The sequence below is a fragment of the Lactuca virosa genome, chromosome 3 (assembly GCF_052849685.1).
Source record: "Lactuca virosa cultivar CGN04683 chromosome 3, Lactuca_virosa_CGN04683_v6, whole genome shotgun sequence".
Classification (NCBI taxonomy): domain Eukaryota; kingdom Viridiplantae; phylum Streptophyta; class Magnoliopsida; order Asterales; family Asteraceae; genus Lactuca; species Lactuca virosa.
In genome coordinates this window covers 3,581,498-3,653,586 of record NC_136428.1, presented here as the reverse complement: position 1 = coordinate 3,653,586, position 72,089 = coordinate 3,581,498, and the positions used below count along the sequence as shown (strand labels likewise).

Genomic DNA, 72,089 nt, shown 5'->3' with positions numbered 1-72,089 from the left:
TTTGAGTTTAGCCATGCTTGGCTAAACTAATCTTGGTTGAATTTTGTTGAATCCTTTGAACTTTTGTTGAATGTTGAAGAATCCATGAACATGTTCTTAAATCTTTATGGGAATGTTTTGTTAACATCTTATCACTACTTGTGTGTTTTAGTTCATCAGTTTAAATGTGTTTGTGGTGATTAGTTGGCTAATTTCTTGATTAAGTAAATGATCCTCAAATTAGCAAGCAACAAATGATTTTTGTGTTGTTTTTGCTTCACACAATCATAAAAACATTTCCTCCAACATGGTGGTGAAAGCATTTGACCCCTCTTGGATTTGGTGACTTTTTGGTTCTTAATGCTAGTTGACTTTCACTAATTACATGCTTAATGGAAATTGTGACTTTGACTAAGGAAATTGTTATGAGCTTCTCTAACCATTTTAACAACTAAGAAAAGTCTAGGTAATCTCAAGCTTCTTGGATTACTATAGCCAAATTAAGGATTTAAAACAAGTATTGCACCATTGGATTCTAATTATATATTCATCAAAAGTCAAAGTGAGGAAACCTTAAGTCAACCATCTTTCTCTTATTGATTTCACATCAAATTCTTATTTTTGCCAAATTATTCATTTAAGTTCTAGTTTAATTCTAGTTTTAGTTTAAGTATTTCAAAAATATCAAAACCCCCATTTTTATTTTATTGTCATTTTACAAGTACTGTTGCAAAAAGATTTTCCATAGAGTTATAAATTGAACCAATCTCCCTGGATCGACCCCTTTACCACTATACACTATTTTAGTGTAAAAGATATAGGGTTATTTATTTTTGTTGGCCTCGACAACCACCAAATTTTGGCGCCGTTGCCGGGGATTGGTTTATATTTAATCAGTTTGTTTCTCTATGCCTAGATCTCATTGTGCAAGTACTCTAGTTTAAAACTAAAAAAATTGAAAAAAAAAATTATGGTTCAGAAATGAACACTCCTTGCATTGAAGATAAACTTTCTGAGCTAGCTCAGTTAGTTATGATGATTGAAAGTGACCAAAGTGTGCAACCCTCGCCTCTTCTTTGCGATAATTGCGCCCAAAATGGACATCATTCTGATATGTGTCCATATTCACAAGGAGAATGGGAAGAAGTGCAAGAGAAGGGAAGCTACTACTGGTCAAACCAATGGATTTATGATCAACCTCAACATGATCAATGATGGGACAACAACCAAGCTTGGGGATACAACCAATACCAAAGCCCATATCAAGCTTGGAGAAATGAAAAATACCAACCAACTCCACAATTCCAACATCCATATCCTCCACCTCCTCAACAACCTGAAATTCCAAGCATGTCCTTAGAGGACATTGTGAAGAGCATTGCCATATCTACCCAAATTTTCCAAGAAACAATCCAAGCTAGCCTTAAAAGCTTAGAGAAACAAATAACACAACTTGCTCAATCAATAAGTATAATGGAAGCTCAAGAGAAACTACCATCTGAAGAGAGCCCATGGCATAGCACATGTGCCATTCCTTTGAAATATGAGAAAGGTTTTGATGGCCTAAGAGTGTTATATGAAGAACTGGAAAAAGGAGTAGAAATGGAAGAGGCTATCAAGGAGGAAGAAGAAATTGAGAAAGATGTCAATGAAACTATAGAGGAAGTGTTGGGTGTTAAAAAAAGAGAGGTTGAGCCACCCACTACCATTGAGAAACTAACTCCAGTGGTAGACGAACCACAAGAGCTGAAAACGATAAATCTGTCGGACCTTTTAATTGATACATATCCCGAGAAGGAAGACACCCAATCGGTCACCAACTCGACCACTATGTTGAATATGGAAGAGTTGGTCACCTTACTAAACAAGTACAAGAAAGAATATGGTTGGATTCTTTCTGTTATCAAAGGTCTAAGTCCGGTATGGTTTTTCCGTAAAAAGAAAGTCAAATACAAGAAAAGAGTCCCAATGGAGAAGTGGAAATTAAAAAATGTTGACACTGGGCAAGTTTTCAAGGTTAATGGACATTGGTTGAAGCCATGATGTCGTCCATTTGGACGCCCCAAAGTGTGAAAGTGAAGTTTGGAGACGTCTCGCCGAAGACGTTAAAGAAGGGCATTTTTGGGAAGCATTGTGCTTTCGTCTTTTATAAAGCGAATAAAATGATTTTGAAAATGTTCATTTTTGAAAAATTTCAAGCTTTATTCTCACCTTTCGTCCAAACTTTTGTTGTGTTTTTGAAACCCGGGATTTTGCGGGAATCATTTTGGCCAAAAATCAAGTTTTTAGAAAAATTTCAAATTTTGAAGTGCAGGAAGTCACGCGGCCCGTGTAAGGTCTTGTGCGGCTTATGTGCGGCCCATTCCTTGTCCGCGTAGAAGAATCACCTCCAACCATGTTCAGCACACGCGGCCAGCGTGCGGGTTCCACGCGGCCCGCGTAAGACTTTGTGCGGCCATCGTGCGGGTTCCACGCGGCCCGCGCAGATTTCCGATTCTTTGCCATTTTCAAGCTTCAGGTCCCGCGGCCACCGTGCGACCAGCCCGCGGCCCGCGTGAAAGGTCAGAAGAATCAGTGGGATTTCGAGAAAACTAGACGCGGCCAACACGCGGCCCGCGCCTTACCCGCGCTCCGTACAAAAACTCAATTTCCCGGAGATCTACCGGTCAGAATCCCGCGAGACCACCACAATTCTTCACCATTTTTCCTCCTCTACAAACCCCTATGCTCTACCCGACCCTCCGATTTAGGTTATTTCCGCCCTTTCCTTAAGCATTGAGGACAATGCTTGTTCTTAAGCTTGGGGTAGGGCATTTCCCTTTTGCTTTTACTTTTTCATGCATTTTTTTTGTTAGACTGCATTTCATTTTAGTTTTAAGCTAATTTGCATTCATTTTTTTTATAAAATTCCAAAAAGATTTTATTTTCTTCTTTTCTACTTTCTATTTTTGCATAACATTTAGCTTAGGGCATTAGCATTCATGCATTTTTGTTATCTGTTTATTCTCACCCCCTTGGATGCCATGGAACAGGTTCATAGTTATTGTATCATTATTGGTCCAGGATCTTGTTGCTATCTCACCCATCGAACCGGGACCACCAGCTACAGTTTGGGACTTCATACTTGGGATCAGATGCTGGAAGCTTAAAGGGGTAAGTGATCATGGTCAGGTAGTTTTCATGAAGAATTATGCATGCAATACTAACAACTGTAGGATATACTATAGCAATGGATGTTCTTAACCTTACGGTCACTACCGCTGAGAGGATCACACTTGATCATGTTTGAACTGTTAAGATGAAGCACTGGTGCTTGTCCCCGAGTAGAATCCATATCCGGTCTCTTTGCATCACCATTTTTTTGCGATTTTCTTAAGATTTTAGAGTCTTTTAGTCCACATTTGGACATTTTCATTATTTTTGAAAAATCACAAGTTTGAAAAGGAGCTTACATCTTTACGCTCCACACATGGTCATTTTCACACTTAGACCATTCGGATTATATTACTACCCTTTCGGTTCCACTTACACACTTTTGGGAACCAATTTTTGAGTCAAAGGGTTTTCTTGTTAAAAATTTCGATTGTTAATACATTACCTTCAAGTGTTTATTAAAAAAAACAAAAAAAAAACAAAACAAAAAAAATAAAACAAAAAAAAAATTCAAGCTGCATTAATCGTAGATAGGTGACCGGTTCAATTATTGAACAAATTTTTCTACATTTTGGTCACCCGGCGTTTGATATTCATTTATATAGAGTTGTTTTATTGTATATAGATCGAGTTGTTTTTTTTCGCAAATTGGTGATGTTAGGGAGACTGTCGAGTCGGATACTACAGGAGGTTTGGGCCAACACTAAGTGAACCGATTCCTACAACGGTGCCCGAGCGATTAAACCCAATTACACATGAGAGTAGCCGGCAGACGTGAGATCAGAGTGTACACTTAAAAGAAGAGCTCCACACGAGCCCATCCAGCTGCTTTCTCCCTACTACAGATGTTCTTCATTGTATGCATGTTCCATTGGGCTGCGACTGCTCATCCCTCCTTACTCACCTAAAGGAGTTGTCATGCCTGTGGTTTATGGTCCCATTGTCATCGGATGAAAAATTCGTGAGGTAATAGCAAGATCAATTCTGACCATGTTGACTAACGGTGATCGGGTTCCGCGGTTCTATCCATTCCTTTTATTTTCCCTAGGATAGTTCATCCCGAGTTCATTTTAGTCTTGTCTTACTTGAGGACAAGTAAGGTTTAAGCTTGGGGTGATTTGATAGCTTCATTTTATTTACTTCTTTTTATAGTTTATTTTAGCATATTTTATTCACAATGTAGATAATTTTCATGCATATTTTCCTTTTTGTTATTTTATGACCACTTTCGGGTTCTTTCGAGTTTCGTGAGCTTAATTGCAGATTTTAAGGAGACTAGCGGAGCGGGATCTTTTGGAAAGCAATTGGACTTGGAGGACAACGAGGATTTTAGGCTTGATGGCTATAGAGGTGATGCATGGAGTGGGATTATCAATTATTTGAAGGGTTGGAAGAATTAAACTTTAAATTTGAAAGGCACGGGAGAATTCTTGAGTGTGCAAGATCGATGATTGGGGAGTTTGCGGAAGCTTTGAGTGATGTGGAGAGGCAAATTGGGCTCAAATTGAAGAGAACTTGAATAAAAATGGGCTAGAAGCTGATCGGACTCGAACTGGGCCAATTGAATAGTTGTGGGGGCCCAAATCTTGAAGAAGCCCAAAAACTCTGTCATAGTCACGCGGCCCGCGTGGAATTCTGACAAGGACAAATTCGCGATTTTGTCTAGAGCTCTATATTGGGAAGGTTGGTGTGCCTCTTCAGCCTTATCTTTTGACATCCGATTTGGAGGCTTTCTCTCTGGAGTTTGGGAGCATTTTGAAGGCCAAGAACCCTCAAGAACTTCACCATTTCATCTCTTAATTCTTGCTAAATGTTTGGTACAATCTTCTCTAACTTTATTTCTTTGAGTTTAGCCATGCTTGGCTAAACTAATCTTGGTTGAATTTTGTTGAATCCTTTGAACTTTTGTTGAATGTTGAAGAATCCATGAACATGTTCTTAAATCTTTATGGGAATGTTTTGTTAACATCTTATCACTACTTGTATGTTTTAGTTCATCAGTTTAAATGTGTTTGTGGTGATTAGTTGGCTAATTTCTTGATTAAGTAAATGATCCTCAAATTAGCAAGCAACAAATGATTTTTGTGTTGTTTTTGCTTCACACAATCATAAAATTATTTTCTCCAACATGGTGGTGAAAGCATTTGACCCCTCTTGGATTTGGTGACTTTTTGGTTCTTAATGCTAGTTGACTTTCACTAATTACATGCTTAATGGAAATTGTGACTTTGACTAAGGAAATTGTTATGAGCTTCTCTAACCATTTTAACAACTAAGAAAAGTCTAGGTAATCTCAAGCTTCTTGGATTACTATAGCCAAATTAAGGATTTAAAACAAGTATTGCACCATTGGATTCTAATTATATGTTCATCAAAAGTCAAAGTGAGGAAACCTTAAGTCAACCATCTTTCTCTTATTGATTTCACATAAAATTCTTATTTTTACCAAATTATTCATTTAAGTTCTAGTTAAATTCTAGTTTTAGTTTAAGTATTTCAAAAATATCAAAACCCCCCATTTTTATTTTATTGTCATTTTACAAGTACTGTTGCAAAAAGATTTTCCATAGAGTTATAAATTGAACCAATCTTTGTGGATCGACCCCTTTACCACTATACACTATTTTAGTGTAAAAGATTTAGGGTTATTTATTTTTGTTGGCCTCGACAACCACCAGGGAGTCTTAGAGATCTTGGAAAAGCTTCAAGATCTAATCAAGAATAAAACCTGTAGTTCATCACTAGCACACGACTTGAGGTTTATAACCTATCGTGTTGACATATTCCTACTTCTGTGCCCATTCCAGTGAAATTTGGCTTTGCATATGAGTTCTGAGAGTTCTCAATTGGTTGCATAACAACTTGGAAGCAATGGCAGGCCATTGTGCTGCCAGGTGGCAAGAAAGTAAGATTGAGTTCAGTCCATATGAGTTTGGATAAGAACACTTACACCATAAACAATCTAAGTGTCATAAGGTTTCTCTTCGATTCATGAAAATGATGGTGAGGAAAAACTTTCACTAAGTAGATTTTAAGTAGATAACAGTTGTGATATTTGCATTCTCAAAGTCGTTAGTGGAGCGTGTGTGGTTAACCGGCACACTAACATGGACTTGTGAGAAATGGAAAAGGTCTAAACAATTGGGATTACGGCATCCCTTTTCATAGTTCTGAAAATGTTTAGACACACATGTGTGCTATCTGAGGAAAGGTGTATGATTTTGATAAAGTTTTTATCAAAGCATCTCGTATCAGAAATTTGAACTTTGGTAAGAAAGTCAATATAATATTGATTTCTAGAAGTCCAGTTGATTTCTGAGTACATGTCAAAGCTAGTGGGAGCATAAATGTTATTCTAATAATTCTCATGTTAGTGGGAGCATGATAATTATGATTAGTATTGCAAGACAGCAATGTTAATTATAGAAAACAAAAAGTTTCAATTCCAGAAGTTGCAGGGGTTGACAAGTTGTTTTGCTATAATTAAGGGAGAGGAAATTATACTTCATTTCAATTCTAAAAGCTTAGATTGAGGTTTTAATCATATTTAGTCAAGGATATATATGAATTTTGTTTTGGAATGGCTCAACATAAGGAAATTCTATATATGGGTCCATTATTTGCGTTCTAAAATTCGATTATGATTACGGCATCCCTTTTCATAATCTGAATTATGAGAACTTGGCAAATAGATACATAAATGTTATAGCAAATGACTAGTCTAGTATCATGTCTTTATGTGAGACATCATGAATCGTATCCCATATGCTTCGGGTATAGGATCGATTGCATGTGCTATAATATTCATCCGTTCTAAATTGTCCAAATGCTCAAGGCATTAAGAAGGGAAAAAACTAGAATTGGAAATGACTAAAATGATTAAGAAATTGTCGAGGACAATCTAAGGTTTACCAAAGATTGGTTGCTCAGGGACAGTTGGAAGAGGCAACTCTTGTTCAGAAGTGATAGTCAAAATGGGAATATGGAAATGTTTCCACAGGTGGAAATTATTCAATCTGTGTAAGATTAGAAAAACTTAATACAAGAAGGATATTTCCATGGAGTTGATCTCCATTGGAATACTCTGTAATGTCTGTTGACAAGTCTTTGTGACTTTATGCATAATCATTACAAGAGGATCAATGCATATAAGTTTATAATCTAACAGATTTTGGTAAATGGCAGGATTTGGAATTCTTGCATTTGCGGTAAGGAATTGGGATTGTGAAATGAGAATCATTGGAATTATGTTCAACCGATCTATTTCACAGAGTAAAGATCATAGACAAACATAGTGTGCATACTTGGTGTATGACATGACTAGTGTTTAGAAAACATAGTGTACATGCTTGGAGCATGGGACAACTATTGTTTTAATTCAAGTATACCGTTGATAGTTGAAACAGTATACAATGAATAATGGGTAATCAATATAGTGATAAATAAAAGGTGTTTTATTTATATTCATAAGTTTTGAGACCATATTGGATTCGATTATTCTTGTGTTTCACTTTGCATGTTTTGACTTCCAGAATAACTAGGTCGTTCTTCCTGAATGACTAAGTTATTCAAACCATCCACAGTCGGTCATATGTTGGAAGTAGATATGAATCAAGACTGTCATGGGTTGGCTTGTAGAGGTCTAAGATGTTGGACAAAGCGGTGCTACAACACTCATGAGTGCTCATAAGTTCTAAGTATTGGATTCAACCCACGCTCATTTGACTCACTTCATGGATTTTATCATGAGTGATCATGAGACGATAATATCTTATATTCTTCAAACCTAGATATATGAGTTGTTACTATGAGTTGGTTGTACATTGATTGCGCGAAATCGCATTGGTAACTCGATGTTATAAAACGTGCCTTTATGTATGATTCAACAAGTAGTAGAACAAGTCATATGACTCGAAGTTTATCCATTCCTTTTATCTTCGGGATAAAAGCGATATCTGTGGGCCCTCGATGAGAACAAGTCATATTAGTGTCTAAGTCCATAACTATAATTGGTATGTACTTGACCCGACTCGGCATGGTCCATTTGGGTTGCATGGCATTGGAACATTTGGATAGACCGTTTGTGAGGAGAAGACATTTTGTGACATATTAATATATTATAAGTTCTAATATATTAATATGGAATCATGTTATTTAATTAGTATTGATCAAGAATTAATTTGGACTTAATTTAGTGATCAAAAGGAGACTAATTAAATATATGGGGATTGATTGTGTAAATCATTCATTCTTATATATGTGGGCTTTTGATCCATGATTCCTTATATTGGGTTTAACCCATGTGGTGATCCATGGATACTCCATGGAGGTTAAAACCCATGGAGCATAAGGAATGGGTAAAGTCATGGGTTACATGGTGTAACCCTAATGTGCACACTATATAAAGACCCCTTTAGCTCAAGAAATTGGCACTAGTGATATATAGATGAGGGTTAGCCGATTTGAGCATGAGTGTATTCTTTTCATGGTTATTCCAAGTGTTGATGATGTTGTGTGAACCATTTGAGGTGTCACACTTGGGGCACTAGGCTCTCGAGCTTCATGGAGTCAAGCTACATCAACAAGGTATGTATTATATCTATTTTATTACCCAAGTATCAAAGATTGTATGCTAGTTAGGGTTTTTTTAACTAATAGTAGGAATCAAATTATAGTTCAATACATATCGATTGAAGGCAAACGGGCAACAAGCTGCGCCACTAGCCCTTTCTGGATGGCAAAACCAATTCTTTTGAAAACAACATTTGTGGATCTAGGAGATATGACATTAGAATGCATGACCCGTTGGACTCTATTAAGGAGCTCCACCACCTCTGGTGCGAGAAAACCAAATGTATCGAATGCAAAAGGAACAAACACATGTTGATTTTCTATGCATGCATTCTCGTGTTTTACCACTTTGCACGCAGCGGCTTTCAAAGCGGCATGCATTCTAGGGTAATACCTTGGAATATTCATATTTGCATGTATAATAGCGAAAACATAGATCCAAGGTATCTAGGGTTGTATGTACACCATAGGAGTGTTAGAATGCTCAAAACCCAACACTTTATGTGCCTTCCATTTCTTGAAATATTTTATCAATTTCTAAACTTTGCCATGAAAATAATGTATTGATTGAATTTTGGCCTAATTTTTTTCATGTAAAGGAGCCTTCCACATGGACAATTCTACTTGAAGGTCCAACTAAACATGACGTCTATGAATGGCAACCATCTCCTCCTACTGTTCACTCGATCATCAAAGATTTTGTTCACCCTTCAATCAAAGCCTCTACACATGATTGGCACCATCGCTTGGGACATCTATCTATCTCCATACTCAAAACATTATCTTCTAGTTTTCCATTACAAATTCCAAGTATTTCTAAATTTTCCTGTAATCCATGAAACATTAATAAAAGTCATAAACTTCCTTTCTGTGATTTTACCATCTCTATAATTACTCCTCTTGAACTGTTATTTTCTGATGTATGGACTTTTCCTACCTTTTCCTATGATGCAAAAAAATATTATGTCATTTTCGTGGACCGTTTTCACCAAATACACATGATTTTACCCTTTAAAGCAAAAATCAGATACATATCAAGTCTTCATTCGATTAACACAATATCTTTCTACCAATGGTATCTCACGTCTCACCTCCCCACCCCATACACCCGAACATTTAGTAGTTAACTCACATCAATATGAGTCCTACAAAGCACAAATGAAGCAACATTCGAGCAGTAAAAGTCTATAGGCCACAAAACATCAAAAAAACATCCTTCCTAATAGGCATTCTAGCATGCAACCCTGCACATATCATTATGCTAACTTCTAGCATGCAAAACATTCCATAACACATATAACATATCAACAAGTATGGGTATTCTGGGATCACTTACTTGAGCTCGGTTGATTATACGCATCGCGCCCCTTTCTTTGTAAAAATCTTTTTAGAAAATTTATTTTCATTCAAAAAGATTATCAATTCCTCAGTTTGAGTTTAGACACACCCGAGAGTATGCCTGAATCCATCAAACCAAGGCTCTGATACCAACTTGTAACGTCCTAGAAATACCAATAAAATTTTCATTTTTAAACATTAAATCCATACATCAATACTTGCTTTCAAAATTCAGTCATAGTAAAATGAATCCATCATTAGGGGATGCATTGCAGTCAACTTAAACCCTTTACTTTGGAATTGGAAGTACCTGAAAATGTTTAAACCACAAAACCGTAAGCACAAAACTTAGTGAGTTTCCGAAAATACCACAAATCATATAACATGACCAACCCAACATACAAACGGGCCCAACACAACACACAACAGGCCCAACCCAACATACAACAGGCTCAATCCAGCATATCAACATGCCCAACCCAACATATCAACGTGCCGAGCCCAACATACAAACGGTCCCAAACCATCATACCAACGGGCCCATCCCAACATACAAACGGGCCCAACGCAGTAAACCCATGCAATAGTCACAAAGACAACGAGAATCCTACACAGTATAATGAGAAGACTCACTTGTCTCAGATTGTCAGCTAAAACTCAGCTCAATGTCACACAGACGGTGCTACAAAACACATATCGAATCAAACAAGGTCCAACCTTAGTCTATACTCTAGAACTAGCAATTTGACCAAAAGTCAATGGTCAAAGTCGAAGGTCAATAATTATCACCAGTAAGCCTCCACGTCATGGCCTCCTTGTGGCCACGATGTGATCACAAAATGCCAAAACAGTCGGGCTGATCCCCAGTCACCACGTCATGACGGCTAGATGCCACGTCGTGGGAACTGAGCCACAATATCTTAATGGATTAAGTTGTTTTCCATCCATTCTGATTCCTTCCAAGGTCTTGATGGGAAACTTTATCCATTAATACATCCCAATAAGCCAAGATCTTAAAAACTAGTTCTTAATGGCAACTTAAGGCATAAAGTCAACAATTAAGCACTTAATCTTCGAGATCTCAAGTCCATAATCTCCAAAAGGGTTTCCTACCCCCAAAACACCATAAAAATCATTGCTTTGTGGACATGCATGTACAATGCATGTCTCTTCACAAATTAGGTCAAAATCATGAAGAAATGAACTCAAACTTGAGTATGAGACCAAAAACTTCAAGGAACCATAGATCTAGAACATACAATACCAAAAGGACCTCAAGGATCCATAAAGTTGCCAGCTTTATGAAATCTATTCCTCCAAACTCCCACATCATGAAGTTTCCTTACTGGATCAACACACTAGAACACCTTCTTCTTCTTTTTCTTCAAGCTACGAAAAGCACCAAAATGAGCCAAGAATCACCATAGGGAGTTAGGGTTATGGTTTTTGAGGTTTAAGAGTGATGAAGGCTGAGGAGGATACCTTAATCCTTGGGATAAGATGCTTAAATACGAGAGAAATCCTAAACTCATGGGTTTGGTCCAGAACAACTGCCACGTCGTGGCCACCTTACTGTCACGTCGTGGTACTCATCAGATGTATGCGGTCCATGTTAGCTTGTCACGTCGTGACCTCCCTATGATCACATCGTGACACATGATTTTTCCCAAAAACCATGTCTTGATTCCTTTATGCCCTATATACTGATCCAGTCTGGAAAACGAGTGTTACATAAAGACCAGGGTTTGGCCCCTGGAAATTGTATGGAAGACCATGATTTGGCCCATGACACTTATATAAGTAAAGACCATGATTTGGCCCATGGCAGGGAGTAAGACTATGGTTTGGCCAATAGCTTCTTTTTAGGGTTGAAATAGACCCGTTATGTTATGTATAGTATGTGGTATTTTGGAGAAACTCATTAAGCTTTGTGTTTACAGTTTATGTTTAAAATGTTTCAAGATTTTCTTATACTGAAGTAAGGGTGCGACTTGATTGCATCACATCCATTGAAGATTTCTGCACTTAACAACTCTTATGTTGATGCTCTGATAAATGTTTTTAGTCAAATGGTTTTATTAGATCTCTAATGTTGTAATTGTAATAAATGTTTTTATTTTTTAATGAAAATTTTGGTTAGAAATTTGAGACGTTATAGAAAATCCAACAAGAAACGAATACCGAAAACCACCGGCTTAAACCTTGACGCTGTTCATAAGTTACACTTGTATTAATATGCATATAATTTCTTTTGTAGTCTTTTTTACCATGGCAACCCCAGCTTACACTATTTACATTTTTGTCTTCATTTGTAAAATTTCTTTTCGGCTATATTTTTATTGGGCCAAACTTTAAGACAAAAAGGCTCAATTTGATTTCTCCTTGGTCAAGCTCTAACATATTAAAGGGTTTTTATCGATATTTGAATTTTTAAGATATGGATTTTTAATAGGTTGAAAAGAGCAGTGAGGAAAAAGGAAGACGGTCCTATGAAATATTAAAAGAATAGAGAAAAGGAAGACGGTCCTATGAAATATTAAAAGAATAGAGAAAACGTTTGCTGAAAAATTAGAGAATTTCCTGAAGACACATCATTTTTTTAATTGGATACAACCTATTCTCTTAAAAATTAAGAGGTTATCAGATTCTCTTGAATATAAAAAAATTACGAGGCTGTCTCTTAGTTGAAAAATTAAGAGACTACTAATGAGTTTCTAACACACACAAAAATGTCCCTTGCCGAAAAAAAGGATCAATTTGACTTGTTTTTTTGAACTGTGTCAATCCGGTCCGATCCGGTTCGGTCCAATCCGGTTTGTATAAGTTTGAGTATTTTCCGGTTTAAACAAGTTTGAAACCGAATGGTTTCTTGCCAAACTGATTTTGACTTATTTGACTCAAATCGAACCGATTTTAAAATCAATCCGGTTTCCGAAAAATCCACTTTGTACACCTCTAGTCAGGATTGGACACCTGTGTCAAAACCGACATAACACATTGGATTGCTTTTGAGATATGATATGAAATAATCGAATTTAAAGAGGTTGTAACTATCTAGAATTGAAGGGATGACCCATTTATTTCTTATTGTGGATACCGACCCAAACTTTTGACTTGTTTTCTAACTCAAATAACATATTGCGAAAGTTGGTTAGATAAGACGTAATATAATCAGTGTCCAATGTATTCAATGTCTTCTACAATAAGCAACAACATACTCTTTTTCATATTTTACTAGTCTGTTTATTAAGCTTTATCAATAAATGTTGTATGAGTAAGAGTTTTGTATAGTATAGGGACAAAGTTTCTCCATAATAAAATCAATTTTCTTGTTTGTTATGAGTGCTAAATGAATTTTTTTTTTGGGAGGACACATATGAAAACACGATGGGGAAATAGAAGCCTAGTGACGTACAATATAAGTCCTAAATTATTTTAATAATTAAAAAACAAATTTAAATAATGTAGAACAAAAACTTAAGTAGATCAAACCCACAAGTATAGAACATTGCTGTGGCTTTAACTTTTGACTTTTGACGTTTCGATTTTCTCATTTAGAGAGTTTTCATTTTATAGGTGGCACAAAGTGTTTAAGAAAAACTTTTAATAATTATTCTTCTTTTGCTGGAAAATGTGGGATTCTATACTTTCTTGTTTATCTAATATAATAAAAACTAAATATATACCAAGATATGAATATGATAACATGGAATAAATATAAATATGGCAATTTCATAAATGTTCATTTCTCTCTTTATTTTTTTTTCTCATTGAAGGTCGTTATGGTTTAGATTTCTATTGTGGTTGATCTCTTACCCATATAAAATTACTTTTATATTATTTTTATTTTATTTTACATTTTCTATTGTGGTTGATCCACCGCTTCCTCCAATTGTGTCATGTTTTGTGTTGGACAGAATAAGGTTATCGAGTAATTCTAGTTAAGATATGGACTTCAAAATTAGACTAGTAAGTTTGTTTGAACGGGCTTAAGAAGAGGGAATGAAAGAAAACCCTTACTTCAGATGGATCTCCTTAAAATGTATGGTTGCTTAAGCTTTTGTTACGATCTCAATCTTCATCGGGTTGTTTATGGTGGTGGGCGGTGGGTAATAAAGCGAGGAGATGGCCAGTGGTGGTTGTCGGTTAAGGGAAGAAAAAGTCGTTGGGGAAGGAGCAAGTGGATGTTTTTGGTTTAATAAGTTTTATGTTAATTTTAAATAAAAATGGGTTTTATAATAAATTTAAATTAAAATAAAAAAAAATACTTATCAAGGGTAAAATAGTAATTTTAGATCAAATTTGTAACAAAATAAAACCATAGGGACCAAACACGATAGAAATTGAAACCATGGGGACTTTCCATAAGACCGAAAAAAATTAAAGACTGAATTCCAGACGGAATATTTATAAAGTTTTGTCTAAAAATATAATGAAAACATTCTATCTCAAACATAAACAAAAATTTCTTTATGTACAAGCACGGTTTAAAAATAGAGTTTGATCAACGATACAAATACCTCTCTGTATTGGAAAATGATTGAAATTTATGCAAATCATGTGAAAGAGTAGAAGGGGAGCACAATGCTCTTTCGAGTCTCTTCCCATCTCATATATTGGTTTGTTTTCAGACAACCGTAACGCCGTAAGAGCATCTATAACATAAGCTTGTAAGAGCATCTATAACTTTTTCAAGAGATTTTTGGTTAAACAAGCCTTCGGAAAAACTTGGCTTATTACGACAGTTATTATAATATTAAGCTCTTTAGAAAAGTTTGTGAGCTTAAGACTATTAGGTGTGGGCAACATGTTATTACATGTTATCACACCCGAATTGTCCACCTCATCATCCTAGTCACAATTTGATGTTATAACATCAAATGTGGAAATTGGCAACACCAAATAACATGAGATAACACATACTATTTTCTATTTCTTTTTTTATTTTTTTTGGATGTTTTTAATTTCTATTATTCTAATTGGTTTTATTTTTTTTATTTACTTCATATATTTCTAATTTGTTTTATTTTTTTATTTATGTCATATATATAAAAAAAACATATAAATTAGTAAAACATAATTTCATTAAATAGTCAATTAAAAATACCATACAAACTTAAAAAAACATTGCAAACCAAAAAAAAAACATTGAAAAAAAAACACACGATAGTCCTAATAATTTAAAAAAAAAAAACACCGACAAACTATTATTCGTCCAAGTATTTGCTCTCGATCTTTGTCTTCATCCTCCGTATCACTTCAGCTCGTCTTGGTGGCAAATTTTCTTCGTTTGTCGTAAGAATTGTCAAATCCTTCGATATGCGATCTTGTTCGGCTTCTTGACGAAGGAAATCCAAATGCTCCCGTTGCAATTCATATCTTTTATTTGCGATTTTCGTGTGGGCGTCGAATTATTTTTTCATGTCCTCGTGCTCTCGAAGCCGACTTTCATTCTCCTGCGCATGTCGTTGCGCGCGCTTGGCTTTGTCGCGTCCCATCGGTCGTCGTGGCGGAGAGATTTCCTCGATGTCATCAAACTCGTCCGGGATCTCATCGGTGTCCGCGTTGAGGTTGATGTTCGTGTGTCCGTCGGAAACGTCAACCGAACCCGAACCACGAGACCTCTTTGATTGTTGTTCTGATGATGTTGGCGTTTTCATCCATTTTGGATCTTTCCTCACTATGTCCCATATTTTTCATACTCAAATACGTGCCCCATTTGCACGTGATATTCCTCCCTCGCGGCTCTAAACACATCGAAATCATTGGCACCACTTTGACGTTGCGAAGAAAGTTTGTTGTATATGGAATTGAATTTGGTGCACTTCCGGCTAATTTGAGTCCATTTGCCACTAAGCATATCATTATTGCGATATGCGTCACCCTTGTTCAAAATTGTGCGGAATTTGATGATTACGGCATCCCAAAAAGCAACTCTCTTCATATCGTTCCCCATAGTTGGTTGTTTTGAAGTACCGCACCAAGCCACCGCCAACGCATGCTCTTCCTCCGGTGTCCACCATGTTGGAGGTGCTTCCGTTTCGTCCATCCCGACAACGACCTATTTCCCTTTCTTTTTTGGTCTCCCTTTTTTTCCCGATACTTTCTGACTACCCCCGACTTGCGTCTCGACAACGGGTTCTTGCGTGGGTGTGGGTTGTGTGACTGTTTGGCGTATGAAACCGAATGTGTTAAAAATGTTTTGTTGAATGTTTGCATTTTGTTGCATAAATGGTGAGGTAGAGAATTGTAATGGGGGTGAGGCGGGATTGAAAAAATTGGCAGAATATGGAATTTGTGGTGAGTTTTGGGAGTTTAGAAGGTTCATGTATCCCTCATATCCCGCAAAACCTAATGGAGTGGATGTGTTTGTCTTCGGAGGAGGGGTATTCGGGTTTTGATCCATAGTGGTTTTTTTGGTTTTGAATGAAATAGAGATAGATATAGAGAAATAGAGATAGATATAGAGGAATAGAAGTGTAATAAAATGAGATATATGTATTGATATAGTTAAATTAAATTAAGCAGTAAATTTGTTTTTTCCATTTCACCGATTAACGGTAATATTACCGTTTTTCAACGGAACAAATTGCACAACGGTCACATTTTTTGGCGTTACGACTCGTTACCACGATAACGCCTAATGGCGTAACACGCTTTAACGGGCACCTGGGGCGGTGTTCCCCGTTATGACGCCGTTAAAGACACTTGCCACGTAAGATAACGCGCCTTCCGCGTTGCCCACAGTTGGCTCTCTAAAAGCTAAAAAGGAAAATTTTAAAGAAATGACGGGTTGAGCGTTAAAGATCCACAGATTTCTCAATTTAGAACATATCGTCCCTAAGTTTTTTATTTTTTTTATGGATAGTCTTTGTGTTTTCAATTTCTTATGTGGTTTCAAAATGACTTTTATATCATTTTTAATATATTTTATTTACTTTTACCTATTTACCATATATATTAATATTAAAATTACAAGGGCCCCACTTCCAGACCCACCCCACCCTCCTTGTGTCGGCTTCCACCACCCTCCTTCTATCGCCCTCCACAGTCTCCACAATCACCACCGGTTTGCTTACTTTTTAAAAAAATGGTTGACGTGTTGGATTTTCTAAAAATACCTCAATGAACACTCACTCCCTTCAACTTTTTTTTTTTTTGTGTGTGTGTGTGTGTGTGAACTGTCAGTAAATCAAATCAAACTAAAACCACAAGCTGGAAAATTTGTTCTAAAATCAAAATGAGCCACCGAAAATACTTAAGGATTCAAGTCCTTCATATCTTAAAACTCATAAACAATTTTATCTCTGTTATCTATAAATACATACAGTTTTGTGGGATCTGTCAATGACCAAATAACGAAATAAAAGATAAAGCTAATCACCTTGGCAACTTCATGAAGCTTATGAAATTTAGGCTTGGCTAATGTGTTACTACTTACTAAGAGCTCTCACAGGGGTTGTGTGTGTTACAATATTATACTATTTTTCTTCCCTAACAGATCTCTTCCAACAACCACACCTATTGGATCAGTTAAAAATTAAAAGTAGGATGTTACAGTAAAAAAATAAATGAAAGTTCATTGTTATGTCTTGCATTTTAACTTGTCAAATAAATGTAAGATGACTAAAAATAAGCAAAATCTGTATGTCTCTATATACACCTTTTTAGTTAGTTTTCTAGCATTTCCATCAAACAAAGTGTTTCAATTAGATAATGTGTTCATACTAAAGACCTTACATTCGTTTGAAAATTACAATCTAGCGAATATATAGGAAGCTATGAGAAAACAAATAAAAAAAATTTAAAAATGAAAAGCTCTTCAAAAAGATGTATACATATACAAATATGTAATTTTTTTATAGAAATGGATTTTTTAAAAACTAAGTTGTAAAATAAGATTTTAAAAAATTTAAAATAAAGTAATATTAAAAAACCAAGTTATTAGAAACATATAAAAACAAAGTTGAAATTTTTTAAGACAAAATTCTTAAAAAGAATTAAAACATAGGCAAAATTTGTAAGCAAAATTTAAGTTTGTAAAAAGAAAAAAGTTGGGCTAAAATTGAAAATAATAACGTTTACGTAATTTACAATTCTGAAATATGACGTTTTATGGATATCCAAAATAAAATGAATTTAATAAATTATATGTCATTTCTATTGAACATTGATACCATAAATATTTTTCGATTTCAAAACAAATTACACCGTAGTAATCGTTATAAACCAGCAAGTGGCACGAAAATATTTGTAATTTATTTCAATAAAACAAGAAAATGAGAAATTATGAAGGTTGAGGGGGTAATATAGAAATTCCAATCAACGAATAAAAAGAAATAGATTTTAGGGTATATTATAAAATAAAGAGAGAATTTCAGGGACCAGCAATGCAACATTTCATATTAAAACCAAATCAAAAATGAAAAATTACAAAAATTAACGGGTAATAAGAAATTTTCAATCAAAGGAATAAAATAAATAAATTTTGGAGTAGATTATGGAATATAGAGAAAAGATGAGGGAAATGTAACATTATATTTTCAAAGTGGTTTGGTAATTGTATGACGAGAACAAGGTACATACACTAATACACATGCCCAAATACCCACCTGGAATATTTTTTAGTATTACATCTAATCTAGCAATGATAAAAGAGTTTATTTGGTCTAAATTTGCAGGTAAAAGACAATATTATACATTTTAATTTAAAACGAAAATGGTAAAGAAAAGTTCATTATTTTACTATTCAAAAAACTTAAATAAATAAACTTATACAGTTTTGTTATTTTTTTTTGTTTTTTGTTTTTTTTTTGTTTTTTTTTTTGGGTTCATATATTGGGTTTTATATAATCCATCTATTTATTATATTACTAAATAAATATTCAAAAACACATGTAATATCATCGACTTTTCTTTTTACGTTGCATATTTTGTGAGTGAAAGTCTATAACTTGTCTGATTCATACGAAACAATGTGTTTGTGATCTTATATCAACTGCTTTATTACTTCAACAATATGTTGAAGAAATCAATTGGTAAGGCTTAAAGTAATCAAAAGTTTTAATAACAAAAATGTAACAGATGCAACAAAACTGAATTGTGAAAAATCAATAAAGAACTGTCAGAATCTATTAAGCAATTTAAAGCTGTGATACCGTAATAAATTAAGGTGTATTTGGCAAAACTAACTGGTAGTTGGAAGTTGTAGCTTTTAATTGTTATATGTTATATGAGCGGTTGACAAAAGTAGTTGGAAACTTTTAAAATATGTAAAATTACATGAAGTAAGAGAAGTGATTAAAAAAATGCTCAATAGTTTTTTCTTAAACGATACATAAAGTAACTTTTAGATTTGAAGTTTTTTATTTAAACTAAAAGTTAACAAACAACTCATTTTTGTTAAAAGGTTAAAATTAGAAGCTCCAAAAAGACCTGTGCCAAACACGCTCTTAGAAAAGAATGGCATTGAATATCATTGCTTCTATATTTCAATATTTATAACTTTATAAGAGAATTATAGAGCTTGTAGAAATTCCTCTAAATATACTACTTCTGTAGACTCCTTAATTAACTAACAGTCTGAAGACTGGTATATCTAATAGTTACTAATCTTGTCTGAATGCGTATTTTGTCACATTTAATAGTCTGATATGATCAAAATCAACACACCTTTTCTCACTCAACAATAAATGTCCAGAACAAGTGTAAGAAGATATGTGAAACTGAGTCTTCTGGGAGGGCATGCTGCATGCATCTCTTTTAATCATAAAAACTGATGATTAGAGGTGGAGCATTCAATTCAAGCAAGCACTTGATTGATAAGTGATTGTGAGATGCAATCAATCACATTGATGACTCATGGAAAAACAATCATTCATAAGCACAAGGACGGGACTAGAAACTTGAGGGGAAATGATGCAAATCAGGAGCATGGAAATCTTGTAAAGTGAGCTTCTTTAAGTTTAGACACTTGGGTGGAAAGAGGTAAAATTTCTTCGGTCTTTTAAGCGTTTGATTTGAGTTCTAAAAAAAGATCATGTACCATGATCTTTTTTGGTAGATATTATATAACATAGGTACGGCATAATTTCATATATATACTTATTAAACTACTGAATATCATATTTGTCCGATCTAAACTTTAAATAGCTTGTTAATGTTTTAAAATATTAAATTTACCTAATTTTAATTTTTTAATAATTTTTATTATTTAATAATATTTTTATAATTTTAAATCATTAAAACTTAAAAAAAAAAAACAACTAAATGGACCATAATACCATTCCTTTATAAATGTCAGGAATCATTCGCACGATCTTTACGATCCGTTTCTTATTCGTAAAGGCGACACCAATTCTAGTCCATTGCACACCATGTTCTACCTTTTTGGATGGGACAATAAATGTTTTGACTTGTGAAAGCTGAATTCTTTTTTCTCGTTGATATCACTTATGCAGAAAACTAGATAAAACAATTTCAAGCTTGGAGAATAATTCATGATTCTATACTTACTGAATCCCCTGTATCTCTAATGATTTGATGTTACCTTAGCTTAGATGTGCACAAACCGGTTTTTTTTTTTCGAACCGGTTCGGTTCTAGTAAACAAAGTCAAAACCGATTCACCCCTAAATGGGTTCACCACCAAAATAATCCGAACCTATATAAATCGGTCCGGTTTTTTCTAAACTGGTTCACTATAAACCGGTTCAGAAAAAACCGGCGGGCTTAATTATTTTTTTATTTTTTATTTTTATTTTTAATTTTTTTGGACTAAGGAGGATAATATATGCATGGGTAATTTTTTGGTTTTGTTTTTGTTTTTCTAACACATTCCTCTTTATGTTTAAAAAATTCAAACCTTAGAATCAAACTTATAACCAATCAAAATCAAATCTAAAATCATAATAACCCAAATCAATTCCCAGATTGATCACTTCTAGCACTAAAAGTTCACCATTTTGTGCAACAATATGGTGTTTATGGGTTGAAGATAATCCAACTTCTCAAATATTTAAACAAAAACCAAATGCAGAGTGTTAAAAAAGAGAGTTGCTACAAGTTTTTTTTTACTCATTTCAATTCCCAAATGTTCAAATTCCTCATACCACGGTACACCGGTTCGTAGTAAACTGGTTCGAAACCGGTCCCAACTTTTAGAAATGTGAATTGGTATAAACCGACGGTTGGGTTCGGTTCGGTTCGGCATCAGTTCGGTTCAGGGGTGAACTGGTTTTCGGTTCGGACACCGGTCCGGTTCATGAACCGGTTTTTTTGTGCACCTCTACCTTAGCCCATCAAGAAAAGAAAATATATGATGGTTATAGGGCCTACTTGGATGCCTCAAGGTTGTTCGGGCTTCGGTGTTTTTTAGCTAATCTAAACGATTACAATCTTTTTTCTATTTAAATTTTGAATCTCCTTTATCTTTATAGGTCATGAGTATGTTTTTTCTTTTTTGGTTGTCTTCTTTTTGTTAATTGTTATACACACGATTATTTTTATTTTTTATGGGTGACTTGAGGTGTTCCTAGTCTACAACGCCCTGAACTGTAACGGATTATGAAGATTTTAGGTAATACTAGGAAAGCTGAATGCTATTCCAGGTGCTGTCCAAACACATTGAGTTTTCCTTCGGTTCTTTAGTGATCACATGGGAAGATGCATTTGTAGAAGTAAGATGTCTCCTTATATTCAAAATTGTAAAATACATTTTGTGAAAAGCATATTTAGTTTACTATGGATTGTAAAAAACTTCAAAAGTTGAATACATTTATACGCATTGATTCCATATGCTTTGGGTATTATGTATGTAAGGCTTTCATATCCCTTTGTTATTGTTGATTGGAACTATAGTTGGTAGCAACATTTTTTTTGAACTAACCTTTTTAGCAAAATACTTTGTTTACAAACGTATTTTTAGCAAAATCCTACAACTTGTAAATCTGGGAAATGTGATTGGTTAAACACAAGAGTTACACAGGAACAAGATTTCTAGTAAACAAATAGAAACATATTATTTGTCCCACCACGTAATTCATTTGTAACCAATAATCGTTTGAAGTGATTACAGTTTCATACCACCCACAAAAGGCACTATTATATATACTTATGGATAATTTGCTAACATAACATTAACAATCTTTGATTTATGAACTAAGAAATAGCAAGCAACACACATTAAATAATAAATACAAAGGATTCTTTTTTCTATTGCTAACATAACTTTAATAAATGTAAATGGACAAACTAGACAACATTTACATTTTACAGTGGGGCCTTCATCAACACACCTCAAGCATTCAAGACAATTGTAGTTGAAGATTCTGAGATAAATAGGAATAAAGCAGAAGTACAATTACCTGATGCGTGTGATTGGAAGAATGTGCAACAGGGAAGAATGAAATATTAAGTGTGAAATTTTCATATGCCCTGCCATTTAGAAGTAAGGTCATTTATTGTTTTCATTCAATTATAATGATTTAAACACATTGGATGGAAAGGATTTTACCATTCCATGAATTTTTATTGATTACTTTATTTTTCATTATAAGTATTTATATGAATCATCATTTTTGTTGAATGCTTTGCAGTTTGCAGAGGAGCTTCCTGATGTTTAAGGGTGGATTATAAGTTAGAATTGAGGTACCTTCCCCAGTGGTCTAAACTGGTCTGTTTTCTAATTCAGATCATTGAAATGATAGATAGTGTTAAAATTTTCCAATAGATACCAATACTTTAAGGAACCATGTTTTATACCATAAGAAGAAAAAGCTATACACATGGAAAATTGTGAACTACAAAGGATTTGCACTAGATATTCAGAAACACATAAATTAGAGAAAACTAACCTTCCTGTAGCATAGCAGTTGTTTGTGTTGTCAAAAACTTGTCTATTCCAGTCACTCTCTTGTTCTCCTATCGGAGGGAAGAAAGGGAAGATTGAGAGCAGAGAATCGGTGAATGTTTAAGGGCTCAAATTCCTCCTATACAGTTGAGATGGGGATTGCGAACAGATAATCGCCGTTGGTCGATGGAATCAGATGTTGAGAGCCTTCGCTGTCGCAGTCTCGCAGAGAGATGAAGAGAGTTGACTGTTGAGTAATTGAGGAGTGTGGGTTGTGAATCCTAATTCCTGAGTGTGAGTCTGTGAGAAGAGGACACGATGGACCTATGACAAAATAAAAGCCCTAAATATTTTCTTAATTTATTGGCCCATTTAGACCATCCCCGTTCGTTGCCATATTTCAGTTAAAAAAAAATAAAAAAATCATTTAACACCCACCACTAGGTTGCTCCATCAAACCGCTCAAGTTTTCATTTCATTTTTATTTATTTATTTGTTATAACTCTTTTGCACTTTAAACATTATGTTGTAATTAGTTTAATTTTATTTTTATTAACAAAATAAACAAAACACACTAAAATACATAAAATAATTTTGTCTACAAATAAAGACCAATAATTATATATTTTAAATTTTTTTTAAATTTTTTTATGGTGTATATATAATCTTAAAAATAGTAGAAAAAATTGGGTTATAAATTGAAAAATATATAATATTTAGTTTGGATTGGATTGGATTGTTAATGAGTGTGAAAAGTTGGTTTAGTTGGATTGTGTAGGTGGAAAAAAGATAAATTGTTTTTTTAATTGATTTTCATATAAATATTATTAGAGATTTGAGTTGGAGCATGATAAAATGAGTTTTCTACTTTTAAAAAGTATTTAGCTATTCATTGTACTTTTACATTTAATTATCAAAATATAATGGTTTACCTTTTTAATGGGTTTAAAACATTACTTTTATGTTTCTACTTTAGAAAGTATGTACATAGTACAAAATAGCATTCCGTATACAAAACTTTATTTTAATACGCCATGAATCCCGAGTAGCACCTCCATGCGCATCCTCCAAATTGTGTAGTTCGTCGATGTCAAAGTCGGATATTGGAACGTGAACGACGTGTGTTCCTTAGACGGTGGTTGCGATGATTCTCCTCCCGACATCGCGGTTGATATCCTTAGACGGTTGATTTCTTATTGCTCTACAGGAGTCAACAATTTTTTATTGAATTGAGTTAAATCTTTAACTAATGGAGATCCATTTTTTTTTTGAAAAACACGATTTGTGTATTTAGAAACCCAACAGGCCCAAAGTCAAATAAAAAAAACACGTTTGTATTTCTTTCTTTAGGGCAAAAGACGTCTGCACTCTGTAGCACTGATCTCTCGCAGGTATACAATCTCTACAAGTAGGACCACACAAGCCTGGCGCACATAGACGATTTCACAGCAAGAACACCAAGTAGCCATCGATTATTCTTGCTCCTGTCACGATCGATTTCAGCTTCCGGGTTGTCACGATCGAGTTCAGATTCTGGGTTGACCAGAACCACACGAACAGGAACCAACAATTCACTGTTCCGAACAGGTTTACTGCTTTATGTCTCCACAATGGGTCTCTCTCTACCGCATGTATACAATAGAAGAACCACAAAGTTCTAAAGGTTCTGGACATGAACTCCTTCTATGAAATCAGATTCTCTTCTCCTGATGTTACCTTGTCTGTCACAGGCTCACGAAAACAGCAAAGTTGTTACACTTGTAACTCTCCACGCGAACAGAACTGCTTCAAACTCAAGCAGAAAAATTCGTAGATAGTGTTCACCACAACAGAAATTCACAACACAGGTTCCTTCTATCCCTTTGCTCTGATACCAATTAAAGCAAAGCAGAAAAACAGAAGCTATAATGCATAACTCGCATAAGCCTTTTTATTGAAGAAAATTATATCTCAAAACTTCAACTTATATAAAAGACAATACAAGATCCTATCTAATTTATACTAAACGTATCTTCTTAGTATTAAACTAGGATTCCTAAATACTTTCCATATAAGCATTCCTTATGGCTCAAAGAAGACTTGTAAACCTCGGACAACACTCCAAGTCTTTTGATCTGATCCAAACACGCCTGCAGCCTTATTAAACTCAGATTAATTCACCAACAAGAGGAACTATTGATTTTATAATGGTCGGAGAACGTTCAGAAGGTATCAAAACATGTGGAGAAGACGATCATCATTTTGATTTTGAGGTATATATATTTTATTTATTTCCCTATGGTTAGGATGTAACTGATGCATCAGGTTTTGGTTTCCATTGTATCAAATCATGAGCATCGTAGTGTTACTCATCATTGAATCTAAAGTTCATCATCGAAGGCATGTATTCGTTTCTTTTAACATTCTTTTTGGCTTAAGAAATTCCATTAGGTGCATATATGCATATTTTTTCAAGTACATATATGCATATTTCTTATACTATAATATTCGTCAGTAAATCATAAAGAAACCCATTTTTATTTATTAATTTATAAATATAATAGTACAAGTATTTTATTCGATACAAAATAAAATATAAAAAAAAACAAAAAATGCTACAAAAATTCAAAGCGGTTTTAGGTCTTTGTTTCAAGATTTCTATATTTTCTTAAATTTATCACTTCATCTCTTCAATATTTTCCACAAATTCTTCCAAATCTACAAGAAAAAAATTGATTAATGCAAGAACTCTCACAAAAATACATATTTATGTATCATGTAAGATTCACATGTGATTGTATCTTTTAAAATTCAATTGTAAAATTTACAAGAAAAAAAAATTAATGATGAACACTCACACAAAATGCATGTGTGCATATAGACGTAATTCATATGTGATTCACTTGTGATTTACATGTAATTCATATGCGATTCATTTGTGATTTACATGTGATTCATATGTGAATTACACATGATTTACATGTGAATCACATGTAATTCATATGTGATTCACTTGTGATTTACATATGATTCATATGTAAATTACATGTGAATTACATGTGATTCATATGTGAATTACATGTGAATCCATGTAATTCATATGTGATTCACTTGTGATTTAAATGTGAATTACATGTGATTCATATGTGAATTACATGTGATTCATATGTGATTCACTTGTGATTTACATGTGAATCACATATAATTCATATGATTTATAATACCATATGTCAATTATAATTTGAATATCATCTGATTAAGATGAGAATAACATTTGAATCATATTTGAATAAAATTATCAATCATTACCTGGTAAAAAAAATTGTTTCGTTTTCCATATCTTCATTTTCTTTTAGAATCCATAATACTGCTAAAAATTCTCACAAATTGCATTCAATAAAACAATGTATTAAACAATGTGTTGCATAATCATTTATGATTATAACTTTCTGCAATATAATCATTCAATAAAAAATTTCACCGAGTAATACACAATAGTTCATATGCTAAATTCCATGTGTACAATCTTACCTTGGAAATGAGTAGGGGTTTTTTTGGCACAATGCCTCCATAGTTCTTCCTGATGACTTCTTCCTGATGACACACGATATAACGAAACAAGGGCGTAAGGGATTGTAGGATTTTAAGGGATATAAAAACACGTAATAGATACAATAAAAAAAGCTAATATATGATTCATAAAGGGTAAAAAATGAGTAAAGGGCATACACGAACTTTATGAGTAGTTAATGGGTTTGAAGGAAGGTTTATATGCCCTTTTAAAACTACATCAAATATTCTCAATTGTATTTCTATGTAAGAAAATGAAATCTTGTTAAAATGAAATTCATTAGGGTAAATTACATGAACATGAAGACAAATTAAACGTTGTTTTAGTTATGTTATTTTTTCTATTAATATCTACATGTATTAAGAAAACAAAATGACATTTTATTAAGAAAACAAATAAAACCTGATGATAAGAGGCAGTAGAGATTTTACTTCTAAAACTTCAATTTCAACCGGAGATTAAGCAAACCTAATTCAACGATGACATGCAATAATGGAAAGAACTCAATTTGCTATCAATTTCCTACTAATAAAACTGAAACAAATGTGATATTTATTTCATGTTTCCTGTTTGACTTTAGTTTGTTGTAACTTGTTACATTAAAGATGATGATGATGATGGCCTCATTTGATGCATGTCCATAAAAGATTCATCCTCATGAGGCCATCTATGGTGCTCTCCTACTACATTTCTCAACATGTAACCAAAAAAAAGTTTAGGATCATATATTGGAATGGATTCATCATTCATGAAGCCAAAATGGAGTTAACATGTGATATTTTACAAAGATATAAGCTCACAAACTCACATGTTTACCAGTTGATTTTGCATTGATAAACGATGTAATTTTATTTCTTCCAAATTTAAACCTCATTAGAAAATGATTGAAAAAGAAATCCACTGTAGAAGCAATAAAATTTGGTTTATCTGAATCAATCATCCTCTTTAGAAACAAAGTAGTGTTAAGATCGCAACACCATTCAAACTTGAAGCTCAAAACAACTCTACACTGAGTCAATCCAGTTCCATAATGCATATCACCAACATAATCAACACATACAACCAATTATTTTCATTCCTTAACAGACTTACAAAACTCTGACATGAATTTGAAAATTAACCTGAAGGATCTTAAAAGTGTCGGAATTGAAGATTATAGCAAGATTAAGATGTTTCTTGAGAGTAACTTTGTTATGCGACACCGTTAATCTATCGGATAGAATATAAAACTGAAGAAAATATAGTGAAACGGTGATTAGATCGAGGTAGAATAGTGACTACTATCATTCGTGACCAAAAATAGGATAAATAATCATTACCATTTAGGTCTTCGACGATCATTGAAGGATTAAGGTCTTTGTCGATAAACGTGATCCACCATCGAAGGATTTAGGTCTTTGACGATCAATTCTAATCGAAGATAAACACGACCGACATCGATCTCTTGGTTCGTGGATTTTTTGTCGATGATTTGGAGATTAATGATGGTGGACTGTTAGTAGTGACTGAGTATAGAGAGGTGGTCGATCGAGGGAGGAAGGATGATTCGGTGAAGAAGACGACGTGAAAGAGAGAGAGAGAGAGAGACAGAGAGACAGAGAGAGATGTAAATGAGAGATTTAATTTGGGGAATTAAAACAATTATTTTATCCCTAAAATACCCCCTGATTCATTTCAATATCGTACCCCCGTCTCTTATTTTTTATAAGTATTTACAAAAATGCCACAAATCATCTTCACCTTCACTACTACAAACTGGCAAATAGAATACTCTTAATAGAATACAGTTGCATAAGAATCCGTATCATATTAGAGATAGAGTACTATCGACAAAAAACAGCCGTACAAAATCAAATAGAATATTGTTTTCATAACCAACAGGACTTATTTACATACAAAAAAATACGGTTATTTTAAAAATACCCACCACCACCACCACCAGATGTATTATCACGAGTTAATGACTTGAACATTGTGTTTGGAAAGTGTTGTAAAAAACCTCCAAAATATATTTGGAAGAAGAGGTCTATTTTTTGGGAGTTGCCATATTGGAAGCACCTGGAAGTCCGACATTGTCTTGATCCGATGTATATTGGGAAAAATGTTTTTGAAAGTTTGATAGGCTTGTTATTGAATATTCCTTGGAAAACGAATGATGGTATCAATGTTCGAGAAGACTTGGTCGAAATGGGAATTCGGCCTGAACTTGCACCTATTAAGAATGATGGAAAGCGTACGTATCTACCACCAACTTGTTATACAATGTCTAAGGCCGAGAAGACCAAATTTTGTAAATGTTTGCATGGGGTGAAAGTCCCATCCGGCTATTCTGCAAACATTAAGAAGTTGGTGTTGATGAAAAACTTGAAATTGCTTAGTATGAAGTCACATGATTGTCATGTTCTATTGACACATATGATTCCCATTGCAAAAAAACGCAAATGGAAAGCAAGAAAGGTAATAAACCATTTATCTGTCGTGAAACTAAAAAAAGTGATTATAAATTTTTAGTACTTTATAATAACTATTATTACAATTTGTATTTTTGCAGTAACATGTCATGAGAAAAGACATTAAAACAGAAAATAATGGAATATACGTGAACATGATTCAAATTATTTTGAGAATTTTGGTAAGTTATAAATAATTCTAGTATTTTTGGTTTAAATATTATATGATTTTTATTTCACTTTAGTAAAGTTACGTTAAAAAAAATGCTTTTATAAATGTTATATTTATTTATGTGTATGCATGTACATATGTATGTATCTATCCATTTATAATATTAATATTTTTAGATGTAATATAAGGATTACTTGGTTATTAAAAAAAAAACTCATACATTTTGATACGGATGTTTATTAATTTTATAATCATTAACACACCTTTACGAGTATACCGAGGGTTTATATGCCAAAGGTACTCATAAATTCCTAATTTTCTTTTCAATAGACTCACAGAAAAATGGGTGTGAGTTCCAGTTGCTCCACGATCAAAATTTTGAGGAAAACGCTGTTAACTTTCGAGAAACCAGTACCCCATGATCCATTAGATCATGGTAGGAGCAATTTTAGGTGCGCATTTTTCCCCGCTTTATTCAATTTTAGGGTTTAAGTCTTGAGAATGCAGTTGACGGGGAGACCATAGATATCAAAGAAAATTCTGTGAGAGCGTCGGAGAGCAAACCACTGTGACAAAAGCAGACAGCAGTTCAATCGTTTTGTGAGAACATTTCACAGGTAATTCTTCTAATCATCATTTTCCCCCATTTCGTGAACAATACCCAAGATACAGGCACAAATTAGTGTGGTTGTATAACTTTTTCAAGTTCTTTTCTTTCCTGGTTTCTGTGCATATAACAAATTGTAACTCCTCACTTTCAAGTTAGGGATTTAGTATTTTGTTACAGAAAATATAACTGATAATTGGTATTCCGGTTCGACCCGAATGACTTCAAAGATGGATTAGATTGTGCTATTTGTGTATCAGAGCTCGATGAAGGAGAAAAAACTCGAATTCTACCAAAATGTAGCCATGGATTTCATGTTGAATGCATTGATATATGGTTTCATTGACATTCAACTTTTCCGATTTGTAGAAACCCTGTTTCCTATCAGATTGAAATTTCAGTCCAGCATTTGCTTGAAATTCGTCAAACACAAGAAGAATCAACAGAAAATGGGGATTCACAAACTTTCCCAACAAATATATTGTTTTGGGGAGATTAAACTGAAGTTAGCACGTTGACTTCTCAATTTGAAGAAGCCAACAATCATCATCAAACACCTATTTCAACTTCCGAACCATCTTCTTCTTCACCATAATACACATTAACAATTACTTCCTTAATATGTATATCTGAAATTATGTTACTTGGTTTTGTAGGCATACAATGGATCAACCACAAAGAAAAAAAGAAGTGTGACACTGATAAGGGGAAACCCGAAAAACAAAGTGGATTTGGAAATTGAATTTGATGAGTTAGGCCAAAATATCGGAGCTATCAGCTACCCAATCTCAGTTTAGCAATTATTGTGGAGTCATGGTAAGGACGAGGATTTCTATCCTCATTGCGTTGGGATGAAGTTCCTAAGGCTGAAATCGATGAACTATGGTTAAACATTAAGGTATTTGTGTGAGCCTGTTAATTGTACTTTCATTTAATTCATACATTCATTTATATATATATATATATATATATATATATATATATATATATATATATATATATATATTACTAATATTTATTGTAAAAAAAAACAGAAACATTGGAATATAGAAGATGATAGACACAAAAACCAGGTACTAAAAATTTGCAATCAGTCATGGAAGGCTTACAAGAGTAGGCTTGTTACCGAATACCTAAAGAAGGGTAGAAATCCTATACCTAGACGAGCCTACATGGAACGCTTTTGTTCAACTCAAAACATCACCGAGCTTCCAGGTTTGGCTCACTTTACCCCTCTTTATATGATAATACTATATTGCAGTGTTTCTAATTCTGCTACTTCTTTCCAGGAAATAAGCAGCAAAGCTACAGAGACTGCAAAGTTGAACAAGTATCCGCCTCGGATAGGCCCACGTGGTTATCGTGGTATGAAACCTCAATGGGAAAAAGAGATGGAGTCTGGTGAGTCAACGGAGTTCCATAATATAAGAAGTGAACGTGCAAGGAATTTTATCCTTGCTAGGTTAAAACGTGATCCCACAGGAATATACTCGTTACCTACTGATCTCTACTCCTTGGCATCTGAATTGGTAAGTTAAGTATTCATTTTGTAATGTTATCATTTATTTTAAAACTATTTAGGATTTAATTACCCTTGCAAATTTATTTGGACTAACAGATTGAAAAAGATACCCCAATTATCTCACGGAGATTGGTTTCCTGGACCTGGAGCTGATGTGCTTACAGAGGTGTTAAGACCCGAGCATCCAGGTTGTACGAGGGCTGTTGGGCACAATGTTGGCTTGAGACAATCCATGCCTAGGGTTGATAAGAAAAAAAGGAAGAGCCATGATAAATATAACTTGGAAGATATTAAGTAGAAGATGAAGATCGAGGCTGAGGCTATGATGGAGGCCAAAATGGAAGCCAAGATAGAAGAGATGAATGCTCAGATGGAAGAGATGAAAACATATATGCACCAGCTTCTCTCAAAGAATGAAGGAATACACATTACCAGTCCGGTATTGAAGAAAAATAGTGTCGTCTCGACTGTATCAGATGAGTTGGATGGGATAAAGGTAATCATGTGTTTTTTTTCTTATATACAAGATATTTGATCATATATTAACATATACATTATATGTTTGCAGACTCCTACTGCTTGCGAGTTAGTGATACCATACGGCGCAATGAACCAAAAATGTGCAAAAGGGATGGTCTTTCCATATGGGAATGGACAAATACATTCAGTTCCTTTAAATGCAAATCATTTGAGGGTATCCATAGACAAGATCTATGACCAATATGATTGTATCCCTCTTCCTGTCTCGACCGAAGAAGCGAGTAAGTTGTGTGAGGCGCTTCATGGTATAGTTCAGTGGCCAAGGAATGCAATTAAGATCATTCAGGTACATAGAATTATCATTAACTTTGTTTAGAATTAGAGTAATAAATAGTTGTGCACACATCTAACTTGTTAACAGTCCTCACAGTTCAAGCCAAATGTTGAACAAGATAAAAGATGTTCCTCTCTACCGGTAGCTATCGACCCGGTAATTTCTCCAACCTTATTAGTTATTATATGTATATTATAAATTGTACAAATATGTGATAATCAAACAATTTTTTAATGTTCGTTCAAAAACAAAGCAACCTCGCATAACCAAGAGTGTGCCAGTAATCTCGAAGGGTGTTATGAAGAAGACCAAGCCATCAAAGGAAAGTTTGATACCATATAATTCTAATAAGCAAGTCGAACTAGAAAAAATGCCCTTGGTCATGAAAAGAATGTATAGACGTTTGATGAATCGTGAAGCTCTTGATGATGCGATTTATGTTGAAGCCGAACCCGGGATCCTTGGAGCTCGGAAAATTGAAACGTACATTTACCCCGAGGAGATTTTACGTCTGTTGAATAAACAATGGCTTGATATTAGTGTCATAACTTGGTTTCAAATGTAAGTACAAACAACAATGTTTAAATTATTTTCGTTTATAGTATTTACATTTATAATGTATATTTTCTGGTTTGTAGCATGTTACATTCAATGCTTGAAACACATGGTGGGAATAAAGTTAACAAATGTGCTTTTATTTCCCCAAGTGAGATTCAAGCAACAATATGCGAGTCAAATGGTGAGGGTGTTGTAAGTTACATTGTTGATGCAATGCGCTTCCATAAAGACAAACAGTTTTTTGTCGCACCCTATTGGCAAGGGTTTTGAATCTTACTGCTTTCATTTTTATTGGCTTTATTTCTTTATTGTGTATACTAAAATGTATTAACATTACTAGATTGCATTGGATGCTGCTAGTAATCTGCCCTAACCAAGGCACAGGGTATATCTTGGATTCCTAAAAAAATCCGGATGAGAAGCCCGTGGAGAACTACATAGTCGTGAAATATGTCGAAGAGTAAGAAATCTTTTTGTATTTCCGACAGTTATTTCTTTCTATAACTTTTTTAATTTTTTTCTAATCTTCATTTTAGGGCTGTTGCAAGGCTTAAGGAAGATATCGAAACAACACACCCAATGAATTGGACACTTGTCGAGGTAAAAGTACTTCATGGGTACCTTGAACCTGCTTCTTGTTAATTTTTTTTTATTAAAAACTGATACCTGGAACACGGAACCTGTTCCGTCATAAGATCAAAACCGTAGGTTCAAAGTAAAAGTTCTCTAATCCTTTATTGTTCATATTTGTAGTGCAACCAACAACCATCAGGTTGGGAGTGCGGTTTTTACATCATGAGATGGATGTTTGAGTTCGTGTTGACTCGACAAAATGAATTCCTAAACAAAGTAAGTATCTTAAATCTTTGTGCAATTTGTCTAATATGTTAAACATTCTTTATTAAATTATAATTTATTTTTTAATTTATATATAGAAAAACTGGAACGATAAAAAACCATTTCCGGATTGGGTGTTAAATGAAATCATCGTTATGTGGAGCTCAAGGTTTGAGAGTAAGTATTTGAGTCAAGTGCCCCTTTGAAAGGTTAGTTATTCTTACCTAATTGTTTATTATAGCATTTTACTTTAATGTACTTGATTATTATAACACTGCACTTGCATTTCGTTTTATACAACATTGTACCTAAAAAACTCATCAAGACATTGTACTTTTAAAAATGAACCTACTGTAGCATCATACTTTCAAATCTTTATCTTATTAGGACATTAAACTACAAAAAAATATATATTGTAAAAAATAATTTGAATTTGGAGGATCTTGCTATTATGGGATATATGTCTCAATGTATATCAATAGGAAGAAATGGTAGTAGGGTGTCTTAACAAACAAATAAATGAAACTAAGTTGCTATTTCCTGCAAATTAACTCAATTTTTTATTATCATAACAGTTATATGTTCTCTTTTTTTCCATTAGTTGCAACTTTTAGTTTCTTTTCTTGTCTTATGTCGCAGGTATGTGGCTGCAATTATGGAGTTTGACATCTACCAGATGGATTTGTTTGTCTTTTTATATATTTAATTTTTCGTTGATTAGGATGGACAAATTGGGTTTAGGGCAAATTATGTTTGAAATGAATATTGTTAATTTTTGAAATTAATGACTAATCATGCTTTTGTTTTGACTTTTATATATATTCTGTTTGTTCATGAAATGTTTGTGTGTAGAAATTATTTATAGGCATGTTTTCTTTATAGAAAAGTGTAATTATTGTATTTAATTTATGAAATATATTTATTTAGAATGTCCTTTGGCAATAAGAAACCGTAATTTACAATATTTTATAAGGAGTACGGTTACATTGAAAAATCAGTATTCTATGTGTTTCGTTAAAAGAATAAGGCTACTTTTAAAAAACCCTAAAACCGTATTTTATAATGATTATAGAGAACTGGTTTTGCAACCGTACCGTATTATTTAAAAAACCATACATTATGATGATCGTAGAGTACGGTTTTGCAACCGTATTGTATTATCTAGAAAACCGTATTATATGATGATTATAGAGTACGGTTTTACAACCGTATTGTATTACATTTTCGAATAGGAAACCCCCCTTATAGAGTACCGCTGTAAAACCGTATTCTATGTTTCATTTTAACAGTATTCTATTTGTTATTTTGTAGTAGTGATTATTTTGATCTAACGGCCCTTGTTTAGTTCTCGGTTTCTCATTAATATATGAGTTCTCAAATGATTCTTCGTCTCTCTCTATCTCTCTCTCTCTCTCTCTATATATATATATATATATATATATATATATATATATATATATATATATATTCCATTTCCTACTATAAATACATCATTTACTATTTCAAAACGACACCTCTTATTCCATTACATTTATATTTTCTTCAATTTTATTTGAAATGGATTCTACTCCTAAAAATGTTGAAAGATGCAAAAAATAGTCCAAACATTTATAAGTGGTGTTGGTGAAAGCTTACATTGATACTTTCGAAAAGAACCACGTAAATCCACAAAGATCTGGATATTTTTTGGGAAGAATTATGGATCGTTTTAACCAGTAGTAACTTGGGGTTCAGATCATGTAGCACATCAAATTAACTGAAATAAAAGGATATGTGGGCGAAAGTTAACGTGCTCAATGTTATTTTTACTCGCAAGATGAATACACATGAGCCCGAAGTTTCTGACAAAGAAGTTTTAAACGCAAAAAAAAAAACGAGTATTGCAAATAACATAACATGAAAGATTTTTAAATCCACCTCTTTTTTTAGAATTTAGTGATTTTAATTGGATTTAATTTGTCGTTTTGTCTTTTATTTATCTTTTGTAGTATTTAAAGTATGTATTTTCATTTTAATTGTTGTTTTAGGATTTAATTTACCTTTTATTGTAGTATGTTTTTTTAATTAAATGTTATTTTTAATTTTAATTTTATATTTTTTAGTTTAAATTTAGTGTAACTTTTATTTAAAAAAAAGATAATGAGTTGGGATGAATGAGAAAATGAGTTTCCTCTTTTGGATGAGAAGGGTGGAAGTAAGAGGATAAAGAAAAAAACTAAGGTGGCAATTGACAAGTAGTAGGTTGGGAGGGGTGAGAAGCGGATACCTTCCACCCTTATATAATAAGGGTATATAATAAGGATGAACAGTGACGAATCTAAAACAAAAAACCACGTGGTTTATTAGGTAAATGAAAATTAAAAAAATTAAAAGAGTAAAAAATACTAACGTTAGCGGATCGAATTGTATGCCTAAAATATTTAAACATCACTTCAAAAGTTATAATATTAAAGTTTCTAATTTTCTATTTCCCTTTTAAAAAAATTTATTAGATCGTTGTATTGGGCTTTTAAATATAAAAGATATGGGCGCTTTGTGGGCTTCTAAATATAAAAGATATGAGCTTTGTTCATACGTTTTCTTTTTGCCAACAATAATTAGGTAGGTCTTTTTCTAATAATAAGGTGATTCCTTATTTTTTTTGTTATATGTACATGTTAATAATAATAATAATAAGGTAGGTCTTAGGACCTACCTTATGCCTTACTAGCTATGCCACTGAGGGTGAGCATCGAAATTATGGCTTAACCACAAATATATAATCTTGTGTATTCTCGTATGTATTAGATTACAAAGAGTGTTGTTTTATAATATCAATGTCTATAGAATGCATATGTATTCCACGGATGTCACTATCTTCAGCATTCTTCACATGCGAGGGAATACAAAAGCATAATTTGGCCAAATCGTGTGTCATCTATCGGCACTTGTAACTCGAAGTCTCCTTTCATATTGCCTAGGTTGCAATTCTTACCATGTCAAGTATAAATACAATCTTATAAAAATCAAATTTCTAAATGAGCAACAAACCAAAAGTTTGTTAATTTTTTTGGCTCTTAAACTTACAATAAATTGTGAATATTCATTTGCATAGAATCAATCACAACAAAATCACCACCTGTTTTCATGTACAAACAGATGGATCGCCTTGTTATTTGCTATTTCTCAGTCTTACGTAAAACATCTACAATGAGTGATTTCTTTTTAAATGATATAATATTTAATAAAGAAACCGGTTGACCTGTTTGGCACGTAAACTCAATTGCTTATCATAAAATGAAGTCAATTGAAAAAGTATCCATCAAAAGTCTTTTCATGGTAAATTATTATTGGAGTAAATTACTGAAATCGTCCCTATGGTTTTGTCAAAATTGCACATTTGGTCCCTAATTTTTTTCTCGCACTCGGATCGTCCCTATGGTTTGATTTTGTTGCGTTTTTCACCCCTTACATACATAAAGTTAGGGACCAAAGGTACGATTTTGACCAAACCATAGGGACGAAAACGCAACAAAATCAAACCATAAGGACAATCCGAGTGCAAAAAAAAAGTTAGGGACCAAACGTGCAATTTTAACCAAACCATAGGGACGATTTTTGTAATTTACTCTTATTATTGCATAATTTTCTAAATTTTAATTAATATATACATATGTATCAATTCGAATCTATGCTATGTGAACTAATTTCATGATGTATGGATAAACAGAAAGCATACCAAATATGGAACATGGCCATTGCATGTTCCATTGTTCCTAGTTCACATCTTTCCAAAATTTGCCTGTGTGTTGTCTCCTCACATCTCAAATTAATTATTAGTAATGGTGACTTAAGAGCCCATCTCATTTAAATGTGAAATTTATACTACTTAAAAAATAGGACCAAAGCTATAATCGAATAAAAGCTACATGGCACGGAGTGCACATTTTTATAAGACTTATAAATGCGCCCTACGGTATCCGAAGTTGTGGGCATGAGGTCCCCGAATCTGCCAACTTGACTCTGCAAAAATTCTAAAAAACGGTTAAAACTTCATGATAACCGGTATTAACTTCCAAAAACCGTATTTTGTCATTATTTTCCATTTGTGAGTATAAGTAGGGATATACTCCAGTTTTGAAACTAACGAAAGATATACATCTCGCAATACAAATATGGTTTTTGCTTCCTCTAGTGTGCCTAAGATTTGATGTGGTTTTGTATCCGGAGAAAAAAATTGTTTATCCCATGCATAAGTAACAAATACTAGTTTTCAAGGAAAAATAGACTACGATTTGTAAACTATTCAAATCTGATTTTATCTGCAACAATCTCTAATTACAAATTCCCCAACATTAAAGACCAGCTTTGAGCTAAAGTGCTCAAAGGGACCCGTAATTCTTTATCGTCGTATTTAGATTAATAAGACTAAAAGTAAAGTTGTTTGATGGTTTTGGTTTTGTTTTGTAATATCATGACAACTTTCAGTTAATCACGTTAATCAAATGTCCAAAAAATCATTAATAACAAACGAGAATTCTAGTAAGCTTTTCAGGCATCACACTTAGTAATTTGTAATCATAAATAAAAAAAAAATCTCTATGTAAAAGTGTTTTACATAAGGTAACATCTTCTATTCTATTAGCTAAATGACTCCAAAAATTACTCAAACTAGGTTTTATATTAAAAGAGTTTTGTTTAAATAAAAAAAACATAGTTTGAAAGATTTTTTTAATTCGGTTTTTGTATTAAAAACTAAAATCTAAAAGCTTTAAAAGTTTGATGCCGAATAAACTCATCTCACAAATTTACAGATTTGTTATAGAAAAAACTACATATTGTTAATAACTTATGATGTTTCAATTAAAATATGATCAATCGGTGAGTAAATTAGTGTAAAAATACAAACTTTTAACACACATAATACAATTCCATAATACCCTTTCGCCTATGATGCACATACATTAATTTCATAAACATAGATGTAAAATATTAGTTACCCCTTTTGCTCTATATAAACCCCCACAAGTCCTAACTCTAATTTCATCCTTTTCAAAATCCCTCTTAACATAATAAAACAAACATATACCAGAAGATGCCCTCAAAGACCGATACCCCACTAGTAATCTTTCTAGCACTCAACATTCTCTTTTTTGCTCTAGCGAATGGTGACACCACCTGCCCCATCCCTAGCCCAAAGCCATTTGATGCAGCCTGTCCAACAGACGCCCTTAAACTAGGTGTGTGTGCCAATGTACTTGGGCGTTTACTTGGTTTTGATGTTGGGAACCCACCAAATAAACCATGTTGTAGCCTCATAGAAGGCCTTGTTGATCTTGAGGCTGCTATTTGCCTTTGCACTGCCATCAAAGCCAATGTTTTGGGGATCAATTTGAATGTACCATTCTCTCTTACTTTGCTTCTTAATATTTGTAGCAAGAAAGTCCCGAAGGACTTTCAATGTGCTTAAATCATCAACCACATAAGTAACCTGGGTGTTTGTTTAGCATTGCGAGAGTGCTTACTTTTGTGTCTTAATTCGAATAAACCATCTTAATTTCCTTGTAATGATGATATAAATTGTTAGTTCTTGGGAATTAAAATTTGATGTGTTATTTATACAATAGTTTTAAGGGTAAATAGCACAAAAAACAATAAGTTTATACAAAAATTCTAATTTGACACTGTGTTTTTTTTCCTCAAATTTGACACTGTATTTTTCAATTTTTTACAATTTTGACCACTTGACCGGTCAACCCGGTTATCTGCTGACGTGACATGATGACGTGCCAGTTTTGATGACGTGACATGCTGACATGACATGCTAACGTATTAAAATTGAATTCGTTTTTCCACAAAAGACACTAAGTTTTCACTTTTTTTTTTCGATTTTGACACGAAGTTTAATTTTGTTCTTTCAATTTTGACATTATGTTTTTTTGTTCCAAATCAAAAATCATTTTTTTCAATGTTGACAATTTTCCATTTGAAACCGTATAAATATTTTTCTAATACATTTTAAACCGTATAAATACATTTTTTTTATTTAAAACAATATTTTTATATAAATACAAGGTTTCTTTTTTTTTTTTTTTTTTTTTTTTTTTTTTTTTACATGTAAACCATAATTTTATGTATATATATGTATTAGTTATATAAAAACCGTATTTTATATTAAATACACAACTTTAAAATAAGTTTGGAGGTTTGGAGGCGCATAGTCGATCAAGGTCCAGATGTCAAGTTTGCAACCCTTGAAATTTTTACATCTTATTCAAAACTTATGGTTAGTTTGGTTCTCATGACATAACTAATGCATATTTATACATTATGCTTTGAATGTAAAAAAAAACCTAATATTTAAATAAAAATGTTGTTTTTAAACGAAAAAATGTATTTATACGGTTCAAAATTTAATAAATAAAATATATTTATACGGTTTCAAATGGTAAATGGTCAAAATTGAACAATTGGAAACATGATGATCGATTTGGAACAAAAAAACAGAGTGCCAAAATTAAAAGAAAAAAAATTAAGCTTAGTGTCAAAATCGAAAAAAATGTGAAAACTTAGTGTCTTTTGTGGGAAAAAAATTCAATTTTGACACGTCAGTATGTCATGTCAGCATGTCACGTCATCAAAACTGACACGTCATCAGGTAACCGGGTTAACCGGTCAAGTAGCCAGAATTGTAAAAAATTGAAAAGCACAGTGTCAAATTTGAGACGAAAAAAAACACGTCAAATTAGAATTTTGATGTATACTTAGTGTCTTTTGTGTTATTTACCCTAGTTTTAACTTTATAAATCTGATTCTATTTCAACTAGCTGTCGCACACTATGCAGTGTATATAATTGTGAAATAATATAGTTGTGGCAAGACAAAATGTCGAAGAGTTGGGGAACGATAGTGAATTAACATTAGAATTTTTGATTATATGTTATACCAAGTTAACGAAAGCAATAAAAAGGGGGATTTTAATTATAAATTCTCAAGTAAATTAATAGCTAAACTAATTAGATATACTGATTGGAAACAAATCATTTCAGGTGCTTTAGTTTAAATTGGATTATATCTCAAAATCATGGTTAGTTAGTAAGTTAAATTGTTGTTTATTCATTAATTCACCGATTCCTAAATTGATTTGTGTATTTGGTCCATACACAAATACTAATATCTCTAATGACTTTTAATTTCTTTGTCATGCTATTAATTATCCCTACATTCATCGTTCAGTTCATATCATACAAGATTGGATTTTATTAATCCTTTAGGTTATTAGAATTAAATCATGCTAAGAATGATTATCCAAAGCATGCACACACATTAAACTGATTAAAGTTTATAACCTTATTAACTTAACCTTAGGTTTTGATCCATCAATAGTAACAATTATTTTACGGTAATAAAACAACTATGATTCAGGAAAATATAATTATATTGGTCCTCTAATCACATAGACTCAACAATAGGTAATAAAATATTTTCATTTTTTTAAATAAGAGAAAACATCATAAATGGTCATTGGGTAGTGAAATGACGAAAATGTCCTTCACTTAACGGTAGGAAGCTGACGGAGTGAGGCATAACGACCAAACATCAAAAGTTTTGAGACCACAAAGATCATCTTTGAGAGTTTTTAAACTTATGGACTAAACTTCAGATTTTCGGATACCACAGAGACCATTTATGAAGTTTTGTACAAAATGTATTTTCTTTAGAGTTCTAAGCGAATTCTAAGCAAAGTAATATGTGATGCTTAATATCTAAATGCATCTCTAATTCTCTGAATGGACCACGCTTCCATGCATGTATCTTTCTTTATAGAGCTCCCAAGCAATTAATTAACGTGAACATATGTAATATTCTTGTAAATAAAGTACAACTTGTGAATGAATACGAATTCCTACGGTTATGCGTTAAACAAATATCCAATTTAGTCATCTTGAAAACTATATATATATATATATATATATATATATATATATATATATATATATATATATATATATATATATATATATATATATATATATATATATATATATATATATATATACTAGGTTATAACCCGTGGAAACCACGGTTTTATATTAAAATTATTATATAGATAAAAAAAATTAATTGTTAAAAAAAATATAGCGTATTATAGATTGTAAGTAATCATGAATTAATGTGTTAAGTAAAATAAACATAATAAGTTAACATATATTGTGAAATACTTTTTTTGTTTACAACATTTGAAGTTTTATTGATCAAATTATCATCATTATCTAAATGGATATATACAGAAAAACTCAACCATTATTTATGTATATGCAGAAAAACTCTTATATTGTTTTTATATTCAGAAAAACCCTTATATTAATAATTATCATTCAAAAAAGACATAAATACGGATATTTATGAGAAATTAATGACTAAAAATATTATGTTGTTTGGATTTTGTTTTTAATACGATATTAATGTTAATTTGGATAAAAACGATTAGTTAAGGATAATAAAATCAACCGTGTAGTTCCATATAGAGAACACAATCGAGTAAAAATAATCGAAATAGATGTAGGTTTCGATATGTTTTCGCATACAATCGAGGAAATATAAAGGATATGTATGTCATATCATATTTTTAGCCGGTGATTCCTCTTAAAAATTTACAATTTAGTTTTATTTGAAACATAAAAAATAATATAAGAGTTTTTCTGAATATAAAAATAATATAATGATTTTTCTGTCTATACATAAATAATTGGTTGTGTTTTTTCCGAATTATCTAAAATCAATAACTTCAGTCCTTTTATGCTATTATGTAATTTTTTATGCTATTATGTAAGTTTATGTAATAAAAAATGAAATGTAATTAACAAAAACTATTGATGTGCTTATGTAAGTTTATGTAATATTTGCTTTTCAATAAGATTATTTGCTTTCTATTTCTCTTGATAGTAAGTTAGTATTGATCATGTCCTCTAATTTCAATTCTTAATTTAATGTTTTAGCTAATGTTATATGAAATTTGTTAAATTTTGTATTTTGATGTCTGCATTGCTTGCGTCCATTGATTCTAACTTCTAATTAAATATCAAGGAAATTGTGTTTTGTTGTGCACTTATTTACATAAATACCCATGTTACTTATTATATTGGTTTCTTTTCATAAATTTGATATGTTCGTGTAAGGTTCTGTCAAATTGATTGACTAAAATAACATTTTGAGGGAAGTTCTTTACAGTTTTATGCAATTTACATTTGTGTCAATGTTTTTTAGAATTGATTCTTTCCATAAGATTGATATAAAAAATTGTGCTATCATCACAAAGATGAAATTGCAAAATGTTAAAAAGTTATAGAAATTAATAAATCGGATTGAATATTTAATAATCCCGGTTTATATTGGTAAATTTTATATTTGGCAAACATATATGAAAATTTTAAATTAGTAATTAATAAGTTAGTAATATATAAAAAATTTCTTGCCTAATGTTAGAAAAATATGGAAATAATATAATCTTTAAATGTTTTTCTTCAAATTGTAACCAATAATTCCGGCCTAGTTTTAGGATATAATATTTTATTACTATATATAATGCAAAACCGTAATTATGGCTATATATATCAAATGAAATAAAAATGAAAAAATTGAAAAATACTAATAAAATGACATGTGGCAACTTGATTTTTAAAATAATGAAAAGTGTCATTTTTAGGTTTTATTTATTAGAAGAGGTATATATATATATATATATATATATATATATATATATATATATATATATATATATATATATATATATATATATATAAGGGTTATTTAGAAAACAAAAACCCTAAAAAAACCCTAAAAATCATAAAAATGCATAAAAAAATACCTAGACATCACAGAACTTTTTTTTCAATTTTTTTATCAAAATATCGCAGCCTTTGTTACAATTTCGCTGAAAAAAAATAAAAAATCATTTTTTTTTCTTTTTTTTTTAAAAATTTTTTCAGCGATTTTATGTTAAAAGATGCGATTTTTTGATAAAAAAATTCAAAAAAAAGTTTTGTGATCTCTAAGTATTTTTTTTTATGCATTTTTATGATTTTTAGGGTTTTTTTGTTTTCCATAGAACCTAAACCTATATATATATATATATATATATATATATATATATATATATATATATATATATATATATATATATATATATATATATATATATATATATATATATAGGGTTGGTTAATGCAAAAATGCAAATAATTTGCAAAAACACGAAAACAAGAAAAACATATGATATTGTGTCAACTCAACATTATAATTTGGAAAATAATTCATCCAAACTTTGAAATACATGATGATAATCCGTGATAGATGAGAAATTATTTCATATTAGCAAAGTATGATTTTTAACATTTTTATTATGAAAACATGAATTTAAAAATGATTAAGGATATGATTTTTTTTATTAAAACCGTCTTTAAATCTATATTACCATAACACTATCCAATGTAAACTTACTATCTTTAATTTATTGCTAATAAATTTATTTTTTTATACTACTTGTGTTTGATTTTTATAAGATAAAATCTGTTTTTGCGTTTTCGCAAGATATTTATGTTTTCGCATGGACCTACTTCTATATATATATATATATATATATATATATATATATATATATATATATATATATATATATATATATATATATATAGTGAGGTTCAATAGAGAACCATAATTAACAAGGAAACAATCGTGAGCGTCGGAAATCATAATGATCAACGGCCAAGGAAATAGATGTACACTTGTACATTTGACGCACACACACCAAATTATACCAAAAAATCCACCTCCTTATAAAACAAATTCACCTCTTTTTCTCGTTTAAAATTTTTTTAAGCCACATTTTTTATCGAAAAAAAACCGAATATACCGTTGTTCTCGATTTTTCGTCCTCTTTCCATAGAGATCCATGATGATATATAAAAATCGAACTTTTTTTTCGAAAAAAACTCACTTCATTTTGTTAGTTTTTTCAATATTTAAGTTTATTTTTATCAAAAAAAAAACTAATTATACCAAACAATATTAATTTTTTGTAATCTATTAATAAACATCAACACCGACTAGAAAAAAAATCTCGATCAGTGTAGATTCACACTGTGAATCTAAACTGTAAATATTTTAATTTTTATCATTCACAATGTGAAAAAGCTCGATCAGTTCAGATTCACATTGTGAATCTGACTTGCTATTATGCACACTATGAATCTGAAAAGGTTCACAAAAAAAAACCTCGATCAGTGTAGATTTCACACTGTGAATCTAAACTGTAAATATTTCAACTTTTAACATTCACACTGTGAATCTGACTTGCTATTATGCACGCTATGAATCTGAGAAGGTTCACAATGTGAATCTGAACAAGTTCAGAATATGAATTTGAACAGGTTCACAATGTGAATCTGAACTGAAATATCGTTTTTTTACATGAATATGAATGTATCATCATGGATCTCTTTGGAAAGAGGACGGAAAATCGTGAACAACGGTATACTCGAGTTTTTTTTTCGATAAAAAACATGGCCTAAAAAAAATTTTAAACGAAAAAAAGGAAGTGAATTTTTTTTTTAATCTGATGATGTGCATCCATTGTAAAAGTCTACAACCATTCAGGGGCGTATGCACCATATGAGAAGGTAGGTCCTAGGACCTACCTTTTTTTTTTAATGGAACATGGATATATAAAAAAAAAATAAAGAACCACCTAATTTTTGTGAAAGGACCTACCTAATTATTTTTGGCAAAAGAAAAATTATATTATCCCATATATTATATAATTAAGAGCCCAATAGGTTAATCCACTTTCAATAACCAATAGCTCAATCCAATTATTTTAGAAAAAAAAAACAACAAAATAGAAACGTAACGTCGGAACCACCTAGTTTCGCACGTACCCTCGTCCATCCCTGTATCGTCGACGTTTCCTAAATTCCAATTCCAAAATCGAAATTGATCATGGGCTCATCGCAAACTTCTCCTGCTCCGTTCGCCGTCCGGCCAGGCAGCCGCCTGTCCGCCCAGTCGCCCACCATCGGCCGCCCGCTGCCATCTCCAACTCTCCCTCCAAGCTCCAGCCGTCCAAACTCCAGGCCTCCAGCAACAGCATCAAAGGCGACAACTGAATTGTGATCAAAAGGTTTGTAATTGTAAATTGTAACCTTGTAATTTGTATGAATTATGATTGTATTATTCATTGATTTGTGTAATTTAATGTGATTAAGGTGTAATTAGATGACCCACACATCTGTGATTCTGTGAACAGTGAATTTTGAAATCAATCAGATTTATTTACTTATTGTCTTGAACTCTTGATTAGTTGATTAACATTTGTTTAATATCAATTCAAAAAAAGCAATTCAAGATATCGTAAATGCTATGAATCAAGTAAGTAGCTCAAAAAAAGCAATTCAAGAAATTAGAGATGTAGGATGGGACCCACTTTTAGAGAAAGTTACTTTGTTTTGTGCTAAAAACGAAGTTAAAGTCATGGATTTGGAAGATGAATATTTTAATGAATAAAGTCGTCGCAAAGGTTCACAGGTTAGTAATGTTTGTTATTACCAACTAACACCTTGATTTATAAATTTATTATGTATATCATTAGTTATTAATATATATATATATATATATATATATATATATATATATGTGTGTGTGTGTGTGTGTGTGTGTGTGTATTTTTTTTAAGGTTAACAACTTGCACCATTATCAAGTTGATGTATTTAAGGAGGTGATTGATATGCAACTTCAAGAGTTGAACAATCGTTTTAATGAAGTAAACACAAATTTACTTCGATGTATTGCTTGTTTGTGCCCAAGTGAATCTTTCAAAGCCTTTGATTCAGAAAAAAATAATGAAAATGACTACACTTTATCCGGAAGAGTTTCCAACAGAATATGATCTTCGAGTTCTTGAAGTGGAATTTGGAAATTACATTAAAGATGTGCGAGAAGATGAACGATTTACTGATTTGAAGAGCATTGGAGACCTTGCCAAAAAGATGGTAGAAGAAAAAAAGCATATAATATTTCCTAAGATTTACCTTCTTGTGAAACTTGCATTGATCTTACCCGTAGCAACAACAAGTGTGGAACGCGCATTTCCAGCAATGAAGCTGATAAATACCGATATACGCAACAAAATGAGTGATCAATTTTTGAGTGATAGTTTAGTGTCGTATATTGAAAAAAATGTTTTAAAAGGTATTGGTAATGACGCAATTATGAATATGTTTCAAGATATAAGACCTCGTAGGGTTCAATTGTAAGAACTTTATTATAACTATTGAACGAATGTTTAAATATTTTAGTCATACAACCCGACCCGCCACCACTAGTATTTTTACACTATCATATTTTTTTAGTTTAATTTACATAAGGAAGCATGTGGTTTTTGGTTCTAGATTCGCCACTGCAACCATTACTTTTGTCGTTGATCGCTTTAAATTTCGACGTTTTGGATTCATTCCTTGGTTCTTTGATTAATAATGATTCTCTATTGAACTTTATATATATATATATATATATATATATATATATATATATATATATATATATATATATATATATATATATATATATATATAGATGGGCCCAGTTCATGAGGATTGCCAACTTGCTTAAGAAAATCCAAGGAACAAAAGGACATAATTTGGTATGAATAAGAGAAAACCGTGTGCAGTAAAGACAATTTTTTTTTGTGGCGCCGCCCCTAGATTTCAACTTTTTAAGATATGTTTTAATCTGCCCGTGACATGAGTTAACGGTCGCTAGATACATTTAGAAGCTAATTGACAGGCCAAGATTTTGCTTTAAGAAGGAATCAAGCATCAAAAACAAAGAAAATAAATTGTTTTTTTTTTAAGCAGAGATATTTCTAGAAAGGGATAATGATTTAAAAATATAATATATTTTTTGATATATATATATATATATATATATATATATATATATATATATATATATATATATATATATATATATATATATTTGATCACTGAGTTTTTTTCCTACATATTACTCATTTAACTTGTTAAACTGTACACATTTAATTTTTATGACCGGCTATTCAGGTTAGTCGAGAAAAATGACTTAATATGTAATATATTTTTTACTTTGTACACATTTAGTCATTAATGTTTTTTCGTTGTAAAATAAGTCATTGTTTATGTACACATTCAGTATTTATGACTGATTTCTTTAGGTTTTCTCATATCATTTTACGTGACACAATTATTAATGAGGTGTTTGGGGCTGTTGATTCTTATGTTCATCACGCCCTCGACTGCTTGGTTGTTTGAGTCTTGTGGTTTGGCTAGGTTTTGTTTTTTCGAATGTCATAACTTCTTTATATAATCTCGAATTTTAATGATCTTTATATCGACGTGTTCGTTTTTTAATCTACTATAACTTTCGTTAAGATTACTTCCATTAAAATATAAAATATTTTTATTTACGATTTTAAAAAAATATTCATACATACATTCATAAAAAATGTATGAATATAAAGATTGTAAATAAAAATATATTACTTTTTAATGGGAGTAATCTAAATGAAGTTGTAGTAGGCTCAAATACGAACGCATTGATATAAATATCGTTAAAATCCAAGATCGTATGAAGAAGTTACGACGTTTAGAACATAAGACCTAAGCCAAAACCACAAGATTTAAGAAATCAAGCAGTAGAGGTCACGATGAATATAAGAATCGACAACCACTAACACATCGTTAATGATTGTACTACATAAGATGTCGTGAGAAAAATTTAAAGAAATCAGTCATAAGTACTGAATGTGTAGAAAAACAACAATAACTTATTTTGAAATAAAAATATTAAGGACTAAATGTGCAAAACGTATTAAGGACTAAATGTGTACAAAATGAGAAATATATTACCCTATTAAGTCATTTTTCCTGGCTAACCTGGAGTAGCGGTCATAAGGACTAAAAGTGTACATTTTAACAAGTTGAAGGGGTAAATATGAACGAAAAAACTCAGTTACCAAATATGTACAACTCAAAAAAATATATTACCATTTTAAGTAATTATCCATCCTAGAAAAATAAATATATGTGCGCATATAGTGTGGTGGTTTTTTTTTTCTTCTTTTGAAAAAATAATCTGTTTTAAAATATTTAGAGCATTTTTTGACTTAGAAATTATTGTCAAATTGATAATTTTTTATTAACTTCTTCTAAATCAAATACATTTTATATTGCTTAATTTTTTAATAGTTTATTTTTTAAAATTTATTTAAATATAAGTATTCTATCCTGATCCTTCAAATATTCCACAAAACCTTCATTTAATTTAGACAAAATTGCAAAAATGGTCCATGTGGTATGTAATTTTTTGGGGTTTTAGTCCAAACCACTATTTTTTTGGATTGGTGGTCATTTTGAGGTAGTTTGCTTGTGATTTTGGTCATTCGGTAAACTGAAAAGACTAAATTGCCCTTATTTTATTTATTTTCCATTTTTTCCTATATATATATATATATATATATATATATATAAATAAAAATATGGGCCCACATACTCTCTCTCTCTCTCTCTCTCTCTCTCTCTCTCTCTCTTTCTCTCTCTCCGATAAACTGAATCCCACAAGCCCCGTTATCTCTCTCTACAACTAATCTCCTCCTTATTCCGACGGTTTTCCGATGGAACCGAACGGCAAGAACGCCGGAGCAGTGCCACTGACACCATCGAAGTCGAAGCATTCCATCAAGTCAAAGCTACCAGATAGTATAAACCCTAACGTTACTATCCCTAATCTGAAAGCCTTGAATTCCCCATCACTCAAATCAGCGACTAAAGTCCAGAAATCGGCGATGAAGAAACCTAATCATATCTCTTCGCCTTCTCCCAAGAATAAGATTCGGGAGAGTAAGTTTGTGGTGGCGAAGAAGAATTCGAAGAGAGACAAGGATAAAACCCCGATTTCAGTCGATTGTAAGTGTAAGGCTAGTGGTAATTCAGAAAAATGTTTGTGTGTTGCTTATGAGACTCTTAGGGCTTCTCAGGAAGGGTTTTTCAATCGGAGTGAAGTTTCTGTTCAAGAAGAAAACCCTAGTTTACCTGTAGGTCTTCAAGGAAAATCCGAAGAAGATAACATTTTTGAGATGTCCGGTGATAAGAGGAGAAAGGAGAAATTGTTGGATGAAGCAAGAAAGAGCATTCCTAAACCTGGATCTGGAAGAGTTTTGCATTTGGTCAAGTCCTTCGAGAATATTCTCACATTACCAGATTCAAATGAGGATGAACTCGAAGATCAGACAAACAACAATCTTGAAAGACGATTCTCTTATACTTCATTCAACCCATCTGATCTCTTACTTACTATAGAAAATCTAGGGCTGTGTTCTTCACTTGATGACAGCCATGGGAGGTTGGTTGATCATCATCTAAAAACTCTGCCATGAAATTTCTGTTAAAGCAGAAGAAACGGATTCACCATCTTTAAGTTTTGGAGGCAGTAGATGGAAAAGACAAACAATCAAGGCTACCTCCCAGTTCATGAAGAAAGTTCACTTATCAGTTACAACACTTGTACCTTTTATAAATTTCTTGAATTGAGCACATTAACTCATGAATCTGCAACATTTAAAGAGGAAGAACAAAACAAGAAGAGTTCATGAAGAAAGTCCAGGAGATGATAATTCAACAACAAAAGAAACGGATTCCCATCTGAGAGAGAAAGAGAGGGAGAGAGAGATGTGGGCCCAAATTAATTATTTATTTTCTTTTTCATTTAAATTAAATAGAAAAAACATAAAAAATATATCAAAAGGGCATTACAGTCATTTCAATTTTACGAGGGACCAAATTTACGTACAAACATGGCCAAAAGGACCATGAAGCCAAAAAGTCGGGGTTTGGACTAAAACCCCCAAAAAATGCATACCACAGGGACATTTTTGCAGTTTTGTCTTTAATTTATTGTTTTTAAGCACTTCATGTTTTAATAAAAAACATCACTAAACATTAATATTTAAATACGACTACGTCTCGCGTGTTTATTTGAAATATATAAAATGTGAATATATAATTAAGTTATAGTTTTTTTTTGAACCTACTCCTAAACTACTCCTAATAACACCTCCTAATACCACCTATGTCTCCAATGAGACTTGAACCCTCAACCTCTAGGAGGGAGGGAAACACCCGGTACCATTGGGCTAGAAGCCCTTTGGTAATTAAGTTATAGTTAACAAAATAAAAAAGCATTGAAATTATTCTATACTCATTATAAACTTAATTAATATTATATATATATATATATATATATATATATATATATATATATATATATATATATATATATATATATGGAAAAATGAATATATAACTTACAACAGTATATAAACTTAGGTATTAAACCCCACTATATTATATGATTTATATCATATTTGAATTGTAATCATCCAAACTTATTAAATTTCAACTTTTAACTTGATTTATTTCCAAAATTTTCGGAATTTCATTATTATTTTCCTCCCATATCACATCTTTCCGCCGGAAACCTACCAAACTATATATATTATAGTTGCAATGAAAATTATGTAAGAAAAAAATAATTGTGAAATCTCTAAACTTTTTGAAAGTAAATCAAATTAACAATTGAACTTTAAGAACAATTATAATACATATATACTAAAAAAACGAAATAGTATGATAGGGTTAGGATACCTAAACTTATATACTGGTGCTGTAAGGTATATTGTATTATATATATATATATATATATATATATATATATATATATATATATATATATATATATATATATATATATATATATATATATATATATGTATACAAAAACCTTTTATTTTAAGAAAATAACGTGTATTTCACGAATGTAGTTTCGTTTGGTGCGTGAAGACCTTTTATCCCACTCGCACCGTCTATGTTGCCCAATGCATGCTTTCCACACAATAATACATGTGGCTTCTTCTCCCTCTTCTCTTCTGGCTTCCACTTCCTCGCTTTCTTCAATACGTCTCGCCCATGCCACCGCCCCTTCTTTCATTAATTCGTGCGACGATTTTCCATCTTTCATCTTCTCTCATGACTCGCTCACAGGAACAAAGAAATATTCAATCTTCAACCTCCACTCCTCTTTAATCGACATCACCATGCTTTTTTATGATGTGTTTTCCATGTTGTGTGTCTTTTCACTTTCTCCAACGCCAGTCACCGCACTTCTACTTCATGCCTCCTTTAGATACCTGAATCTATATTTGCATACCGGATTACCGGGACACCTGCCCTCCACTATCCCTCCACCGTCTCCGTTCCTAATACCTTTCCCACACCACATTCTTCTCTCTTTCTTCAAGAGACACATCCTCCGTTCCTAATACTGGTCCTATAATCGAATTACTTAAAGATGTTTTATCTTCCCTTTTCACGTATTGATTTGAGATTGAATTTGTTTGGGTTCATCAAAATTTCCAACAAAGCGATCATGGACTGTGAACAGATGGGCATCGACATGCATACGATTTAAGATCGAAGATGTTTAGTCTTCCCTTTTCACATATTGATTTGAGATTGAATTTTCTTGGGTTCCTCAAATATAATTTGAAGAATTTACCGGAAAACAATCATCACATGTGACCAAATAAGTATCGACAATGTGACTTAGGTTTTCGAATTCTCCTATTTTTCTTTCTTTTTCATCCTAAATGGAAGTCATATGCGGATTTACTCTTTCTACAGGGACTAGGTTGGATGTTGATTTTATAGATACAGCTCCACCGGTCCTCATATCTTCTCTTCAGGTGATAAAATCGATATTCGTTTTCTAGATTTCTATAAACTTTTTCGTTTGCGTAATTAAACGCAATCCCAACTTCTATTTGGTGGGTCGACGTCCATAAATTATAATCAATTGCAGGCTCTTGATGCGTCTCAAATGTTTGTCTTGTGATCTGAAAAAGTAATTTAAGCTTTCTGTGCACTGCTTCCTCACCACCTGATCCAAAAAGGTAATAACCTTTCAAATCAATCTATATGCATCACACCCTTTACCAAATGTAGTATATGAAAATGTAAACTAAGATACCCCTTTCATTTTGATTAACATATAGGTTTATGGTTTCGTACAAGTTTCAAGATTGTTCATGGATGAGTTTAATATGTCAACCATGAGTATGACCTTCCTGAAAATACTTAAGAATGATGAAAAAAGGTTCAGTCTTTTCTAAGAAATAGTAGGATCAAAACGGAAATAGGGTCTGAATCACATCACAGGGTGGAGCCGATTGATCTTCATTGTGTTAGAAGTTTACTTGATAGCTAAGTAACACATGTTTATTCATATGGTTAAATGAGTTGGATGTTAAAATGGTTCTAAAGCTTTAACATCGACATAAATAGGTATCATGCTTCTAAAGAATTAGAAAATTTTGTCAAGTTTCAAGCTGTAGCCTTGCCCATATTTAGTCAGATTTTATATCAGATTGCATCACATTCTTATGCTAATGGCATTTGATTTTGTAAATATAGGTCATTGGATGTAAGTTTGATTAGTCCCTATTAGTTTGCATTTGGTGATTGTGGGAAGAAACTACGAATTAGAACATTGTAAGCTTATCTCCATGAATTATATTGTTTGAAATCATCAACAACCTGCATTATTTTGAATTATCCTTCACTTCAAACAATTTATCTTTTATTATGATTTTAATACTTTAGATTGCAAAATCTATATCCAAACGACATTATTTTGAATTATCTTTCACTTCAAACAATTTATCTTTTATCATGATTTTAATACTTTAGATTGCAAAATCGATATCCAAACGGCCCCTGGTATCACATATCTTATGTTTAATTACCTTGAATAGGAGCTTGATCATATATTAATATGAAAAACTAACATATTTAAGGGGTGGTTGGATTTGTGCATTTGAGGTGATTATTGTTACTGTAAGAATTAGAATTAAGATGTAGTTTGATATATACTAGGAATAGTACGTATGGTATTTTTAGATTTCCTATGACTACGTATCTCCAGTTATGATTATTTTGACTTTAATAAAAGTAAGAATGTCATAAGATATAACATCGAGTTTGTTTCGTATTTTTTTTTTATTTAATTATTAACCATACATTGTAAACATTGTTTGATTCATCATTAAACAACTGATGAGAGATACTTTACAGGTCACTAAAAATGTAGAGTTATGCAGGTCAATGGATGAGTTACTTGAGAAAAAAGACAATGGGCGGTCCATCAACCAACTTTAAAGCTTTAGTCTAACGCTTTTTTCTTTCATACATCTTCAATTATATACATGTACTTTGATCCTTCTTTTCTAGTTCATACATTTATAAAAAAAATACAAAAATTAAAATATATTTGACACTTTATTACTGTTTTGAAACATAAAATGTGTTGTTATTTCCTTTGAACTTGGATTTTTTTCTTACAAATAATTTAGCACATAGCTAACAGCCTAATAATTATTGCAAACATGATAAGTTCTACACATCCAATGCCTTTTTTTTTTAAATTTAATTACTTTACCCATAACATTACCTATATCCTTGTAAGTTGTTATTTATTATTTTTTTAATAAATAATGTATTACTACTTTTCATTTTGTGCACTAAAACAATTAAAATTTCACTTAAAGTAGATCATTGAATTATGAAAAACTGTATAATGTATGTCGATTTCTCTTCATATAACCTGTTTATGAAGACATATGTCTCATTAGCATAATGGCAATTTGGGTAAAGACATGTATAGGACCAGGCTATGTATCATTCATAGATTATGTACAGTTGCTTTATGTCCAACCTTAACATTGTTTCAAAGCTATTTATCATTCCTCTTATTAGTGTTGCAACTTCTTTTATGGTTGAAGATATTACAAAAAAATGGTCAATATTCACCTTTCTACTGATTTCACAAAATTTTTACCTCATTGTGCTGATATGTTTACCTTGTGGTATGCAGACATGGGGCAACTCAACGGAAGCAAATCGAAATGGAATGGGAAGTTCTTATTAGTTGCAAGCAACCTACTTCTATTTATTTGTCTGTTATAGCATCCAACTCTTACTTCTTTATATTAAGGAACCGTACATAACCTGAAAATTTCACCCCAATCATAGTGTTGTACTTTCAAATTCTCCTGATTCAGGGGCTGTGCTTAAACTTTGCTTTAACTATTATCTTGGGTCGTGCTTAGCACCACCCGAAGACCTTTCTAGTATATATATATATATATATATATATATATATATATATATATAATCAAATTTTATGTCTATGTAGGAATTAATGAAGAAAAAACACCGTATGAAGAAAACCTTATGAAGAAAATGTTGAAATCACAATTAATTTTAGGAAATGACTTAGTTTACAGATTTGGAGAAAATGGAGTTAGGATATTCAAATTTTTTAGAAAGGAAATCACTATAGTTAAAGCAAGATTAAACACGTTATAAGTTATCAAAACGACATAGTTTAAGGGTTCTATACCTAAGCTTGTGTGGCCTGTTATATATATATATATATATATATATATATATATATATATATATATATATATATATATATATATATATATATATATATATATATATATATATATAGGGAAGGGTTATTTGGAAAACAAAAAAACCCTAAAAATCATAAAAATGCATAATAGAGATCACAAAACTTTTTTTTGGAAATTTTTTATGAAAAAATCGCAACTTTTTTATTAAAATCGCTGAAAAATAAAAAATAATTTTTTTTATAAAAAAAATTGTTTTTTTTTTCAAAAAAATTTTCAGCTATTTTGTAGTAAAAGCTGCGATTTTTTCATAAAAAAAATTCAAAAAAAAGTTTTGTGATCTCTAAGTATTTTTTTATGCATTTTTATGATTTTTAGAGTTTTTTGTTTTTCATAGAACCTATATATATATATATATATATATATATATATATATATATATATATATATATATATATATATATATATATATAGGTTAAGGTTCATTTGAGACCATACTAATTTTGTGAGACTGTGAGACGCAATCTAAAAATAATTTTGAAATGCAAAATAAAAAGAAAAATCCGAAAATTCTTTTTTTACTTATTATTTTCGTCACTTTTTTTACCTAAAAAAAATAAAAAAAATAACCGTTTTTTTTTAAAATACGTGAAATATTCTAATAGAATATTACACTGTAAATATTCTAATGTGATTTTTAATATGTTAGAATATTCTATTAGATTTGTCAGATATGTAAAATATTCTAATATTCTACTAGAATATGTAAAAAACGGTATTTTAAATATTTTTTTTTGGAAAATATAAATGACGAAAATAATATTTGAAATTTTTTTTCCAAAAATTTTCAATTATTTTGCATTTTAAAAATGTTTTTTTATCTACAAAATGAGTGACTATGATTGCGTCTCACAATTTAATAAAATTAGGCCGTTTGAAATGAACCTAATATATATATATATATATATATATATATATATATATATATATATATATATATATATATATATATTTCCGATCCATTGATTTAGAGAACCCTATAAAAAAAAAAAATAGACCCATAATTTTAAAAAACTAAAGAGTTAGAAAAATAACAACGAAAGAAAGGGAACCAATTAGAGGAATAGAACAAAATGTGCCGTTTTTTATCGGTTGAACCATAAGAGTTTTTGTTAATTGTTGAGAACTAAAAAATGTTGAGACTTTAAGAACCATTTTATTTTATTTTATTTTATTCTTTGCTAATTATTAAGATTATTTTTATCCATCTAATATTTTTATTTTTTTTGTAAGTTTTGATAATTGGCAAAAAAAAAAAAAAAACAATAGGGATATAATGGTCATTCTCATCTCTAAAATTAAAATATCTAACTTTGATCATATATCAAACACTATGAATTTTTTTTGCAAGAAACTCTTTGAAACCCATTCATACTCTCCCATTAACACAGTGCTTAACACCACCTTTGCTACCTACCTCTGCATCCGACTACCGCTGCTGCGACATATCGATGTTGCCGCCGGCCGCACAACTTCCCGCCAGAATGTCAATCAATAAACATTAATTCGCAAAGATCTAGAACCACTACTAGAATTTACTTCTCGACAATATTTTAGTTTCAGACCTGTCATCGACCGCCGCTCCACCGCCTCTGCCGTCTACTACCATCGTCGAACCACCACCATCAGATGTACTAGCTCTTATGCATTCCCGATCTTCAATTTCTGTCTCAGTTCTATGATATTGAAGAGTCAAGAATTCAATCAAGTATCGATTTCATATAGAAATATGTAAGGTCACACCTTATGATCTGATGAGTCAAACATTACACACTGACCACCAGCGCCACCTTTAGTATGATCAACGTCAGCGTGAACTTAATGATGTTAGTTTTTATTTTTATATTGAAAATTATACATTGTAGATATATAATAGATGTATGATCTATAATCTTAGTGATTAGGATCAGACCTTTACTTAGATTAGTATGCAGCCCCTAAATAATGGGATCTTTGTTATTGTATTATTAGGGTCAAACCCTAATAGAGCTTGGTGTTGTCTTTGTGACCTCGTTCTCTTCGTGAGAAACCTCTTTCTTAGTGAAAGTATCTTTGTGATTATACGTGTTCTTCAGTTGTGTGTTTAATCTTTGCTTTGTTTGTTTGTTCTTTGTTATCCATAATTGAATGTATCTGATCGATACAAACCTTCAACTAGTATCAGAGCGGGTTTACGATACATTCAAGTTATCATGTCTTCCTCTAATTATCCTAAGTTGTCTGCTTTAAACAAGATCCCTCCCTTCAATGAACACAACTTTGCAATTTGGAAACCAAAGGCTATGGTTGTTCTTGAAACCATGGATTTTGATATGCTTAACATCGTAGACAAAGGTCCACACGTTCCTATGTACCAACCCATGGTTAACAATGCTCCTATTGGTCCATTGAAACAAAAACCCAAGACTAGCTATGACGATGATGACAAAAGACTTATCAGTCTTGACGTTAAAGCTAGGGCAGTCATAGGAAACTCTCTTCCATATAATGTGTACCACCTGGTTTAGAACTGTGAGTCTGCTCAAGAGATGATGAAAACATTGACGATGGCTTATGAAGGAACTGTAGAGGTTCAAGTAACAAGTATCAACAATCTCAACCGAAGATATGGGCATTTCTGTAACGCTCGGAATCTAGAAGGTTAATTGTTGAAAATAAGCCAAATTCGAGTTGAACTCGACGAGTTGGAGGAGCCAACTCTGCGTGTTGAAGATGAAGCATCGCGGGGATTTAATGGGTCAACTCGATGAGTTGAGGAGCCTCAACTCGGCGGGTAGAATTTGTTTTGGTCGCGAAGGTTAATGAGACAACTCGACGAGTTGGCAGCTGCGGAGGAAACCCTAATTTTAGGGTTCAAGCCATATAAATATGTCATTATGTCCCATTCCCCAGCCTCCTTATCATCCTCCATAGCTCAGAAACCCTAAAACCTAACCCTTATCATCCTTATGTGTTCTTGACCTTGTAAAGATCTTTTTTGGTAGCTTGGAGCCTTGGAAAGAAGAAGAGGAAGTTGGTGAAGGAGAGTTAGTGAAGCTTGAGCTTGAAGATCCGAAACATCATCATCATTTAGCACTCATTTGAGGTATAAAGTTCAGAATTTGCCTTGTATTTGCTTATATTTTTTCTTGGGTTAGATTGTATGTTTGTATCGTTGATTGGGTGGATAATGGGGGTATAGGACGTCCTAAGTGTTTATTCCTTCTGATCTGAATCTTCATGAGCCCTTTTGGCATAAAGGTGCCAACTTTATGGGTTTAAGGGCTTCATGCATTCATTAAGTCCCTTATTTAGTCCTTTTTGAGCTTTTGAGCTCCTTCTAGTCATGCTTAAGCGTAAAGATGGAAACTTTACGTGGCTATTTAGCCTTATGGGGCCAGATCTGCATTTTGGGGTATTGTCTTTGATGATTAAGTGCTTAATGGTTAAGACCTCACTCTTTTGAGTCTAGGGTTTGGGTTTGGACCCCTTTAGGTGGTTCCTAGGTTTAAAGTTGGAAACTTTACCCTTCTAGATCTCATATTGGCTGAGATCTAAGTTGTGGAGTCCTTGGATTCGATAATGATTGACTTAATGTATTAATATGTGAGTTTCTGGCGAACTCGGCGAGTTTATGGATAAACTTGGCGAGTTGGCTCGACTTTTCCCTACTTGGCGGATTGTTAGATGAACTCGACGAGTTGAAGGATAAACTCGGCGAGTTGGGTCAACTCAAGCTGTTGACTTTGACTTTTGACTTTAGCCTTTGACTAAGTTATTTTAAGGGGGTATTTGAGGTAATCAGATTTGTAATCAAGAAAATTATAGGCTTAGGATAAGACCCATATGGGTTGGGCCCAATTTGGAAAATTGGGCCATTAGTGGGCCTTTGTGGATCTATTGTAATTGGGCCTCAGTTTTTGGTTCATGTTGGGTCAGGGGTAAAATGGTTATTTTACCCCAAGTAAGGATTATGGATTATAGCTTGGGACCCAATTGCTAATTGGGTGTGCTGTTGGTATTGATAGCTTTGGAAGCCGACAGGGCAGCAACTAAGTGAAAAGTTTCGGACATCAACATGTGAGTTGCAATTTTGTTTTCTTGTGGGAACCTCAGGTAAAAAGAAGCGGAGTTGTAAAACTGGAAGACAAGTGGAATGGAATTAGTAATAGTCTAATATGGGCGGTCTGCCAGGGAGTTAGACCGAATTGATACTTTAGATTTCAGAACTATGCCGACCGACGACGATCCAAGTTGGAGTTCAGGTCGGTGATATGGTATTACTAAAGGTTTCACCTTGGAAAGGTGTGATACGCTTCATGAAGAATGAAAATTTGGGTCCTCGGTATATTGATCCTTTTCGGGTGATTGTCAGGGTTGGCAAGGTTGCTTACAGATTGGAGCTACCTGAGGAGCTCAGTCAGATTCACAACACTTTCCATGTTTCACAGCTACGAAAGTGTGTATTGGATGAGGATGCATCAGTCTCCTTGGGCAATATTTAGGTCAATGAGCGCGTTAACTATGTTGAGAGGTTGGTATCTTTTTTGAAAAAGAAGATGAGGGTCCTGCACAACAAGGAGACACCTTTTGGCAAAGGTTCGGTGGCAGCATTGGAAAGGCTTTGAGTGGACCTGGGAGCTGGAGGCTGAGATACAAGAGCATTATCCTGAGTTGTTCACCGCAGCCGACTTCGAGGATGAAGTCTAGTTTAAGTGTGGGAGAATTGTAACATCCCGATGTTTTGGTATCTCTAAATTCATCCCTTTAATTTTATTATATGTCATTTTGGCCCCTAAGTCTAAGAAATTGTGCTTTGAAGCCCTAATGGCAATTTCGTAATTAAGACAGGAGGAGTACGCCATGCGTACATGTATATATGCTGAGAATACTAGGGCTCACCCTAGTACGTTGGGCGAACACCTATGTACGCGGGGCGTACTAGCTTCAGGAGGAAAATCCTAATTTCAAGGGTTTGGGTGGTATTTAAGCATTAAGCCTCATTTTCTCTCAGCCATTCAACCTCCATTTCCCTTTAGACGTTTTTGCCCTAGCCCTTGGAGTGTGTGTTTTGAACTTAAGTGTGTGTTCTTGGTGTTGAAGAAGGAAAAAAGGTGCATTAAGGAGCCTTGGAGGAAGAAGCATCTTAGATCTCGGATTCATCTTTCATTTGCAAGCCTTTCAAGGTATAAAGCTTGCACCTTTGTCTTGTAATCTTGTAAATCTAGAAATTAGGGTTTTATGTCACCTTTTTGGTCCCAAAAGATTATCTTGAGCATGACATGTTCTGGATGTTTTGATTTGTCCTTTCAGACGCTAGGAGGGGTCCTTAGCCATAAAAATGAAGTCCCTTTGGTTACTTTATGACTTTATAGTGTGTTTTGATCATGGATCTGAAATATGCGCTTTAGTGTTTAAGCCATTAAGCACTAAAAGGAGTTTGGAGGGATGCAAGGGTACGCCCCGCATACTCCTTCAATCACCCCGATGAGCAGTCATGATTCCTTAGAAAACCTTGGATCTATGTTTGTCTAAGATACATGCAAAATACTTTTTCCAAGGTTCATAAACCTATCTAGCATACATGGGGAACTTTAAAGTATAAAAGATAGCTAGAATTACATACCTTGTTGTTGTTGTGATTCCTTGAAACCTTGAGAGCCTAGCACCCCAAGTGTGATGCCTCAAATGTTTCACACAACACCAAATGCTTTGGAATAACTTTGAGAGATATGTAGAACACTTGAAAATCGGCCTAGCCCTCTTGCAACTTCTTGTGTAGTCGATTTTGGTGTATGACATGTTCTTTATATAGTGTGTCACATCTAGGGTTACACCATGTAAACCCTAATGTGGCATGACTCTTCATTTCCATGACCCATGGGTTTGTAACTCCCATGGAGCCTCCATGGAGCATCCAATGGGTTTAACCCAACTTGATAATCCATGGAGCCTTTTAGCCCACTATACAAGTTATGGATGATTTACATAATCAACCCATATATTTAATTGGTCTCTTTTTGATCACTTAATTAATCCTAGATTAATTCTTGATCAATACTAATTAAATAATACTATTAATATATTAGAACTTATAATATATTAATAAACCACAAGTGTTATTTCTCTCATTTAGTCTATCCAAATGCATGATGCCATGCAACCCAAATGGACCATGCCGAGTCGGGTCAAGTACATACCAGAAATAGTTATGGACTTAGACACCTTATCCAACAGTCTCCCACTTGGATAAGTCTAATAACTATAACTGCAAGTATGACTTCAGGAACCGATCAACAATCGTAGCTCTTTTCAAGGTTTCTCGGAACTGAGAAGATGATGATACGCCATTTAAGATAAGTGATCATATAATCCTCTGTTCTAGATATCAGCCGGACAAATACATGGAACAATGTCTTACTTTTGTCCAGCAGTTTGTTTCCCGATTTCCGATTTGTTTGACATAGAACTTAATTGAACACATCAACTTAGTTCTGACCGGGCCCGGTACATGGGTCAAAACAAAATCATTGAGGGGCCCAGATATCGCTTCTAATCCAAGAAGGAAAAGATAAACTTCGACTCATATGCTTGTTCTACTACTTGTTAAATTACACACAAACGCACATTTTATAACATCGAGTTACCAATGAGTTTTCGCATGATCAATGCATAACTAACTCATAGTTAACAAGTCATATCTCTAGGTTTGAAGACTTATATGATATTACCGTCTCGCGATCACTCGAGATAAATTCCATGAAGTGATACCAACGAGCTTGGGTTGAATCCAATACTCAGAACTTATGAGCACTCATGAGTGTTGAGGCCATGTCCAACATCTTAGACCTCTACAACCAACTCATGACAGTCTTACTTCATATCTACTTCCAACATATGACTGACTGTGGATAATTTGAATAATATGTAAAAACACAACATAAATATTCGGGAAGTCAAAACATGCAAAAGAAATAATGGTAAATGATCGACACAAGATAGCAACACTTTACTCATAAATAAAACACACCTTTTATTCATCATCAAATGTCAATTACACTTTACAAATTTCAGAAATTATCTAACTACTAAAACTAATATCATCCTTCAGCCCTATGCTCCTTGCATGCTGGAGATGCTTAACCCTACCCAGTCCCTTCGTGAGGGGATCTGTCGGGTTCTCATCCGATGATACCCTCTTTGCCACGAGGAGTCCTTCTTCTATACGATGTCTGATGAAATGGTATTTTCTGTCAATGTGTCTGGATCTCCTGTGATCCCTTGGTTCCTTTGCTAAGGCAACTGCACTTTCACTATCACATAAAATCTCTATGGGCTCCGTTATAGCTGGTACAACTCCAAGGTCTCCAATGAAGTTCTTTAGCCATATAGCCTCCTTTTCTGCCTCGCTTGCCGCTATATACTCTGATTCACAAGTTGAATCAACCACTGTCTCCTGCTTGGAACTTTTCCAAGAGATTGCTCCTCCATTTAAGGTAAAGACCCAACCCGACTGAGAGCGGAAATTATCCCTATCAGTCTGGAAGCTAGCATCACTATACCCTACAACTCTCAAGTCATCACTCCAACCAAGGGTAAGGACCCAGTCCTTAGTCCTCTGCAGGTACTTAAGAATATTCTTTACCGCTGTCCAGTGAGCCTTACCAGGGTTCCCCTGATACCTGCTAACCATGCTTAAAGCAAAGGCTACATCAGGACGAGTGCAGGTCATAGCATACATGATCGGGCCTACTGCAGAAGCATAAGGTACTCGACTCATTTCTGCTATCTCAACCTCGGTACTCGGGCTCTGAGTCTTACTCAGTCTAGCGTTACTCTGGATGGGTAACTCTCCTTTCTTGGAATCTTGCATACTGAACCTCTTCTGCACCTTTTCCAAGTATGTACTCTGACTAAGCCCAATTAGTCTTTTACTCCGGTCTCTCAGAATCCTTATCCCTAGGATATAGGCGGCTTCTCCAAGGTCCTTCATAGCAAAACACTTCCTAAGCCAGGACTTCACTTCCTGCAAGGTTGGGATGTCATTTCCTATGAGTAGCATGTCATCCACATACAGTACCAAAAAGCTAACTATACTCCCACTAGCCTTGACATATACACAAGATTCATCTTCACTCCTCGAAAAGCCAAACTCTTTGACTTTCTCATCAAAGCAAAGATTCCATCTGCGAGGTGCTTGCTTTAATCCATAGATGGATTTCTCAAGCTTACACACTTTATTAGGGTACTCTGTGCTGACAAAACCCTCTGGATGATTCATGTAAACATCCTCAGCCAACTTTCCATTGAGGAAAACAGTTTTGACATCCATTTGCCATATTTCATAGTCATGAAATGCAACTATGGCTAACAACACCCTAATAGACTTAATCTTGGCTATTGGTGAGAAGGTCTCATCATAATCAACTCCTGGAGTTTGAGAAAAGCCCTTTGCAACCAGTCTTGCCTTATAAGTGTGTACATTACCATCCATGTCGGTCTTCTTCTTGAAGATCCATTTGCACCCTACTGTCTTACGACCTGGTACATTATCAACCAAGTCCCAGACCTGATTATCATACATGGACTGTATCTCGCTGTCCATTGCCTCTTTCCATTTAGCAGACTCGGGGCCTGCCATGGCTTCCGCATAGCTGTTAGGTTCATCCAGGCTTACCAATGTCTCATCACTGATAAGTGTCTCACCTTCCGCAGTAATATGGAAACCATAGTAATGCTCAGGTACATTCCTAACCCTTGTGGAACGCCTCAGAGGTACAATTGGAGGTACAATTGGATCAATAGGAGTTTCCTCCTCAAGTTGACTGCTAGGGTTTGAGGTTCCTTCACCACTTGACTCTTGAATTTCTTCAAGGTCAATTTGCCTCCCACTGTTTCCTTGGCTTATGAACTCTCTTTCTCGAAAGACACCCCTCCTTGCTACAAAGACCACATTCTCACTAGGTCTGTAGAAGAGGTAACCAAAGGATTTATGTGGGTAGCCGATGAAAATACACCTCTCACTTCGAGGTTCGAGCTTGTCGTGAGTCTCGCGTCTCACGAAAGCCTCGCAACCCCAAATCTTGATGTGGGCTAGACTAGGAACTTTTCCAGTCCACATCTCGTGAGGTGTTTTGGCAACCTTCTTTGTAGGGACCAGATTAAGGATATGGGCGGCAGTCTCTAAGGCATACCCCCAAAATGAGATTGGTAGCGTAGCTCGACTCATCATGGAACGAACCATGTGTCAATTGTGAGACAACCCCACATTCCCTTAGATAGTCGAGGAACTCAGTACTAAGATACTCACCACCGCGATCGGATCGAAGCATCTTAATGTTCCTGCCCAATTGATTCTCGACTTCCTGTTTAAACTCTTTAAACCTTTCAAAAGTCTCTAACTTATGCTTGATTAAGTAGACATATCCATATCTACTATAATCATCTGTAAAAGTCACATAATAACGATTAGCATCCCTTGTGGCAGTTTTGAAGGGTCCACACATATCCGTGTGCACTAGATCCAACAAACCTTCACCCCTAGCACAAGAACCTGTGAAGGGTGACTTTGTCATTTTTCCAAGTAAGCATGACTCACAACTATCACCTGAATTTAGGTAAAATGATTCCAAGACTCCATCCTTTTGGAGTTGGCCTATGCGTTTCTTGCTTACATATCCAAGACGACAATGCCATAATGATGCTTTATCCAAGTTATTATCATTAGTAGAATCAATACACAACACATTATTTCCTAAATTATCTACAACAGACACAACTTCATACACACCATCACAAGGTAATGCTTTAAAATAAAACACGTTATTAAAGAAAGCATTTATTCCACCAATTTCATTATCAAAAGAAAAGGTAAAACCTTGTTTGTACAAAGCATGAAAGGAAATAACATTTCTTGCCATTTCTGGCGAATAACAACATTTATTCAAATCTAAAGTAAACCCACTACTTAGCAACAAAGTATAAACTCCAATCTTGGTGACAGGTGAAACTTTCCTATTCCCCATGATCAAGTTTATCTTTCCATGCTCCACATTCTCACTTCTTCTTAGTCTCTGCAAATCAGAACAAATATGAATACCACAACCGGTATCAAGGACCCAAGATTTAGAATAGGGTGAGTTATTAGATAAGATAGTGTAAATACCTGCATGGTTGGGTTTCACTTTCCCATCCTTCAAATCTTGCTAGTACTTTGGACAGTTCCGCTTCCAGTGCGCCTTTTCATGGCAATAGAAGCATTCAGCCTCTTTGGGATCAGAAGAAGGTGTAACGAAACCTTTCTTGGTTCCGCTAGAAGAGGAGCCATCAAGGGTCTTACCCTTGGTACCTTTCGAAGAGTTCTTCCTCTTCTTCCCTCTACCTTTCCCGATTGCCAGGACTGGTGCTGAGTTTGGAGTAGTAGTAGGAGTGGTCACAACCGACTTACCTTTAAGACCTGATTCTGCGGTCTTTAGGAGTCCTTGAAGTTTGCTAAGTGTAACTTCCTCCTTGTTCATGTGGTATGTCATGCGGAATTGATCATAACACGAAGGTAAGGAGTGCAAAATAATATCTATTGCTAACTCCTCAGGGAAGTTCACATTCAACTTCATCAATCGGTCCACAAACCTTTGCATTTTCTGCATGTGGCCCGTGATGGATTCACCATCTTTTATTCGGGTTGCGATCATAGAGGAGATGATTTCATATCGCTCTTGACGAGCACTCTGATGGTAGCGGTCCATCAAATCCTGGTGCATCTCAAAAGGATAGTAGTCCTCATAGGACTTTTGGAGCTCAGCTGTCATAGTGGCCATCATGATGCATGCCACTTTGGTAGCATCTCTTTCATGTGCCTCATATTCAGCAAACTCCTCAGGAGTAGCAGTTGGCTCAGGCACCTTGAGCTCCTTGTCGAGAACATATTCCTTGTTCTCGTATCGAGTGACCATCCTGATGTTTCTGATCCAGTCAGTAAAGTTGGATCTATCAAAGATGACTCTCCCACAAAGGTTCATGAGAGAGAAGGAGCCAGTAGGGTTTGAGCCAGGAGCAGCATTGTTGGAAGACATCTGAAAAGAAGAAAACAAGTTTAGTTTAGATATAGAGATAGTCCTTAATAAAACACCCAAATGTAATATTAAGGCTAGGATCCAATCACAATATATTATAACTTAGAAGAGGGATGCCGTAATCAAAGCTATAACATATTTGAAAGGTAGGTGAATGACGATTCACCAATTTCCACCATGAAAAACGAAATATAAATTATTAGGTTTTATTTGGTTTTTAGAAATTCCTAGATTCTTTTGAGATTCATTGAACTTTTCAATGGCATGTTTCAATCTCGAGTGTGCCCTTCATATTTTGTGACTGGGATACCGAGGATCACAAAACAAGGTGTGAAGTAACCATGCAAATTACTTGGTACCCTTAATGTTTTTCCACTTAATCGATGTGCCGGTAAACCACACGCGCTCCGCCGACCTTATGAAAAACCTTAAGTCACCCTTTGCCTACCTTGTTAAGTCCAAGTTAGTGTGCCAGTAAACCACACACGCTCCACCAACGACTTAATCAAAGTGAAAAGTGTAATTTCATGGGTTAGCACCTTATTCACATTTTTCCTAAAGTAACTAAGATTGGGAATTTATAAAACATTTAGTTACTTTATAATAATCATTATACTTTTTAATGAGAATTTTAAGTCACTGTCCTACCCGTTCGGCTAACGACCCTCCACCAGTCAAGGAAGCAGTGGGTGAGAGTGGACACCCATTAAGCTGCCATTTTATAGGAAACAACCTTATACCCCCTTATAGACCAGCTTCGTGAATGAGGCCTACTAACGGTAAAACGACTTGATCTTATACATATATATATATATATATATATATATATATATATATATATATATATATATATATTATTAAACTTATAATATTATAAAGTATAAGGGTTGAATTTTAACTTTTAAAATTCTAGGGGTTGGAACTAAAGTTAATTAGATGACTTTACATGTTCCAAAACTTGAGGGCAAGTTTTGTAACTTAACAAAACTATTCAATTCATAACTTATGAGATTAATTGGTTCATCAAAATGAGTGACTCTTCATTTTATGTAACCTATGTGTTTCTTTAATGAACATTAAAAGATAAAACTTTTGGTAATCCATAACTTGAGGACAAATTATGGATTCCATTAACACACATGATGATCAAGAATTAAAACTAGCAAGATGTTACACATAATTCCTATGATCATCTAAACTCATAAAAACATGAATATTAATATCAAAATTTCAAGAACACATAAAATCATGGAATTTTGATATTAGCCATTGTAAATGGATTAGAACAACCATTACACCATCTAAAACAAGTTTAATAACACCAAAACAGTTTAGGGTAATGTTTCTAGTCCATTTCCAGCAGCAAAAGTCGAAAAACTGCATTCTGAGGCTCCTACTCGTCGAGTGCACGAACCTACTAGACGAGTAGGATGAATTTGGTCATGAACTCGGCGAGTCCCCCCATGGACTCGGCGAGTTCATCATGCAGACAACAAAAAATCGACTTTTTTCACTATTTTGCATCAAGTATCAAACAAACAAGCCTAGGCTCTGATACCACTGAAGGGTTTTGAGCAATTCTAACTCTCCTAAGTGTACATGCAACCCTAGAAAACCTTGGATCTATGTTTGTCTAAGATACATGCAAAATACTTTTTCCAAGGTTCATAAACCTATCTAGCATACATGGGGAACTTTAAAGTATAAAAGATAGCTAGAATTACATACCTTGTTGTTGTTATGATTCCTTGAAACCTTGAGAGCCTAGCACCCCAAGTGTGATGCCTCAAATGTTTCACACAACACCAAATGCTTTGGAATAACTTTGAGAGATATGTAGAACACTTGAAAATCGGCCTAGCCCTCTTGCAACTTCTTGTGTAGCCGATTTTGGTGTATGACATGTTCTTTATATAGTGTGTCACATCTAGGGTTACACCATGTAAACCCTAATGTGACATGACTCTTCATTTCCATGACCCATGGGTTTGTAACTCCCATGGAGCCTCCAATGGGTTTAACCCAACTTGATAATCCATGGAGCCTTTTAGCCCACTATACAAGTTATGGATGATTTACATAATCAACCCATATATTTAATTAGTCTCTTTTTGATCACTTAATTAATCCTATATTAATTCTTGATCAATACTAATTAAATAATACTATTAATATATTAGAACTTATAATATATTAATAAACCACAAGTGTTATTACTCTCATTTAGTCTATCCAAATGCATGATGCCATGCAACCCAAATGGACCATGCCGGGTCGGGTCAGGTACATACCAGAAATAGTTATGGACTTAGACACTTTATCCAACAGTCAGGGCGACTGACAGTAAGATATTTTAGAGATCATATCATTCCTCAAAACAGAGTCGCATTTACATAAGTTCCATTTGGATCAGCGCCATTAGACGTTGATGAGGACATCAGAGTCTTAGCCGACATGGTATTTTTGTTTGCCAAGCTAAATACATTGCAATCAGAGAAACCATACTTTTTCAGCATATATGCATAGTATTTAGCTTGGAAAACAAAAATACCATCAGTTAGTTGTTTGACCTGCAAACCCAAAAAGAAGGTTAGTTCACCCATCATGCTCATCTCAGATATTTTAGCCATGATCTCTGCGAATTCTAAGCTTAGCTTTTCATCAGTGGATCCGAAAATGATATCATCAACATACACTTGAGCAAGAATGATGTGAGATCCTGAATTCTTGGTGAACAAAGTGTTGTCAATCCTTCCTCAGTTGTATCCACTTGCAAGAAGATAGCTCGCCAATGTGTCATACCATGCTCTATGTGCTTGCTTTAAACCATAAACAATTTTATCAAGACGATACACATGATTTGGAAACTCTTCACTTTCAAACCATGGCGGTTGTTTTAGAAAAACTTCTTCTTGAAGATCTCCATGTAAGAAGATAGTCCTGATATCCATTTGATAGACTTTGAAGTTCTTTGAAGAAGCAAAGGCAAGAAACAAGCTATTTGCTTCAAGTCTAGCAACAAGACCAAATGTTTCATCATAGTCTAACCACTCTAGCTGACAGAAACCTTGAGCCACAAGTCTGGCTCTGTTTCTTATTCCGATCCCATCTTCATCGATTTTGTTCCTGAAACCCAGCGAGTGCCAATGTTACTTGAGGCTTGGGAACAAGAGTCCACACACGATGACGTTTAAATTCATTCAGCTCATCATGTATAGCCTTGATCCAGTCAGCTTCTTTCAAGGCATCAACGACATTCTTTGGTTCAATCATTGAGACAAATTTTACAAACATGCAGAAGTTGTTGCTGACTCTGCTATGAGTGAGAATCCCAGAATTTACATCTCCAATGATTTGAGATTTAGGATGATCTCGAAGATTTCTTGGATTAGAATTTTCATTTATATTACTTTGAGTAGAGTCTTCCTGATTGAATGGTTCAGCTTCTTAAGGGATGACATGCTGATCTTCAGAGATAGGTTGTGAGTCGATGAATTGATCAAGTTTGTGATATACTCAAGTTATCATGTCGAATTCAAGCAATCCCAAATCCTTCGGTCTCAACAAAATACATCCCTTTGATGAACACAACTTCGCAATGTGGAAAACCAAGGCCATGGTGGTTCTTGAAACCACTGACTATAAGATGAAAAATATCGTTGAAAAAGCTCCACATGTTCCTATGTACCAACCGATGGAAAACAACGTTCCCGTTGGCCCTCTGAAGCAAAAGCCAGCAATAAGTTATGATGATGATGACAAAAGACTGCCCAGTCTTGATGTAAAAGCCAAGGCCGCTATAGGAAATTCTCTTCCATACCATGTGTATCATATCATACAGAATTATGAATCAGCCCAAGAGATGATAGACACGCTGACGGTGGCTTATGAAGACCTTGTGGAAGTCCAGCTACAACCATCAACAATCTTAATCGAAGATACGAGCATTTCTTTGCTCAACAAGGTGAGTCTCTTACTCAAACCTTTAATAGGTTTAATTGTTTGGTTAATGATATGAGCAGGATAAGAATTGTTAAGTACTCATGACAGTTGGTTCTAAAGTTTCTCGATTCTCTTGGGAAGAGCTGGGAGCATCACGCTAATGTTCTTAAGAATGGTGAGAAGATCGATTCCATGGATTTGAATTCATTGTTTGGTAATCTGTGAAATTATGAAGAGAACAAATCTCTTCGTAAGGAAATCATGAAGGACTCGAACAAGGAAAAGTCTATTTCCCTGATCTCTCGAAAGGAAACAATAAAGCACATCAGAAAATCAGAAAATTCCCATCAGGGTGAAAAAGTGATGACAATCTCAATGATGAGCTTGTTGTCAATACTGCACTTGTCGTCAAGCGTTATGAAGAAAGCAGAGTGAATGCAAAGAGTAGAGCTCAATTCAAGGGAAGCAGCTTAGGGAAAAGACATACTTTAGAGAAGAAAGGATCAGGTAACTACTTTAATTGTGGGAGTCCTGATCATTTTTCCAGGGATTGCAAAAAGGAATAAAGAAACCTAGAGTACCGAGAACTATGAAGTCTTGTACAAGAACTTGGTGGCTCATATGAAGAAAGAAAAATCTCACTTCTAAAGGCATTCATCGCAAAACAGGAGGATCACAAAGAATGGGTGGATGAAGAAGAGACATCTGAAGATGAGGCAGAACATTAAGGGTCTCATGGCATTTGTAGATGGTTCCCCTGATGGCATATGTGATGCTGATAGTTGTCATGCTGACGCTAAATCTAGTCCAAATCTAGGTTAAACTTGGTACCTAGACAGTGGAAGCTCTAGACACCTGACCGGTTACAAGTCCCTCCTAACAAATTTTTCAAAGAAAGATGGTCCAATGGTGACGTTTAGTGACAATAGTGGAAGAGCTTGATAGGCTATACTTTTGTGGTTTGGGCTAGGCATTCTAATGTATAGGTCTTGGTAGGATGTTAGAGTATGTTGTGGTGGTTATAGCTTGTTAGTGGGTGTGTGCGGCCAGACACGTGTGTGCGGCCGCACACGCTGTGTGCGGCCGTACACGTGTGTGCGGCTCCACACTTGTGTGCTGCTTTATGTGGTATAAATAGACTATGTTAGTGTGTCAGAAAAAGTGACGTATGTGTATGTGTTCCCAAGGTGTACTTGACATTTGTACGTAATAGATGTGTGCATGCTTGGTTTGATTCACCTTCTACTCCTTCTACACTCTGTTTGATTGTTTGCAATTCATTGATTACTGATTTGGATCTCTAGATTGGGACTTACAATTGGTATCAGAGCCAATTCAGTGTCAATTTAAAGAATCATAAGAGTGTGCGGTTGAAGATAGTTGTGGTTTTTGAGGTGCATTTATATTTTTTTATTGAGAAACTGCTTCTAATCATTGTTTTTACTAAGTTTGGAACCAAAATTCACTCAAAAATCTAGTATTTTTTGGTGTGCGGTTGAAACTTTAAAGGTGTGCGGTTAAAAATTTGAAGGAGTACGGTTGAACGAGTGCTTCCAAGTGTACGGTTGGGTGTGCGGTTGGCGTGTACGGTTGGGTGTGCGGTTGGCGTGTACGGTTGAGTGTGCGGTTGAGTGTGCGGTTGAGTGTGCTGTTGGTGTGTGCGGTTGAGTGTGCTGTCAGAGTGTGCGGTTGAGTATACTGTAAGGTGTACGGTCGGAGTGTGCGACCACACTCATATTAATTAACGAAACTTTTGTTGTTTAAAAAAAATGGAATCTCAAAGCATGTCTGCTCATCATGAATTGGATGCTATTATGGGTACCACTTCTCGCATTCCTAGGTTGTTGTCAGCTGAAGGATTTCCTGAATGGAAATATCGGATCGAGAAGTACATCAAAATGAAGGATTTCAAGATATGGCGAAGTATTCTAAGAGGCCCAATCCGTATCACAACCACATTGGAAGATGGAACAATAATGGATAAGCAAGTTGAGAATTACACTGACGATGATTTCGAGAGAGTCGAGGAGCAGGAAAAGGCTCTTGCTACACTTACCATGGCCTTATCTCCAGAAATTGCTCAAGGTTTCCGTGAGTA

At 33.6% G+C, this 72,089-nt stretch overlaps 4 protein-coding genes across 4 annotated transcripts; 3 read left to right on the top strand and 1 right to left on the bottom strand.

The window, feature by feature from the left end:
* Nucleotides 1-15,721: 15,721 nt before the first annotated feature.
* Nucleotides 15,722-16,090, bottom strand: LOC145162312 (glutathione S-transferase T3-like). The gene has a single exon (XM_079081492.1). It carries the CDS (start codon nucleotides 16,088-16,090, stop codon nucleotides 15,722-15,724), a length of 369 nt encoding a protein of 122 aa, XP_078937618.1.
* Nucleotides 16,091-31,414: 15,324 nt separating this feature from the next.
* LOC145162309 (uncharacterized) lies at nucleotides 31,415-32,570 on the top strand. The gene is made up of 4 exons (XM_079081491.1): nucleotides 31,415-31,687; nucleotides 31,760-32,017; nucleotides 32,093-32,161; nucleotides 32,259-32,570. The coding sequence occupies exons 1-4, from the start codon at nucleotides 31,493-31,495 to the stop codon at nucleotides 32,568-32,570; spliced, it is 834 nt and encodes a 277-aa protein (XP_078937617.1). The 5' UTR covers nucleotides 31,415-31,492.
* A 13,711-nt stretch (nucleotides 32,571-46,281) lies between these two features.
* Nucleotides 46,282-46,689, top strand: LOC145162300 (uncharacterized). Its single transcript, XM_079081485.1, has one exon. The coding sequence runs from the start codon at nucleotides 46,282-46,284 to the stop codon at nucleotides 46,687-46,689; it is 408 nt and encodes a 135-aa protein (XP_078937611.1).
* Nucleotides 46,690-49,082: 2,393 nt separating this feature from the next.
* Nucleotides 49,083-49,844, top strand: LOC145162296 (microtubule-destabilizing protein 60-like). Its single transcript, XM_079081481.1, has one exon. It carries the CDS (start codon nucleotides 49,083-49,085, stop codon nucleotides 49,842-49,844), a length of 762 nt encoding a protein of 253 aa, XP_078937607.1.
* Nucleotides 49,845-72,089: the final 22,245 nt, after the last annotated feature.

Bases quoted from the DNA above. Each gene is read 5' to 3' on its own strand.
- LOC145162309 (XM_079081491.1), top strand. From the start codon at position 31,493: ATGAAGATCGAGGCTGAGGCTATGATGGAGGCCAAAATGGAAGCCAAG. The intron at 31,688-31,759 runs GTAATCATGTGT...ATATGTTTGCAG, and splicing joins ATGAGTTGGATGGGATAAAG to ACTCCTACTGCTTGCGAGTT. The intron at 32,162-32,258 runs GTAATTTCTCCA...TCAAAAACAAAG, and splicing joins TACCGGTAGCTATCGACCCG to CAACCTCGCATAACCAAGAG.
- LOC145162300 (XM_079081485.1), top strand. From the start codon at position 46,282: ATGACTACACTTTATCCGGAAGAGTTTCCAACAGAATATGATCTTCGA.
- LOC145162296 (XM_079081481.1), top strand. From the start codon at position 49,083: ATGGAACCGAACGGCAAGAACGCCGGAGCAGTGCCACTGACACCATCG.
- LOC145162312 (XM_079081492.1), bottom strand. From the start codon at position 16,090: ATGGACGAAACGGAAGCACCTCCAACATGGTGGACACCGGAGGAAGAG.